Source organism: Rhipicephalus microplus, chromosome X, assembly GCF_043290135.1.
Source record: "Rhipicephalus microplus isolate Deutch F79 chromosome X, USDA_Rmic, whole genome shotgun sequence".
NCBI lineage: Eukaryota > Metazoa > Arthropoda > Arachnida > Ixodida > Ixodidae > Rhipicephalus > Rhipicephalus microplus.
The window spans coordinates 403,047,491-403,119,166 of NC_134710.1; the positions used below are offsets into that span (position 1 = coordinate 403,047,491).

A 71,676-nucleotide genomic window follows, 5' to 3' on the forward strand; every position below is an offset into this window, starting at 1 on the left:
AAATCAATCAATTTGAACTTTTGCGCCATCTTTTTTGTGTTGTACTACTACAGCACCATGAAATGCGACGAGATAATCTACTAAATCATCGGTGCCCTTTCCTTTATGATACAAATGTGTTTCTTTCTTTGTTGACAAAAAATTGTATCACGTTGCAATGACGAGATTATTTTGTTCATTTCGAGTAATAATTTATTTTGTTGTTAAAATCTGTTGAGCACCATCAAACGCATATATAAATGCTCCCTACATACCAGTGGTGCAGCTCAGAGGTAGAGTGCTTGCTTCGCATGTGAGAAGTCCCTGGTTCGAACCGTGGCGCCTCCAGAGCTCTCTGAAATTTTGCGGTCCCTTATCGGTTGTCTAGTGGCTAAGGTACTCGGCTGCTGACCCGCAGGTCGCGGGTTCGTTTCCCGGCTGTGGCGGCTGCGTTTCCGATGGAAGCGGAAATGTTGTAGGCCCGTGTGCTCAGATTTGGGTGCACATTGAAGAACCCCAGGTGGTCGAAATTTCCGGAGCCCTCCACTACAGCGTCTCTCATAATCATATGGTGGTTTTGGGACGTGAAACCCAACAAATCAATCAATTTGAACTTTTGCGCTATCTCTTTTGTGTTGTACTACTACGGCACCATGAAATGCGACGAGATAATCCAATAAAACATCGGTGCCCTTTCTTTTATGATAGAAATATGTTTCTTTCTTTGTTGACAAAAAATTGTATCACGTTGCAATGACGAGATTATTTTGTTCATTTCGAGTAATAATTTATTTTGTTGTTAAAATCTGTTGAGCACCATCAAACGCATAAATAAATGCTCCCTACATACCAGGGGTGCAGCTCAGAGGTAGAGTGCTTGCTTCGCATGTGAGAAGTCCCTGGTTCGAACCGTGGCGCCTCCAGAGCTCTCTGAAATTTTGCGGCCCCTCCTCGGTTGTCTAGTGGCTAAGGTACTCGGCTGCTGACCCGCAGGTCGCGGGTTCGTTTCCCGGCTGTGGCGGCTGCATTTCCGATGGAAGCGGAAATGTTGTAGGCCCGTGTGCTCAGATTTGGGTGCACGTTGAAGAACCCCAGGTGGTCGAAATTTCCGGAGCCCTCCACTACGGCGTCTCTCATAATCATATGGTGGTTTTGGGACGTGAAACCCAACAAATCAATCAATTTGAACTTTTGCACTATCTCTTTTGTGTTGTACTACTACGGCACCATGAAATGCGACGAGATAATCTACTAAAATATCGTTGCCCTTTCCTTTATGATAGAAATATGTTTCTTTCTTTGTTGACAAAAAAAATGCATCGCGTTGCAATGACGGGATGATTTTGTTTATTTCGAGTAATAATTTTTTTGTTGTTAAAATAATCTGTTGAGCACCATCAAACGCATACTATATAAGTGCTCCTGACATAACAGGGGTGCAGCCCAGGGGTAGAGCGCTTGCTTCGCGTGTGAGAAGTCTCTGGTTCGAACCGTGGCGCCTCCAGAGCTCTCTGAACTTTTGCGGCCCCTCCGCGGTGGTCTAGTGGTTAAGGTACTCGGCTGCTGACCCGCAGGTCGCGGGTTCTATTCCCGGCTGCGGCGGCTGCATTTCCGATGGAGGCGGAATTGTTTAGGCCCGTGTGCTCAGATTTGGGTGCACGTTAAAGAACCCCAGGTGGTCGAAATTTTCGGAGCCCTCCACTTCGGCGTCTCTCATAATCATATGGTGGTTTTGGGACGTGAAACCCCACAAATCAATCAATTTGAACTTTTGCGCTATCTTTTTCGTGTTGTACTACTACAGCACCTTGAAATGCGACGAGATAATCTACTAAAACATCGGTGCCCTTTCCTTTATGATAGAAATGTGTTTTTATCTTTGTTGACAAAAAATTTATCGCGTTGCAATGACGAGATGATTTTCTTTATTTCGAGTAATAATTAATTTTTTTGTTAAAATAATTTCTCGAGCACCATCAATAGAATACATTAATGCTCCTGGCATAATGCGGGTGTAGCTCAGAGGTAGAGCGCTTGCTTCACATGTGAGAAGTCCCGGGTTCGAACCCCAGCGCCTCCAAAGTGCTCTTGACTTTAGCGCTAGCTTTTTTATGTGTTGTAATACTACGGCACCATGAATTGCGACGAGTGATTCTACTATAACATTGCTGCCCTTTTCTTTTATGATAGCAATATGTTTCTTTCTTTGTTGACAAAAAAATTGTATCACGTTGCAATGACGAGAAGATTTTGTTAATTTCGAGTAATAATTTATTTAGTTGTTAAAATAATGTGTTGAGCACCACCAAACGCATAAATAAGTGCTCCTGACATAACAGGGGTGCAGCTCAGAGGTAGAGCGCTTGCTTCGCATGTGAGAAGTCCCTGGTTCGAACCGTGGCGCCTCCAGAGCTCTCTAAACTTTTGCGGCCCCTCCACGGTGGTCTAGTGGCTAAGGTACTCGGCTGCTGACCCGCAGGTCACGGGTTCGTTTCCCGGCTGCGGTGGCTGCATTTGCGATGGAGGCGGAAATGTTGTAGGCCCATGTGCTCAGATTTGGGTGCACGTTGAAGAACCCCAGGTGGTCGAAATTTCTGGAGCCTTTCACTACGGCGTCTCTCATAATTATATGGTGGTTTTGGGACGTAAAACACCACAAATCAGTCAATTTGAACTTTTGCGCTATCTTTTTTGTGTTGTACTACTACGGCACCATGAAATGCGACGATATAATCTACTAAAACATCGGTGCCCTTTCCTTTATGATAGAAATGTGTTTCTATCTTTGTTGACAAAAAAATTTATCGCGTTGCAATGACGAGATGATTTTGTTTATTTCGAGTAATAATTATTTTTTAAAATAATTTCTTGAGCACCATCAATAGCATACATAAGTGCTCCTGACATAACGTGGGTGTAGCTCAGAGGTAGAGCGCTTGCTTCGCATGTGAGAAGTCCTGGGTTCGAACCCTGGCACCTCCAAAGTGCTCTTGATTTTAGCGCTATCTTTTTTACGTCTTGTAATACTACGGCACCATGAAATGCGACGAGTGATTTTACTAAAACATTGCTGCCCTTTTCTTTTGGGATAGAAATATTTTTCTTTCTTTGTTGACAAAAAAAAATGTATCACGTTGCAATGACGAGATGATTTTGTTTATTTCAAGTAATAATTTATTTTGTTGGTAAAATAATCTGTTGAGCACCATCAAATGCATAAATAAGTGCTCTGACATAACAGGGGTGCAGCTCAGAGGTAGAGCGCTTGCTTCGCATGTGAGAAGTCCCTGGTTCGAACCGTGGCGCCTCCAGAGCTTTCTGAACTTTTGCGGCCCCTCCGTGGTGGTCTAGTGGCTAAGGTACTCGACTGCTGACCCGCAGGTCGCAGGTTCTTTTCCCGGCTGCGGCGGCTGCATTTCCGATGGAGGCGGAAATGTTGTAGGCCCGTGTGCTCAGATTTGGGTGCACGTTGAAGAACCCCAGGTGGTCGAAATTTCTGGATCTTTCCACTACGGCGTCTCTCATAATCATATGGTTGTTTTGGGACGTGATACCTAACAAATCAATCAATTTGAACTTTTGCGCTATCTTTTTTGTGTTGTACTACTACGGCACCTTGAAATGCGACGAGATAATGTACTAAAACATCGGTGCCCTTTCCTTTATGATAGAAATGTGTTTCTATCTTTGTTGACAAAAATTTATCGCGTTGCAATGACGAGATGATTTTTTTTTATTTCGAGTAATAATTAATTTTTTTGTTAAAACAATTTCTTGAGCACCTTCAATAGAATACATTAGTGCTCCTGACATAACGGGGGTGTAGCTCAGAGGTAGAGCGCTTGCTTCGCATGTGAGAAGTCCCGGGTGCGAACCCCAGCACCTCCAAAGTGCTCTCGACTTTATCGCTATCTTTTTTATGTGTTGTGATACTACGGCACCATAAAATGCGACGAGTGATTCTACTATAACGTTGCTGCCCTTTTCTTTTATGATAAAAATATGTTTCTTTCTTTGTTGACAAAAAAATTGTATCACGTTGCAATGACGAGATAATTTTGTTTATTTCGAGTAATAATTTATTTTGTTGTTAAAATAATCTGTTGAGCACCATCAAACGCATAAATAAGTGCTCCTGACATAACAGGGGTGCAGCTCAGAGGTAGAGCGCTTGATTCGCATGCGAGAAGTCTCTGGTTCGAACCGTGGCACCTCCAGAGCTCTCTGAACTTTTGCGGCCCCTCCGCGGTGGTCTAGTGTAGAGGTAAGGTTCTCGGCTGCTGACCTGCAGTTCGCGGGTTCTTTTCCCGGCAGCGGCGGGTGCATTTCCGATGGAGGCGGAAATGTTGTAGGCCCGTGTGCTCAGATTTGGGTGCACTTTAAAGAACCCCAGGTGGTCGAAATTTCCGGAGCCCTCTACTATGGCGTCTCTCATATTCATATGGTTGTTTTGGGACGTGAAATCCCACAAATCAATCAATGTGAACTTTTGCGCTATCTTTTTTGTGTTGTACTACTAGGGCACCAGGAAATGCGACGAGATAACCTACTAAAACATCGGTTCCGTTTCCTTTATGATAGAAATATGTTTCTTTTTTTGTCGACAAAAACATTGTGTCACGTTGCAATGACGAGATGATTTTGTTTATTTCGAATACTAATTTATTTTGTTGTTAAAATAATCTGTTGAGCACCACCAAACGCATAAATAAGTGCTCCTGACATAACAGGGGTGCAGCTCAGAGGTAGAGTTCTTGCTTCGCATATGAGAAGTCCCTGGTTCGAACCGTGGCACCTCCAGAGCTCTCTGAAATTTTGCGGCCCCTCCACGGTGGTCTTGTGGCTAAGGTACTCGGCTGCTCACCCGCAGGTTGCGGGTTCGTTGCCCGGCTTCGGCGGCTGCATTTCCGATGGAGGCGGAAATGTTATAGGCCCATGTGCTCAGATTTCGGTGCACGTTGAAGAACCCCAGGTGGTCGAAATTTCCGGAGCCCTCCACTTCGGCGTCTCTCATAATCATATGGTGGTTTTAGGACGTGAAATCCCACAAATCAATCAATGTGAACTTTTGCGCTATCTTTTTTGTATTGTACTACTAGGGCACCATGAAATGCGACGAGATAATCTACTAAAACATCGGTGCCGTTTCCTTTATGTTAGAAATGTGTTTCTATCTTTGTTGACAAAAAAATTTTATCCGGTTGCAATGACGAGATGATTTTGTTTATTTCGAGTAATAATTTATTTTCTTGTTAAAATAATCTGTTGAGCACCATCAAACGCATAAATAAGTGCTCCTGACATAACAGGGGTGCAGCACAGAGGTATAGCGCTTTCTTAGCATGTGAGAAGTCCTTGGTTCGAACCGTGGCGCCTCCAGAGCTCTCTGAACTTTTGCGGCCCCTCCGCGGTGGTCTAGTGGCTAAGGTACTCGGCTGCTGACCCGCAGGTCGCGGCTTCGTTGCCCGGCTGCGGCGGCTGCATTTCCGATGAAGGCGGAAATGTTGAAGGCCCGTGTGCTCAGATTTGGGTGCACGTTGAAGAACCTCAGGTGGTCGAAATTTCCGGTGCCCTCCACTACGGCGTCTCTCATAATCATATGGTGGTTTTGGGACGTGAAACCCCACAAATCAATCAATTTGAACATTTGCGCTATCTTTATTGTGTTGTACTACTACGGCACCATGAAATGCGACGAGATAATCCACTAAAACATCGGTGCCCTTTCTTTTATGATAGAAATATGTTTCTTTCTTTGTTGACAAAAAATTGTATCACGTTGCAACGACGAGATGATTTTGTTTATTTCGAATAATAATTCTTTTTGTTGTTAAAATAATATGTTGAGCACCATCAAATGCATAAATAAGTGCTCCTGACATACCAGGTCTGCAGCTCAGAGGTAGAGCGATGCTTCGCATGTGAGAAGTCCCTGGTTCGAACCGTGGCGCCCCCAGAGCTCTCTGAACTTTTGCGGCCCCTCCGTGGTGGTCTAGTGGCGAAACTACTCGACTTCTGACTCGCAGGTCGCGGGTTCGTTTCCCGGCTGCGGCGGCTGCATTTCCGATGGAGGCGGAAATTTTGTAGGCCCGTGTGCTCAGATTTGGGTGCACGTTAAAGAACCCCAGGTGGTCGAAATTTCCGGAGCCCTCCACTACGGCGTCTCTCATAATCATATGGTGGTTTTGGGACGTGAAACCCCACAAATCAATCAATTTGAACTTTTGCGCTATCTTTTTTGTGTTGTACTACTACGGCATCACGAAATGCGACGAGATAATCCACTAAAACATCCGTGCCCTTTCTTTTATGATAGAAATATGTTTCTTTCTTTGTTGACAAAAAAATTGTGTCACGTTGCAATCACGAGATTATTTTGTTCATTTCGAGTAATAATTTATTTTGTTGTTAAAATAATCTGTTGAGCACCATCAAACGCATAAAAAGGTGCTCCCTACATAACAGGGGTGCAACTCAGAGGTAGAGCGCTTGCTTCGCATGTGAGAAGTCCCTGGTTCGAACCGTGGCGCCTCCGGAGCTCTCTGAACTTTTGCGGCCCCTCCGCGGTGGTCTAGTGGCTAAGGTACTCGGCTGCTGACACGCACGTCGCGGGTTCGTTTCCCGGCTGCGGCGGCTGCATTTCCGAAGGAGGCGGAAATGTTGTAGGCCCGTGTGCTCAGTATTTCGTGCACGTTAAAGAACCCCAGGTGGTCGAAATTTCCGGAGCCCTCCACTACGGCGTCTCTCATAATCAAATGGTGGTTTTAGGACGTGAACCCCCACAAATCAATCAATTTGAACTTTTGCGCCATCTTTTTTGTGTTGTACTACTACAGCACCATGAAATGCGACGAGATAATCTACTAAATCATCGGTGCCCTTTCCTTTATGATACAAATGTGTTTCTTTCTTTGTTGACAAAAAAATTGTATCACGTTGCAATGACGAGATTATTTTGTTCATTTCGAGTAATAATTTATTTTGTTGTTAAAATCTGTTGAGCACCATCAAACGCATAAATAAATGCTCCCTACATACCAGGGGTGCAGCTCAGAGGTAGAGTGCTTGCTTCGCATGTGAGAAGTCCCTGGTTCGAACCGTGGCGCCTCCAGAGCTCTCTGATATTTTGCGGCCCCTCCTCGGTTGTCTAGTGGCTAAGGTACTCGGCTGCTGACCCGCAGGTCGTGGGTTTGTTTCCCGGCTGTGGCGGCTGCATTTCCGATGGAAGCGGAAATGTTGTAGGCCCGTGTGCTCAGATTTGGGTGCACGTTGAAGAACCCCAGGTGGTCGAAATTTCCAGAGCCCTCCACTACGGCGTCTCTCATAATCATATGGTGGTTTTGGGACGTGAAACCCAACAAATCAATCAATTTGAACTTTCGCGCTATCTCTTTTGTGTTGTACTACTACGGCACCATGAAATGCGACGAGATATTCTACTAAAACATCGTTGCCCTTTCCTTTATGATAGAAATATGTTTCTTTCTTTGTTGACAAAAAAATTGTATCACGTTGCAATGACGAGATGATTTTGTTCATTTCGAGTAATAATTTTTTTTGTTGTTAAAATCTGTTGAGCACCATCAAACGCATAAATAAATGCTCCCTACATACCAGGGGTGCAGCTCAGAGGTAGAGTGCTTGCTTCGCATGTGAGAAGTCCCTGGTTCGAACCGTGGCGCCTCCAGAGCTCTCTGAAATTTTGCGGTCCCTTATCGGTTGTCTAGTGGCTAAGGTACTCGGCTGCTGACCCGCAGGTCGCGGGTTCGTTTCCCGGCTGTGGCGGCTGCGTTTCCGATGGAAGCGGAAATATTGTAGGCCCGTGTGCTCAGATTTGGGTGCACATTGAAGAACCCCAGGTGGTCGAAATTTCCGGAGCCCTCCACTACAGCGTCTCTCATAATCATAAGGTGGTTTTGGGACGTGAAACCCAACAAATCAATCAATTTGAACTTTTGCGCTATCTCTTTTGTGTTGTACTACTACGGCACCACGAAATGCGACGAGATAATCCAATAAAACATCGGTGCCCTTTCTTTTATGATAGAAATATGTTTCTTTCTTTGTTGACAAAAAATTGTATCACGTTGCAATGACGAGATTATTTTGTTCATTTCGAGTAATAATTTATTTTGTTGTTAAAATCTGTTGAGCACCATCAAACGCATAAATAAATGCTCCCTACATACCAGGGGTGCAGCTCAGAGGTAGAGTGCTTGCTTCGCATGTGAGAAGTCCCTGGTTCGAACCGTGGCGCCTCCAGAGCTCTCTGAAATTTTGCGGCCCCTCTTCGGTTGTCTAGTGGCTAAGGTACTCGGCTGCTGACCCGCAGGTCGCGGGTTCGTTTCCCGGCTGTGGCGGCTGCATTTCCGATGGAAGCGGAAATGTTGTAGGCCCGTGTGCTCAGATTTGGGTGCACGTTGAAGAACCCCAGGTGGTCGAAATTTCCGGAGCCCTCCACTACGGCGTCTCTCATAATCATATGGTGGTTTTGGGACGTGAAACACAACAAATCAATCAATTTGAACTTTTGCGCTATCTCTTTTGTGTTGTACTACTACGGCACCATGAAATGCGACGAGATAATCTACTAAAACATCGTTGCCCTTTCCTTTATGATAGAAATATGTTTCTTTCTTTGTTGACAAAAAAAAATGTATCGCGTTGCATTGACGAGATGATTTTGTTTATTTCGAGTAATAATTCATTTTGTTCTTAAAATAATCTGTTGAGCACCATCAATAGCATACATAAGTGCTCCTGACACAACGTGGGTGTAGCTCAGAGGTAGAGCGCTTGATTTGCATGTGAGAAGTCCCGGGTTCGAACCCTGACACCACCAAAGTGCTCTCGACTTTAGCGCTATCTTTTTTATGTGTTGTAATACTACGGCACCATGAAATGCGACGAGTGATTCCACTAAAACATTGCTGCCCTTTTTTTTATGATAGAAATATGTTTGTTTCCTTGTTGACAAAAAATTGTATCACGTTGCAACGACGAGATGATTTTGTTTATTTCGAGTAATAATTTATTTTGTTGGTAAAATAATCTGTTGAGCACCATCAAATGCATCAATAATTGCTCCTGACAAAACAGGTGTGCAGCTCAGAGGTAGAGCGATGCTTCGCATGTGAGAAGTCGCTGGTTCGAACCGTGGCGCCTCCAGAGCTCTCTGAACTTTTCGGCCCCTCCGCGGTGGTCTAGTGGCGAAGGTACTCGACTGCTGACCCGCAAGTCGCGGGTTCGTTTCCCGGCTGCGGCGGCTGCATTTCCGATGGAGGCGGAAATGTTGTAGGCCTGTGTGCTCAGATTTGGGTGCACGTTAAAGAACCCCAGGTGGTCGAAATTTCCGGAGCCCTCTACCATGGCGTCTCTCATATTCATATGGTTGTTTTGGGACGTGAAACCCCACAAATCAATCAATTTGAACTTTTGCGCTATCTTTTTTGTGTTGTACTACTACGGCACCATGAAATGCGACGAGATAATCCACTAAAACATCGGTGCCCTTTCTTTTATGATAAAAATATGTTTCTTTCTTTGTTGACAAAAAAATTGTATCACGTTGCAATGACGAGATTATTTTGTTTATTTCGAATACTAATTTATTTTGTTGTTAAAATAATCTGTTGAGCACCACCAAACGCATAAAAGAGTGCTCCTGACATAACAGGGGTGCAGCTCAGAGGTAGAGTTCTTGCTTCGCATGTGAGAAGTCCCTGGTTCGAACCGTGGCACCTCCAGAGCTCCCTGAAATTTTGCGGCCCCTCCACGGTGGTCTTGTGGCTAATATACTCGGCTGCTGACCCGCAGGTTGCGGGTTCGTTGCCCGGCTTCGGCGGCTGCAATTCCGATGGAGGCGGAAATGTTCTAGGCCCGTGTGCTCAGATTTCGGTGCACGTTGAAGAACCCCAGGTGGTCAAAATTTTCGGAGCCCTCCACTTCGGCGTCTCTCATAATCATATGGTGGTTTTGGGACGTGAAACACCACAAATCAATCAATTTAAACTTTTGCGCTATCTTTTTTGTGTTGTACTACTACGGCACCATGAAATGCGACGAGATAATCTACTAAAACATCGTTGCCCTTTCCTTTATGATAGAAATATGTTTCTTTCTTTGTTGACGAAAAAATTGTATCGCGTTGCAATGACGAGATGATTTTGTTTATTTAGAGTAATAATTCATTTTGTTGTTAAAATAATCTGTTGAGCACCATCAATAGCATACATAAGTGCTCCTGACATAACGTGGGTGTAGCTCAGAGGTAGAGCGCTTGCTTTGCATGTGAGAAGTGCCGGGTTCGATCCCCGACACCACCAAAGTGCTCTCGACTTTAGCGCTATCTTTTTTATGTGTTGTAATACTACGGCACCATGAAATGCGACGAGTGATTCCACTAAAACATTGCTGCCCTTTTCTTTTATGATAGAAATATGTTTGTTTCCTTGTTGACAAAAAATTGTATCACGTTGCAACGACGAGATGATTTTGTTTATTTCGAGTAATAATTTATTTTGTTGTTAAAATAATCTGTTGAGCACCATCAAACGCATAAAAAGGTGCTCCCTACATAACAGGGGTGCACCTCAGAAGTAGAGCGCTTCCTTCGCATGTGAGAAGTCCCTGGTTCGAACCGTGGCGCCTCCGGAGCTCTCTGAACTTTTGCGGCCCCTCCGCGGTGGTCTAGTAGCTAAGGTACTCGGCTGCTGACACGCACGTCGCGGGTTCGTTTCCCGGCTGCGGCGGCTGCATTTCCGAAGGAGGCGGAAATGTTGTAGGCCCGTGTGCTCAGTATTTCGTGCACGTTAAAGAACCCCAGGTGGTCGAAATTTCCGGAGCCCTCCACTACGGCGTCTCTCATAATCAAATGGTGGTTTTGGGACGATAAACCCAACAAATAAATCAATTTGAACTTTTGCGCTATCTCTTTTGTGTTGTACTACTACGGCACCATGAAATGCGACGAGATATTCTACTGAAACATCGTTGCCCTTTCCTTTATGATAGAAATATGTTTCTTTCTTTGTTGACAAAAAAATTGTATCACGTTGCAATGACGAGATGATTTTGTTCATTTCGAGTAATAATTTATTTTGTTGTTAAAATCTGTTGAGCACCATCAAACGCATAAATAAATGCTCCCTACATACCAGGGGTGCAGCTCAGAGGTAGAGTGCTTGCTTCGCATGTGAGAAGTCCCTGGTTCGAACCGTGGCGCCTCCAGAGCTCTCTGAAATTTTGCGGTCCCTTATCGGTTGTCTAGTGGCTAAGGTACTCGGCTGCTGACCCGCAGGTCGCGGGTTCGTTTCCCGGCTGTGGCGGCTGCGTTTCCGATGGAAGCGGAAATGTTGTAGGCCCGTGTGCTCAGATTTGGGTGCACATTGAAGAACCCCAGGTGGTCGAAATTTCCGGAGCCCTCCACTACAGCGTCTCTCATAATCATATGGTGGTTTTGGGACGTGAAACCCAACAAATCAATCAATTTGAACTTTTGCGCTATCTCTTTTGTGTTGTACTACTACGGCACCATGAAATGCGACGAGATAATCCAATAAAACATCGGTGCCCTTTCTTTTATGATAGAAATATGTTTCTTTCTTTGTTGACAAAAAATTGTATCACGTTGCAATGACGAGATTATTTTGTTCATTTCGAGTAATAATTTATTTTGTTGTTAAAATCTGTTGAGCACCATCAAACGCATAAATAAATGCTCCCTACATACCAGGGGTGCAGCTCAGAGGTAGAGTGCTTGCTTCGCATGTGAGAAGTCCCTGGTTCGAACCGTGGCGCCTCCAGAGCTCTCTGAAATTTTGCGGCCCCTCCTCGGTTGTCTAGTGGCTAAGGTACTCGGCTGCTGACCCGCAGGTCGCGGGTTCGTTTCCCGGCTGTGGCGGCTGCATTTCCGATGGAAGCGGAAATGTTGTAGGCCCGTGTGCTCAGATTTGGGTGCACGTTGAAGAACCCCAGGTGGTCGAAATTTCCGGAGCCCTCCACTACGGCGTCTCTCATAATCATATGGTGGTTTTGGGACGTGAAACCCAACAAATCAATCAATTTGAACTTTTGCGCTATCTCTTTTGTGTTGTACTACTAGGGCACCATGAAATGCGACGAGATAATCTAATAAAACATCGTTGCCCTTTCCTTTATGATAGAAATATGTTTCTTTCTTTGTTGACAAAAAAAATGTATCGCGTTGCAATGACGAGATGATTTTGTTTATTTCGAGTAATAATTCATTTTGTTGTTAAAATAATCTGTTGAGCACCATCAATAGCATACATAAGTGCTCCTGACATAACGTGGGTGTAGCTCAGAGGTAGAGCGCTTGATTTGCATGTGAGAAGTCCCGGGTTCGAACCCCGACACCACCAAAGTGCTCTCGACTTTAGCGCTATCTTTTTTATGTGTTGTAATACTACGGCACCATGAAATGCGACGAGTGATTCCACTAAAACATTGCTGCCCTTTTCTTTTATGATAGAAATATGTTTGTTTCCTTGTTGACAAAAAATTGTATCACGTTGCAACGACGAGATGATTTTGTTTATTTCGAGTAATAATTTATTTTGTTGGTAAAATAATCTGTTGAGCACCATCAAATGCATCAATAAGTGCTCCTGACAAAACAGGTGTGCAGCTCAGAGGTAGAGCGATGCTTCGCATGTGAGAAGTCGCTGGTTCGAACCGTGGCGCCTCCAGAGCTCTCTGAACTTTTCGGCCCCTCCGCGGTGGTCTAGTGGCGAAGGTACTCGACTGCTGACCCGCAAGTCGCGGGTTCGTTTCCCGGCTGCGGCGGCTGCATTTCCGATGGAGGCGGAAATGTTGTAGGCCCGTGTGCTCAGATTTGGGTGCACGTTAAAGAACCCCAGGTGGTCGAAATTTCCGGAGCCCTCTACTATGGCGTCTCTCATATTCATATGGTTGTTTTGGGACGTGAAACCCCACAAATCAATCAATTTGAACTTTTGCGCTATCTTTTTTGTGTTGTACTACTACGGCACCGTGAAATGCGACGAGATAATCCACTAAAACATCGGTGCCCTTTCTTTTATGATAAAAATATGTTTCTTTCTTTGTTGACAAAAAAAATGTATCACGTTGCAATGACGAGATTATTTTGTTCATTTCGAGTAATAACTTATTTTGTTGTTAAAATCTGTTGAGCACCATCAAACGCATAAATAAGTGCTCCCTACATACCAGGGGTGCAGCTCAGAGGTATAGCGCTTGCTTAGCATGTGAGAAATCCCTGGTTCGAACCGTGGCGCCTCCAGAGCTCTCTGAACTTTTGCGGCCCCTCCGCGGTGGTCTAGTGGCTAAGGTACTCGGCTGCTGACCCGCAGGTCGCGGGTTCTTTTCCCGGCTGCGGCGGCTGCATTTCCGATGTAGGCGGAAATGTTGTAGGCCCGTGTGCTCAGACTTGGGTGCACGTTAAAGAACCCCAGGTGGTCGAAATTTCCGTAGCCCTCCACTGGGGCGTCTCTCATAATCATACGGTGGTTTTGGGATGTGAAACCCCACAAATCAATCAATTTGAACTTTTGCGCTATCTTTTTTGTGTTGCACTACTACGGCACCATGAAATGCGACGAGATAATCTACTAAAACATTGGTTTCCTTTCCTTTATGATAGAAATGTGTTTCTATCTTTGTTGACAAAAAATTTATCGCGTCACAATGACGAGATGATTTTGTTTATTTCGAGTAATAATTGATTTTTTTGTTAAAATAATTTTTGAGCACCATCAATAGCATACATAAGTGCTCCTGACATAACGGGGGTGTAGCTCAGAGGTAGAGCGCTTGCTTCGCATGTGAGAAGTCCCGGTTTCGAACCCTGGCACCTCAAAAGTGCTCTCGACTTTAGCGCTATCTTTTTTATGTGTTGTAATACTACGGCACCATGAAATGCGACGAGTGATTCCACTAAAACATTGCTGCCCTTTTCTTTTATGATAGAAATATGTTTCTTTCTTTGTTGACAATAAACTGTATCACGTTGCAATGACGGGTTGATTTTGTTTAATTCGAGTAATAATTTTTTTGTTGTTAAAATAATCTGTTCAGTACCATCAAACGCATAAATAAGTGCTCCTGACATAACAGAGGTGCAGCTCAGAGGTAGAGCGCTTGCTTCGCATGTGAGAAGTCCCTTTTTCGAACCGTGGCACCTCCAGAGCTCTCAGAACTTTTGCGGCTCCTACGCGGTGGTCTAGTGGCTAAGGTACTCGGCTGCTGACCCGCAGTTCGCGGGTTCTTTTCCCGGCTGCGGCGGCTGCATTTCCGATGGAGGCGGAAATGTTGTAGGCCCGTGTGCTCAGATTTGGGTGCACTTTAAAGAACCCCAGGTGGTCGAAATTTTCGGAGCCCTCTACTATGGCGTCTCTCATATTCATATGGTTGTTTTGGGATGTGAAATCCCACAAATCAATCAATTTAAACTTTTGCGCTATCTTTTTTGTGTTGTACTACTACGGCACCATGAAATGCGACAAGATAATCTACTAAAACATCGGTGCCGTTTCCTTTATGATAGAAATATGTTTGTTTCCTTGTTGACAAAAAATTGTATCACGTTGCAACGACGAGATGATTTTGTTTATTTCGAGTAATAATTTATTTTGTTGTTAAAATAATCTGTTGAGCACCATCAAACGCATAAAAAGGTGCTCCCTACATAACAGGGGTGCAACTCAGAGGTAGAGCGCTTGCTTCGCATGTGAGAAGTCCCTGGTTCGAACCGTGGCGCCTCCGGAGCTCTCTGAACTTTTGCGGCCCCTCCGCGGTGGTCTAGTGGCTAAGGTACTCGGCTGCTGACACGCACGTCGCGGGTTCGTTTCCCGGCTGCGGCGGCTGCATTTCCGAAGGAGGCGGAAATGTTGTAGGCCCGTGTGCTCAGTATTTCGTGCACGTTAAAGAACCCCAGGTGGTCGAAATTTCCGGAGCCCTCCACCTACGGCGTCTCTCATAATCAAATGGTGGTTTTGGGACGATAAACCCAACAAATAAATCAATTTGAACTTTTGCGCTATCTCTTTTGTGTTGTACTACTACGGCACCATGAAATGCGACGAGATAATCTACTAAAACATCGTTGCCCTTTCCTTTATGATAGAAATATGTTTCTTTCTTTGTTGACAAAAAAATTGTATCACGTTGCAATGACGAGATGATTTTGTTCATTTCGAGTAATAATTTTTTTTGTTGTTAAAATCTGTTGAGCACCATCAAACGCATAAATAAATGCTCCCTACATACCAGGGATGCAGCTCAGAGGTAGAGCGATGCTTCGCATGTGAGAAGTCGCTGGTTCGAACCGTGGCGCCTCCAGAGCTCTCTGAACTTTTCGGCCCCTCCGCGGTGGTCTAGTGGCGAAGGTACTCGACTGCTGACCCGCAAGTCGCGGGTTCGTTTCCAGGCTGCGGCGGCTGCATTTCCGATGGAGGCGGAAATGTTGTAGGCCCGTGTGCTCAGATTTGGGTGCACGTTAAAGAACCCCAGGTGGTCCAAATTTCCGGAGCCCTCCACTACAGCGTCTCTCATAATCATATGGTGGTTTTGGGACGTGAAACCCAACAAATCAATCAATTTGAACTTTTGCGCTTTCTCTTTTGTGTTGTACTACTACGGCACCATGAAATGCGACGAGATAATCTACTAAAACATCGTTGCCCTTTCCTTTATGATAGAAATATGTTTCTTTCTTTGTTGACAAAAAAAAATCGTATCACGTTGCAATGACGAGATTATTTTGTTCATTTAGAGTAATAATTTAATTTGTTGTTAAAATCTGTTGAGCACCATCAAACGCATAAATAAGTGCTCCCTACATACCAGGGGTGTAGCTCAGAGGTAGAGCGCTTGCTTCGCATGTGAGAAGTCTCTGGTTCGAACCGTGGCGCCTCCAGAGCTCTCTGAGCTTTTCGGCCCCTTCGCGGTGGTCTAGTGTAAAGCTAAGGTACTCGGCTGCTGACCTGCAGGTCGCGGGTTCTTTTCCCGGCTGCCGCGGCTGCATTTCCGATGGAGGCGGAAATGTTGTAGGCCCGTGTGCTCAGATTTGGGTGCACGTTAAAGAACCTCAGGTGGTCGAAATTTCCGTAGCCCTCCACTACGGCGTCTCTCATAATCATATGGTGGTTTTGGGATGTGAAACCCCACAAATCAATCAATTTGAACTTTTGCGCTATCTTTTTTGTGTTGTACTACTACGGCACCATAAAATGCGACGAGATAATCTACTAAAACATCGGTGCCCTTTCCTTTATGATAGAAATGTGTTTCTATCTTTGTTGACAAAAAATTTATCGCGTCACAATGACGAGATGATTTTGTTTATTTCGAGTAATAATTAATTTTTTGTTAAAATAATTTTTTGAGCACCATCAATAGAATACATTAGTGCTCCCGGCATAATGAGGGTGTAGCTCAGATGTAGAGCGCTTGCTTCGCATGTGAGAAGTCCCGGGTTCGAACCCCAGCACCTCCAAAGTGCTCTCGACTTTAGCGCTATCTTTTTAATGTGTTCTAATACTACGGCACCATCAAATGCGACGAATGATTCTACTAAAAGATTGCTGTCCTTTTCTTTTATGATAGAAATATGTTTCTTTCTTTATTGACAAAAAATTGTATCACGTTGCAATGACGGGATGATTTTGTTTATTTTGAGTAATAGTTTTTTTTTGTTAAAATAATCTGTTGAGCACCATCAAACGCATAAATAAGTGCTCCTGACATAACAGAGGTGCAGCTCAGAGGTAGAGCGCTTCCTTGGCAAGTGAGAAGTCCCTGGTTCGAATCATGGCGCCTCCAGAGCTCTCTGAACTTTTGCGGCCCCTACGCGGTGGTCTAGTGGCTAAGGTACTCGGCTGCTGACCTGCAGTTCGCGGGTTCGTTTCCCGGCTGCGGCGGCTGCATTTCCGATGGAGGCGGAAATGTTGTAGGCCCGTGTGCTTAGATTTGGGTGCACTTTAAAGAACCCCAGGTGGTCGAAATTTCCGGAGCCCTCCACTATGGCGTCTCTCATATTCATATGGTGGTTTTGGGACGTGAATTCCCACAAATCAATCAATGTGAACTTTTGCGCTATCTTTTCTGTGTTGTACTACTACGACACCATGAAATGCGACGAGATAATCTACTAAAACATCGGTCTCTCTCCTATATGATAGAATTGTGTTTCTATCTTCGTTGACAAAAAATTTATCGCGTTGCAATGACGAGATGATTTTGTTTATTTCGAGTATTAATTTATTTTTTGTTAAAATAATTTTTTGAGCACCGTCAATAGCATACATAAGTGCTCCTGAAATAACGGGGGTGTAGATCAGAGGTAGAGCGCTTGCTTCGCATGAGAGAAGTCCCGGGTTCGAACCCCGGCACCTCCAAAGTGCTCTCGACTTTAGCGCTATCCTTTTTATGGAATACTACGGCACCATGAAATGCGACGAGTGATTCTACTAAAACATTGCTGCCCTTTTCTTTTATGATAGCAATATGTTTCTTTCTTTGTTGACAAAAAAATTTTATCACTTTGCAATGACGAGATGATTTTGTTTATTTCGAGTAATAATTTATTTTGTTGTTAAAATAATCTGTTGAGCACCATCAAACGCATAAATAAGTGCTCCTGACATAACAGGGGTGCAGCCCAGGGGTAAAGCGCTTGCTTCGCATGTGAGAAGTCTCTGGTTCGAACCGTGGCGCCTCCAGAGCTCTCTGAACTTTTGCGGCCCCTACGCAGTGGTCTAGTGGCTAAGCTACTCGGCTGCTGACCCGCAGTTCGCGGGTTCGTTTCCCGGCTGCGGCTGCTGCATTTCCGATGGAGGCGAAAATGTTGTAGGCCCGTGTGCTCAGATTTCGGTGCACTTTAAAGAACCCCAGGTGCTTGAAATTTCCGGAGCCCTCCACTATGGCGTCTCTCATATTCATATGGTGGTTTTGGGACGTGAAACCCCACAAATTAATCAATTTGAACTTTTGCGCTATCTTTTTCGTGTTGTACTACTAAAGCACCATGAAATGTGACGAGATAATCTACTAAAACATCGGTGCCCTTTTCTATATGATAGAAATGTGTTTCTATCTTCGTTGACAAAAAATTTATCGCGTTGCAATGACGAGATGATTTTGTTTATTTCGAGTAATAATTTATTTTTTGTTAAAATAATTTTTTGAGCACCATCAATAGCATACATAAGTGCTCTTGAAATAACGGGGGTGTAGATCAGAGGTAGAGCGCTTGCTTCGCATGTGAGAAGTCCCGGGTTCGAACCCTGGCACCTCCAAAGTGCTCTCGACTTTAGCGCTATCCTTTTTATGGAATACTACGGCACCATGAAATGCGACGAGTGATTCTACTAAAACATTGCTGCCCTTTTCTTTTATGATAGAAATATGTTTCTTTCTTTGTTGACAAAAAAAATTTATCACAATGCAATGACGAGATGATTTTGTTTATTTCGAGTAATAATTTATTTTATTGTTAAAATAATGTGTTGAGCACCATCAAACACATAAATAAGTGCTCCTGCCATAACAGGGGTGCAGCTCAGAGGTAGAGCGCTTGCTTCGCATGTGAGGAGTCCCTGGTTCGAACTGTGGCACCTCAAGAGCTCTCTGAACTTTTGCGGCCCCTCCGCGGTGGTCTAGTGGCTAAGGTACTCGGCTGCTGACCCGCAGGTCGCGGGTTCGTTTCCCGGCTGCGGCGGCTGCATTTCCGATGGAGGCAGAAATGTTGTAGGCCCGTGTGCTCAGATTTGGGTGCACGTTAAAGAACCCCAGGTGGTCGAAATTTCCGGAGCCCTCAACTACGGCGTCTCTCATAATCATATGGTGGTTTTGGGACGTGAAACCCCACAAATCAATCAATTTGAACTTTTGCGCCATCTTTTTCTTGTTGTACTACTACGGCACCATGAAATGTGACGAGATAATCTACGAAAACATCGGTGCCCTTTCCTTTATGATAGAAATGTGTTTCTATGTTTGTTGACAAAACATTTATTGCGTTGAAATTACGAGATGATTTTGTTTATTTCGAGTAATAATTATTTTTTTGTTAAAATAATTTTTTGAGCATCATCAATAGCATACATTAGTGCTCATGACATAACTGGGGTGTAGCTCAGAAGTAGAGCGCTTGGTTCGCATGTGAGAAGTCCCGGGTTCGAACCCCGGCACCTCCAAAGTGCTCTCGACTTTTGCGCTATCTTTTTATGTGTTGTAATACTACGGCACCGTGAAATGCGATGAGTGATTCTACTAAAACATTGCTGCCCTTTTCTTTTATGATAGAATAATGTTTCTTTCTTTGTTGACGAAAAAGTTGTATCACGTTGAAATGACGAGATGATTTTGTTTATTTCGAGTAATAATTTATTTTGTCGTTAAAATAATCTGTTGAGCACCATCAAACGCATAAATAAGTGCTCCTGACATAACAGGGGTGCAGCCCAGGGGTAGAGCGCTTGCTTCGCATGTGAGAAGTCTCTGGTTCGAACCGTGGGCCCTCCAGAGCTCTCTGAACTTTTGCGGCCCCTACGCAGTGGTCTAGTGGCTAAGGTACTCGGCTGCTGACCCGCAGTTCGCGGGTTCGTTTCCCGGCTGCGGCGGCTGCATTTCCGATGGAGGCGGAAATGTTGTAGGCCCGTGTGCTCAGATTTGGGTGCACTTTAAAGAGCCCCAGGTGGTTGAAATTTCCGGAGCCCTCCACTATGGCGTCTCTCATATTCATATGGTGGTTTTGGGACGTGAAACCCCACAAATCAATCAATGTGAACTTTTGCGCTATCTTTTTTGTGTTGTACTACTACAGCACCATGATATGCAACGAGATAATCTACTAAAACATCGGTGCCGTTTCCTTTATGATGGAAATATGTTTCTTTCTTTGTCGACAAAAAAATTGTATCACGTTGCAATGACGAGATGATTTTGTTTATTTCGAGTAATAATTTATTTTGTTGGTAAAATAATCTGTTGAGCACCACGCAACGCATAATTAGGTGCTCCTGACATAACAGGGGTGCAGCTCAGAGGTAGAGTTCTTGCTTCGCATGTGAGAAGTCCCTGGTTTGAACCGTGGCGCCTCCAGAGCTCTCTGAAATTTTGCGGCCCATCCGCGGTGATCTAGGGGCTAAGGTACTCGGCTGCTGACCCGCAGGTCGCGGGTTCTTTTCCCGGCGGCGGCGGCTGCATTTCCGATGGAGGCGGAAATGTTGTATGCCCGTGTGCTCAGATTTGGGTGCACGTTAAAGAACCCCAGGTGGTCGAAATTTCCGGAGCCCTCCACTTCGGCGTCTCTCATAATCATATGGTGGTTTTGGAACGTGAAACCCCACAAATCAATCAATTTGAACTTTGGCGCTATCTTTTTCGTGTTGTACTACTACAGCACCTTGAAATGCGACGAGATAATCTACTAAAACATCGGTGCCCTTTCCTTTATGATAGAAATGTGTTTTTATCTTTGTTGACAAAAAATTTATCGCGTTGCAATGACGAGATGATTTTGTTTATTTCGAGTAATAATATTTTTTTTGTTAAAATTATTTCTTGAGCACCATCAATAGCATACATAAGGGCTCCTGACATAACGGGGGTGTAGCTCAGAGGTAGAGCGCTTGCTTCGCATGTGAGAAGTCCCGGGTTCGAACCCCGGCACCTCCAAAGTGCTCTCGACTTTAGCGCTTTTTTATGTGTTGTAATACTACGGCACCTTGAAATGCGACGAGGGATTCTACTAAAACATTGCTGCCCTTTTCTTTTATGATAGAAATATGTTTCTTTCTTTGTTGACAAAAAAATTGTATCACGTTGCAATGACGAGATGATTTTGTTTATTTCAAATAATCATTTATTTTGTTGTTAAAATAATCTGTTGAGCACCATCAAACGCATAAATAAGTGCTCCTGACATAACAGGGGTGCCGCTCAGAGGTAGAGCGCTTGCTTCGCATGTGAGATGTCCCTGGTTCGAACCGTGGAGCCTCGAGAGCTCTCTGAACATTTGCGGCCCCTCCGCGGTGGTCTAGTGGCTAAGGTACTCGGCTGCTGACCCGCAGGTCGCGGGTTCGTTTCCCGGCTGCGGCGGCTGCATTTCCGATGGAGGCGGAAATGTTGTATGCCCGTGTGCTCAGATTTGGGTGCACGTTAAAGAACCCCAGGTGGTCGAAATTTCCGGAGCCCTCCACTTCGGCGTCTCTCATAATCATATGGTGGTTTTGGAACGTGAAACCCCACAAATCAATCAATTTGAACTTTGGCGCTATCTTTTTCGTGTTGTACTACTACAGCACCTTGAAATGCGACGAGATAATCTACTAAAACATCGGTGCCCTTTCCTTTATGATAGAAATGTGTTTTTATCTTTGTTGACAAAAAATTTATCGCGTTGCAATGACGAGTAGATTTTCTTTATTTCGAGTAATAATTATTTTTTTGTTAAAATAATTTCTTGAGCACCATAATTAGAATACATTAGTGCTCCTGGCCTAATGGGGGTGTAGCTCAGAGGTAGAGCGCTTGCTTCGCATGTGAGAAGTCCCGGGTTCGAACCCCAGCACCTCCAAAGTGCTCTCGACTTTAGCGCTATCCTTTTTATGTGTTGTATACTACGGCACCATGAAATGCGACGAGTGATTCTACTATAACATTGCTGCCCTTTTCTTTTATGATAGAAATATGTTTCTTTCTTTGTTGACAAAAAAATTGTATCACGATGAATGACGGGATGATTTTGTTTATTTCGAGTAATAATTTATTTTGTTGTTAAAATAATCTGTTGAGCACCATCAAACGCATAAATAAGTGCTCCTAACATAACAGGTGTGCAGCTCAGAGGTAGAGCGCTTGCTTCGCATGTGAGAAGTCTCTGGTTCGAACCGTGGCGCCTCCAGAGCTCTCTGAGCTTTTCGGCCCCTCCGCGGTGGTCTAGTGTAAAGCTAAGGTACTCGGCTGCTGACCTGCAGGTCGCGGGTTCTTTTCCCGGCTGCCGCGGCTGCATTTCCGATGGAGGCGGAAATGTTGTAGGCCCGTGTGCTCAGATTTGGGTGCACGTTAAAGAACCTCAGGTGGTCGAAATTTCCGTAGCCCTCCACTACGGCGTCTCTCATAATCATATGGTGGTTTTGGGATGTGAAACCCCACAAATCAATCAATTTGAACTTTTGCGCTATCTTTTTTGTGTTGTACTACTACGGCACCATAAAATGCGACGAGATAATCTACTAAAACATCTATGCCCTTTCCTTTATGATAGAAATGTGTTTCTATCTTTGTTGACAAAAAATTTATCGCGTCACAATGACGAGATGATTTTGTTTATTTCGAGTAATAATTAAATTTTTGTTAAAATAATTTTTTGAGCACCATCAATAGAATACATTAGTGCTCCTGGCATAATGAGGGTGTAGCTCAGAGGTAGAGCGCTTGCTTCGCATGTGAGAAGTCCCGGGTTCGAACCCCAGCACCTCCAAAGTGCTCTCGACTTAAGCGCTATCTTTTTAATGTGTTCTAATACTACGGCACCATCAAATGCGACGAATGATTCTACTAAAAGATTGCTGTCCTTTTCTTTTATGATAGAAATATGTTTCTTTCTTTATTGACAAAAAATTGTATCACGTTGCAATGACGGGATGATTTTGTTTATTTTGAGTAATAGTTTTTTTTGTTGTTAAAATAATCTGTTGAGCACCATCAAACGCATAAATAAGTGCTCCTGACATAACAGAGGTGCAGCTCAGAGGTAGAGCGCTTCCTTGGCAAGTGAGAAGTCCCTGGTTCGAACCATGGCGCCTCCAGAGCTCTCTGAACTTTTGCGGCCCCTACGCGGTGGTCTAGTGGCTAAGGTACTCGGCTGCTGACCTGCAGTTCGCGGGTTCGTTTCCCGGCTGCGGCGGCTGCATTTCCGATGGAGGCGGAAATGTTGTAGGCCCGTGTGCTCAGATTTGGGTGCACTTTAAAGAACCCCAGGTGGTCGAAATTTCCGGCGCCCTCCACTATGGCGTCTCTCATATTCATATGGTGGTTTTGGGACGTGAATTCCCACAAATCAATCAATGTGAACTTTTGCGCTATCTTTTTTGTGTTGTACTACTACGGCACCATGAAATGCGACGAGATAATCTACTAAAACATTGGTGCCGTTTCCTTTATGATAGAATTGTGTTTCTATCTTCGTTGACAAAAAATTTATCGCGTTGCAATGACGAGATGATTTTGTTTATTTCGAGTAATTATTTATTTTTTGTTAAAATAATTTTTTGAGCACCATCAATAGCATACATAAGTGCTCTTGAAATAACGGGGGTGTAGATCAGAGGTAGAGCGCTTGCTTCGCATGTGAGAAGTCCCGGGTTCGAACCCTGGCACCTCCAAAGTGCTCTCGACTTTAGCGCTATCCTTTTTATGGAATACTACGGCACCATGAAATGCGACGAGTGATTCTACTAAAACATTGCTGCCCTTTTCTTTTATGATAGAAATATGTTTCTTTCTTTGTTGACAAAAAAATTTTATCACGTTGCAATGACGAGATGATTTTGTTTATTTCGAGTAATAATTTATTTTATTGTTAAAATAATGTGTTGAGCACCATCAAACACATAAATAAGTGCTCCTGACATAACAGGGGTGCAGCTCATAGGTAGAGCGCTTGCTTCGCATGTGAGAAGTCCCTGGTTCGAACTGTGGCACCTCAAGAGCTCTCTGAACTTTTGCGGCCCCTCCGCGGTGGTCTAGTGGCTAAGGTACTCGGCTGCTGACCCGCAGGTCGCGGGTTCGTTTCCCGGCTGCGGCGGCTGCATTTCCGATGGAGGCGGAAATGTTGTAGGCCCATGTGCTCAGATTTGGGTGCACGTTAAAGAACCCCAGGTGGTCGAAATTTCCGGAGCCCTCAACTACGGCGTCTCTCATAATCATATGGTGGTTTTGGGACGTGAAACCCCACAAATCAATCAATTTGAACTTTTGCGCTATCTTTTTCTTGTTGTACTACTACGGCACCATGAAATGTGACGAGATAATCTACGAAAACATCGGTGCCCTTTCCTTTATGATAGAAATGTGTTTCTATGTTTGTTGACAAAACATTTATTGCGTTGAAATTACGAGATGATTTTGTTTATTTCGAGTAATAATTATTTTTTTGTTAAAATAATTTTTTGAGCATCATCAATAGCATACATTAGTGCTCATGACATAACTGGGGTGTAGCTCAGAAGTAGAGCGCTTGGTTCGCATGTGAGAAGTCCCGGGTTCGAACCCTGGCACCTCCAAAGTGCTCTCGACTTTTGCGCTATCTTTTTATGTGTTGTAATACTACGGCACCGTGAAATGCGATGAGTGATTCTACTAAAACATTGCTGCCCTTTTCTTTTATGATAGAATAATGTTTCTTTCTTTGTTGACGAAAAAGTTGTATCACGTTGAAATGACGAGATGATTTTGTTTATTTCGAGTAATAATTTATTTTGTCGTTAAAATAATCTGTTGAGCACCATCAAACGCATAAATAAGTGCTCCTGACATAACAGGGGTGCAGCCCAGGTGTAGAGCGCTTGCTTCGCATGTGAGAAGTCTCTGGTTCGAACCGTGGGCCCTCCAGAGCTCTCTGAACTTTTGCGGCCCCTACGCAGTGGTCTAGTGGCTAAGGTACTCGGCTGCTGATCCGCAGTTCGCGGGTTCGTGTACCGGCTGCGGCGGCTGCATTTCCGATGGAGGCGGAAATGTCGTAGGCCCGTGTGCTCAGATTTGGGTGCACTTTAAAGAACCCCAGGTGGTTGAAATTTCCGGAGCCCTCCACTATGGCGTCTCTCATATTCATATGGTGGTTTTGGGACGTGAAACCCCACAAATCAATCAATGTGAACTTTTGCGCTATCTTTTTTGTGTTGTACTACTACAGCACCATGATATGCAACGAGATAATCTACTAAAACATCGGTGCCGTTTCCTTTATGATGGAAATATGTTTCTTTCTTTGTCGACAAAAAAATTGTATCACGTTGCAATGACGAGATGATTTTGTTTATTTCGAGTAATAATTTATTTTGTTGTTAAAATAATCTGTTGAGCACCACCAAACGCATAATTAGGTGCTCCTGACATAACAGGGGTGCAGCTCAGAGGTAGAGTTCTTGCTTCGCATGTGAGAAGTCCCTGGTTTGAACCGTGGCGCCTCCAGAGCTCTCTGATATTTTGCGGCCCATCCGCGGTGATCTAGGGGCTAAGGTACTCGGCTGCTGACCCGCAGGTCGCGGGTTCTTTTCCCGGCGGCGGCGGCTGCATTTCCGATGGAGGCGGAAATGTTGTATGCCCGTGTGCTCAGATTTGGGTGCACGTTAAAGAACCCCAGGTGGTCGAAATTTCCGGAGCCCTCCACTTCGGCGTCTCTCATAATCATATGGTGGTTTTGGAACGTGAAACCCCACAAATCAATCAATTTGAACTTTGGCGCTATCTTTTTCGTGTTGTACTACTACAGCACCTTGAAATGCGACGAGATAATCTACTAAAACATCGGTGCCCTTTCCTTTATGATAGAAATGTGTTTTTATCTTTGTTGACAAAAAATTTATCGCGTTGCAATGACGAGATGATTTTGTTTATTTCGAGTAATAATATTTTTTTTGTTAAAATTATTTCTTGAGCACCATCAATAGCATACATAAGGGCTCCTGACATAACGGGGGTGTAGCTCAGAGGGATTCCACTTCCGGCCACCGTAGTGTACGGACGTGGCGGTATGAGCTCCGGCGATATCGGAGCGGCATCAACGGCCCAGCTCGGTCGTGGTACCAGGAACATGGACGAATCGTCACAGGATTATCAGATTATTTTGCCCCGACTGCCATCAAATGATTCAACGCTGCATACTGTCTTTTTGCACGCTGATATCAAGGCGCGGCCGTATCGCGTTGAGGATTTCAGGGACGCTCTTATTCGTTTGGCTTTGCTTCCCGAGGTTGCTGCCTTGGGGGCGTACCAAATGAATCATGTTTGGGCCATCACTTTCAAGGACGAGGAGGGCAAGAAGAGAATACTCGCTGCTGGGGACATTGTGGTGAAGAACCAGCGCTGTATCACTATCGACCCTAACCACCAGGATACGAAGCTGAAGATACACTGGCTATTGTTTAACGTTCCTGACGACGAGGTGAGGGCAGCGTTGGCTCCTTATGGCAAGGTGAACGAAATAGTGCGAGAGCGCTGGCGCGTGTATGGATGCACCGACAAAGGCTCTTCGACGCGAGTGGTGAGCATCAGGCTCAAAGCTGGCCTCACGGTGGATGACCTCCCACATCAGTTGCGGATTGCCGGAGACCTCACGCTAGTTGTCGTCGCGGGAAGAGCACCGCTATGCCTGCGTTGCCGCGGAACAGGTCATATTAGGAGGGATTGCCGAGCCCCACGTTGTACAGTGTGTCGGCGTTTTGGGCATAATGAGAGCGGCTGTATGAGAACATATGCAAGTGTAGCAGGGCCCGCGGGGGGCGAAGAACTTTCCGAGCATCACATGGACGAGGCTGAAGCAGAAGAGCTGATAGGGGCGCGTCGGGAGGAACCGAAACCCAAGTTGACGCCCCTTACGCCACGCCCCACAGGTGCTGAGACGACGCTTAACAAAGACAAGGGTTCTACAAAAGACGTGCAATCCACGAGGAACACACAAGATATAACGGCGCTTGCAGCACAGGAAGAAATGTCGGAAAACATGGACACGTCAAATACATGTAAAAGGCCCAGGGAAGACGCGGAAGGCGAGAAGGCTGCTACAACGAAAGAAGTGGAGGAACCACCGGCCAAGGCGATGAACGTGCGCCGTAGACCGGCACCTAACATCCTCAGCGAACGTCGAATAGCCGAGAACCCCCCACCAACCCAGGTGCAACAGACACAACCGCCGCAGCAGCAACCAGTGCCGAATCAGCAGACATTGCATCAGCGACTGACAGATCATCAACAGAAGGGGCCTTCAGCGGGGCCCCCTTCAGAACAAAAGCCCCCGTAAGGTGGGGGTCTGGATTAAGTGACACAAGTATTGACCCGGCGGAAGCACCAACAAATGGAGCGCAGTGGTGAAGTGTGCATAATGTGCTGCGTGAAACGTGCGCGGCGCTCTACTTTTGTGATCAAAAGAAAGGGGACCTATCAGACCATATCGAACCTTGGACCTGATGGTGATAAAGGAGTATCAGAGGTGAGAACCATGTGGCCGGGACGGCCATTCACGTCCTAATGGCTATGAGCGTCGAAGCAGAATTGAGAGTTGCGACTCTCAATGTCAGGGGACTTGCCGCTCGACGAAGGCAGTATCAATTAAGTCGTTTGATGCTTGAACGTGATCTCGATGTTATTGCCATTCAGGAAACAAAAGTTGAAGGGCAAGATCAGACTGACCGAATGGTGTCCCCTTTTAGAGCCCGGTATGATGTGTGTGTGTCTCATGCCGTTGGAATGTCGGCGGGTTGTGCACTGTTCCTTAAAAATTCTATTGGTATAGTTGAGGAGACTGTAACTGTGTCTAGTACTGGGAGATTCATAGTTTGCGATTTTACATATAATAATAAAAAATGGCGAGTTGTCTGTGTTTACGCACCGAACAAAGAAGTTGAACGTAAATTATTGTTTGAGAATTTACAGACTTTTCTTAGCTGTGGCAGGATTGTCATTATGCTCGGCGACTTTAATTGTGTTTGCAACCCTCAGGACAGAGCAAAAAAAGCAGCCATAAAAGACCAAAGTGCAACGCTACTCTGCACTATTGTACAAGATTGTCATCTCGAAGATGTTGGTGATGTGCTCTCTGCAGAAGAGCACTTCACACACTTTCAGAACGAAAGTCATGCGAGGCTAGACAGAGCCTATGTGTCAGTAGAGTTAATGCGAGTATGTTCGAATTATGAAGTAAAAAGTGTGTCTTTCAGTGACCACAGTTTAGTAATGTTCACTATAGGGTATAAACAGAAGAAGACACGCTTTAACTGGGACGTGTGGAAATTAAACGACTTATTATTAAAAGATGAATTGTTCGTTGAAGCTGTGCAGGATTCCATTAACAAAATGTTAGCTGAGCCTCAAGCGAACGTGATTGAAGCCTGGGAGCGTTTTAAGGAGGTAACAAAGATGAAAGCCATAGAAAGATCCGGTGTGTTACATAGAGCCAAAAAGGAAAAAGAAAAAGATTTGCAATGTCAGTTAGACTTTACATTGAGTCTAGAAAGTAAAATGCCAGGAAAGTACACAAAAGAAATAAGGCAGTTAAAGAACCAATTGGAGGCAATTGACATTGAAAAATATAGAGGTGCGGTGATAAGGGCACGTGCAGAAAAATTATCTCTCGGCGAAACACCAACAAAGCGTGCACTTGGGGATGAAAAAAGATACGCCAAGCGAAATGAAATCAAAGCGATTGCAACTGATAGCGGTATTGTACGTGAAGCGACAGCAATTGAGCAAGTATTTGTTGAATATTTCCGAGGCTTACTTGGCCGAAAAGTGAAGGCAGAGGAAGGGTTTGAGGCTCAGTTTCTGCATTTGATACCAAAGCTCTCTGATAACGAGAGAGAGCAGCTGGAGATATCGATTGAAGTGTCCGAAATAGAAAAGGCTATTGACGACCTAGCGGCTGGCAAAGCACCGGGACCTGATGGATTTGGTGCCGCATTGTACAAGACTTTTAAAGGTGTTATTTCTGTTGCCTTACATCGTGTCTTCACGGAGGCTATAAGATTAAAGGTTCTGCCCGGCTCATTTAAAAAGACGCACGTAATACTCATACCGAAAACTGACGACCCCAAAAAATTATTGTCCGTCAAGTCGTACCGACCAATCAGTTTAGCCAACACAGACTATAAAGTGTTTATGAAGGTTCTTGCAGGCAGGTTGCAAAGGATGATGAAAATACTAGTTGGACCACACCAGACTTGTGGTATAAAAGGACGCACAATAAATACAAATGTTCATGTAGCGAGAAGCGTGCTGGAGAGTTGCGATGTGTTTGGTAGCAAGGTTGCAATGTTGCAATTAGATCTGGAAAAAGCCTTTGACCGTGTAAATCATGATATCCTTTTTTTGATACTAGAATATGTTAATGTAGGGTCTGTCATTTTGGAAGGGGTAAAAATGGCCTATAGAGAGTGCTTTACGAGTATTGTAATTAATGGGCGACTTACTGAAAGCTTTCAAGTGACAAACGGTGTGCGGCAAGGTGATCCCATTTCGGCTTTATTATTTGCAATATATATGGAACCTTTCTGCATGAAGATTATTAGCAATGAAACAATAAAAGGGTATCAGCTAATGAACAGTGAAGTTAAAATGCTAACATATGCCGACGATATTGCCGTGTTTTGTAGCGATAAGGAAAGTGTCAGTGAAGTGATACGTCATGTGGCCTATTTTTGCAAGATGACAGGCAGTGCAGTAAACTGGGACAAATGCCTAGGCTTGTGGCATGGTTCTTGGGAGACCACCCCACAAAACTTTGCAAATATGAACTGGTCACTTGTACCGACGAAGTATCTCGGAGTACCCCTCCAGCATTATAAAAACACGGATGATTACTGGAAAGAGATATGTGAGAGCACTCGTGAGAAGACAAGAAACTGGGGTGGTAGGGAACTTTCTATGTTTTCTAGAGCGACTGCATGCAATTGGTTCATTGTTTGCAAAGTATGGTATGTTCTGCAGTTCCTATTTATGTCAAGAGCGAATGTGCAGAAATTGCATCGAGTCTTAGCTGTGTTTGTTTGGGGGTCGGTTTGGGAGCGTACGAGTCGAACAAACTTATTTCATTCACTAAGAAATGGTGGTTTAGGATTGGCTCACCTCTTCCTCAAGCAAATTGTGTCTAGATATATTTTTTTACGCGACCAATGTAACCCGTTTGTGAGAACATTTCTACAAATTGTACTTTCTAATAAGATTCCTGATTATGTGGTATCAAGTATGTCTGTGAAATGTAACCTACGTGGATATTTAAGAGAAGTTATAATGGCATATGAAATACTGAAAGTGAGATTTTCAATGGAATATTTATCTGTTGTAAAGAGAAAACGTCTTTACAGAGATTTACGTGACGTAATGCTGCCTCAGCCTATCTACAGATCAGTATACCAGGTTGGTGCTGAACGTGACGTATTGAAGAGAGTGAAAATGATGACCGTACGCGCAAGTGCAAAGACATTTTTTTTTCAGCTGCACAGCGGAACATTGCCCGTAAAGCCATGGTTACAAGAAAAGGGTTTCTTTGTTCCGTGGTCGATGGACTGCCTTATCTGTAAGAAACCCGAGACTGTCAACCACATTTTTCTTGATTGCTGGGATGCTGTTTTTCTGTGGGACATTCTGCAGCGTACTTTGAAAAAGGACTTGCCTATCACACCACACGGTATTAGATTCTTGGCTGTAGAAAATGAGGATGGTGTGCCTTATGATATGTTTATGTTGCTTGTGCTTCACAGCGTGTGGCGAACTAGAATGGCAGTAAGACACGTAGATAAAGATGCCCGATGTGCGCATGAATACTTCACGGAAAGTATTGTATACATAAGAGACGTGTTATCTTCCAGAGAAGAAAGACCTGAATGGGTGTCGTTGTTGAATGTGTTGGCTACAATGAAGCAGTTTTAAATGAAACCAGTCACAGCCAGGCTGGTGTTTTTTTTTAAACTTGTTTAAAAGTGATCGTAAATTGTATTTCTTTTGTGCGAAGCCGGCAATAAAGAAAAAAAAAAAAAGGGGTGTAGCTCAGAGGTAGAGCGCTTGCTTCGCATGTGAGAAGTCCCGGGTTCGAACCCCGGCACCTCCAAAGTGCTCTCGACTTTAGTGCTTTTTTATGTGTTGTAATACTACGGCACCATGAAATTCGACGAGTGATTCTACTATAACATTGCTGCCCTTTTCTTTTATGATAGAAATATGTTTCTTTCTTTGTTGACAAAAAAATTGTATCACGAGGAATGACGGGATGATTTTGTTTATTTCGAGTAATAATTTATTTTGTTGTTATACTAATCTGTTGAGCACCATCAAACGCATAAATAAGTGCTCCTGACATAACAGGTGTGCAGTTCAGAGGTAGAGCGCTTGCTTCGCATGTGAGAAGTCTCTGGTTCGAACCGTGGCGCCTCCAGAGCTCTCTGAGCTTTTCGGCCCCTCCGCGGTGGTCTAGTGTAAAGCTAAGGTACTCGGCTGCTGACCTGCAGGTCGCGGGTTCTTTTCCCGGCTGCCGCGGCTGCATTTCCGATGGAGGCGGAAATGTTGTAGGCCCGTGTGCTCAGATTCGGGTGCACGGTAAAGAACCTCAGGTGGTCGAAATTTCCGTAGCCCTCCACTACGGCGTCTCTCATAATCATATGGTGGTTTTGGGATGTGAAACCCCACAAATCAATCAATTTGAACTTTTGCGCTATCTTTTTTGTGTTGTACTACTACGGCACCATAAAATGCGACGAGATAATCTACTAAAACATCGGTGCCCTTTCCTTTATGATAGAAATGTGTTTCTGTTTTTTTTTTGACAAAAAATTTATCGCGTCACAATGACGAGATGATTTTGTTTATTGCGAGTAATAATAATTTTTTGTTAAAATAATTTTTTGAGCACCATCAATAGAATACATTAGTGCTCCTGGCATAATGAGGGTGTAGCTCAGAGGTAGAGCGCTTGCTTCGCATGTGAGAAGTCCCGGGTTCGAACCCCAGCACCTCCAAAGTGCTCTCGACTTTAGCGCTATCTTTTTAATGTGTTCTAATACTACGGCACCATCAAATGCGACGAATGATTCTACTAAAAGATTGCTGTCCTTTTCTTTTATAATAGAAATATGTTTCTTTCTTTATTGACAAAAAATTGTATCACGTTGCAATGACGGGATGATTTTGTTTATTTTGAGTAATAGTTTTTTTTGTTGTTAAAATAATCTGTTGAGCACCATCAAACGCATAAATAAGTGCTCCTGACATAACAGAGGTGCAGCTCAGAGGTAGAGCGCTTCCTTCGCAAGTGAGAAGTCCCTGGTTCGAACCATGGCGCCTCCAGAGCTCTCTGAACTTTTGCGGCCCCTACGCGGTGGTCTAGTGGCTAAGGTACTCGGCTGCTGACCTGCAGTTCGCGGGTTCGTTTCCCGGCTGCGGCGGCTGCATTTCCGATGGAGGCGGAAATGTTGTAGGCCCGTGTGCTCAGATTTGGGTGCACTTTAAAGAACCCCAGGTGGTCGAAATTTCCGGAGCCCTCCACTATGGCGTGTCTCATATTCATATGGTGGTTTTGGGACGTGAATTCCCACAAATCAATCAATGTGAACTTTTGCGCTATCTTTTTTGTGTTGTACTACTACGGCACCATGAAATGCGACGAGATAATCTACTAAAACATCGGTGCCGTTTCCTTTATGATAGAATTGTGTTTCTATCTTCGTTGACAAAAAATTTATCGCGTTGCAATGACGAGATGATTTTGTTTATTTCGAGTAATAATTTATTTTTTGTTAAAATAATTTTTTGAGCACCGTCAATAGCATACATAAGTGCTCCTGAAATAACGGGGGTGTAGATCAGAGGTAGAGCGCTTGCTTCGCATGTGAGAAGTCCCGGGTTCGATCCCCGGCACCTCCAAAGTGCTCTCGACTTTAGCGCTATCCTTTTTATGGAATACTACGGCACCATGAAATGCGACGAGTGATTCTACTAAAACATTGCTGCCCTTTTCGTTTATGATAGAAATATGTTTCTTTCTTTGTTGACAAAAAAATTTTATCACGTTGCCATGACGAGATGATTTTGTTTATTTCGAGTAATAATTTATTTTGTTGTTAAAATAATCTGTTGAGCACCATCAAACGCATAAATAAGTGCTCCTGACATAACAGGGGTGCAGCCCAGGGGTAGAGCGCTTGCTTCGCATGTGAGAAGTCTCTGGTTCGAACCTTGGCGCCTCCAGAGCTCTCTGAACTTTTGCGGCCCCTACGCAGTGGTCTAGTGGCTAAGGTACTCGGCTGCTGACCCGCAGTTCGCGGGTTCGTTTCCCGGCTGCGGCGGCTGCATTTCCGATGGAGGCGGAAATGTTGTAGGCCCGTGTGCTCAGATTTGGGTGCACTTTAAAGAACCCCAGGTGGTTGAAATTTCCGGAGCCCTCCACTATGGCGCCTCCCATATTCATATGGTGGTTTTGGGACGTGAAACCCCACAAATCAATCAATTTGAACTTTTGCGCTATCTTTTTCGTGTTGTACTACTAAAGCACCATGAAATGTGACGACATAATCTACTAAAACATCGGTGCCCTTTCCTATATGATAGAAATGTGTTTCTATCTTCGTTGACAAAAAATTTATCGCGTTGCAATGACGAGATGATTTTGTTTATTTCGAGTAATAATTTATTTTTTGTTAAAATAATTTTTTGAGCAATCTCAATAGCATACATAAGTGCTCCTGAAATAACGGGGGTGTAGATCAGAGGTAGAGCGCTTGCTTCGCATGTGAGAAGTCCCGGGTTCGAACCCCGGCACCTCCAAAGTGCTCTCGACTTTAGCGCTATCCTTTTTATGGAATACTACGGCACCATGAAATGCGACGAGTGATTCTACTAAAACATTGCTGCCCTTTTCTTTAATGATAGAAATATGTTTCTTTCTTTGTCGACAAAAAAATTTTATCACGTTGCAATGACGAGATGATTTTGTTTATTTCGAGTAATAATTAATTTTATTGTTAAAATAATGTGTTGAGCACCATCAAACGCACAAATAAGTGCTCCTGACATAACAGGGGTGCAGCTCAGAGGTAGAGCGCTTGCTTCGCATGTGAGAAGTCCCTGGTTCGAACTGTGGCACCTCCAGAGCTCTCTGAACTTTTGCGGCCCCTCCGCGGTGGTCTAATGGCTAAGGTACTCGGCTGCTGACCCGCAGGTCGCGGGTTCGTTTCCCGGCTGCGGCGGCTGCATTTCCGATGGAGGCGGATATGTTGTAGGCCCGTGTGCTCAGATTTGGGCGCACGTTAAAGAACCCCAGGTGGTCGAAATTTCCGGAGCCCTCAACTACGGCGTCTCTCATAATCATATGGTGGTTTTGGGACGTGAAACCCCACAAATCAATCAATTTGAACTTTTGCGCTATCTTTTTCGTGTTGTACTACTACAGCACCATGAAATGTGACGAGATAATCTACTAAAACATTGGTGCCCTTTCCTTCATGATATAAATGTGTTTCTATATTTGTTGAGAAAACATTTATTGCGTTGAAATTACGAGATGATTTTGTTTATTTCGAGTAATAATTATTTTTTTGTTAAAATAATTTTTTGAGCACCATCAATAGCTTACATTAGTGCTCATGACATAACTGGGGCGTAGCTCAGAAGTAGAGCGCTTGGTTCGCATGTGAGACGTCCCGGGTTCGAACTCCAGCACCTCCAAAGTACTCTCGACTTTTGCGCTATCTTTTTATGTGTTGTAATACTACGGCACCGTGAAATGCGATGAGTGATTCTACTAAAACATTGCTGCCCTTTTCTTTTATGATAGAAATATGTTTCTTTCTTTGTTGACGAAAAAGTTGTATCACGTTGAAATGACGAGATGATATTGTTTATTTCGAGTAATAATTTATTTTGTTGTTAAAATAATCTGTTGAGCACCATCAAACGCATAAATAAGTGCTCCTGACATAACAGAGGTGCAGCCCAGGGGTAGAGCGCTTGCTTCGCATGTGAGAAGTCTCTGGTTCGAACCGTGGCGCCTCCAGAGCTCTCTGAACTTTTGCGGCCCCTACGCAGTGGTCTAGTGGCTAAGGTACTCGGCTGCTGACCCGCAGTTCGCGGGCTCGTTTCCCGGCTGCGGCGGCTGCATTTCCGATGGAGGCGGAAATGTTGTAGGCCCGTGTGCTCAGATTTGGGTGCACTTTAAAGAACCCCAGGTGGTTGAAATTTCCGGAGCCCTCCACTATGGCGTCTCTCATATTCATATGGTGGTTTTGGGACGTGAAACCCCACAAATCAATCAATGTGAACTTTTGCGCTATCTTTTTTGTGTTGTACTACTACAGCAACATGATATGCAACGAGATAATCTACTAAAACATCGGTGCCGTTTCCTTCATGATGGAAATATGTTTCTTTCTTTGTCGACAAAAAAATTGTATCACGTTGCAATGACGAGATGATTTTGTTTATTTCGAGTAATAATTTATTTTGTTGTTAAAGTAATCTGTTGAGCACCAACAAACGCATAATTAAGTGCTCCTGACATAACAGGGGTGCAGCTCAGAGGTAGAGTTCTTGCTTCGCATGTGAGAAGTCCCTGGTTTGAACCGTGGCGAATCCAGAGCTCTCTGAAATTTTGCGGCCCAACCGCGGTGATCTAGGGGCTAAGGTACTCGGCTGCTGACCCGCAGGTCGCGGGTTCTTTTCCCGGCGGCTGCGGCTGCATTTCCGATGGAGGCGGAAATGTTGTATGCCCGTGTGCTCAGATTTGGGTGCACGTTAAAGAACCCAAGGTGGTCGAAATTTCCGGAGCCCTCCACTTCGGCGTCTCTCATAATCATATGGTGGTTTTGGGACGTGAAACCCCACAAATCAATCAATTTGAACTTTCGCGCTATTTTTTCGTGTTGTACTACTACAGCACCTTGAAATGCGACAAGATAATCTACTAAAACATCGGTGCCCTTTCCTTTATGATAGAAATGTGTTTTTATCTTTGTTGACAAAAAAGTTATCGCATTGCAATGACGAGATGATTTTCTTTATTTCGAGTAATAATTAATTTTTTGTTAAAATAATTTCTTGAGCACCATCAATAGAATACATTAGTGCTCCTGGCATAATGCGGGTGTAGCTCAGAGGTAGAGCGCTTGCTTCACATGTGAGAAGTCCCGGGTTCGAACCTCAGCACCTCCAAAGTGCTCTCGACTTTAGCGCTGTCTTTTTTTGTGTTGTACTACTACGGCACCATGAAATGCGACGAGATAATCTACTAAAACATTGGTGCCGTTTCCTTTATGATAGAAATATGTTTCTTTGTCGACAAAAAAATTGTATCACGTTGCAATGACGAGATGATTTTGTTTATTTCGAGTAATAATTTATTTTGTTGGTAAAATAATCTGTTGAGCACCACCAAACGCATAAATAAGTGCTCCTGACATAACAGGGGTGCAGCTCAGAGGTAGAGTGCTTGCTTCGCATGTGGGAAGTCCCTGGTTCGAACCGTGGCGCCTCCAGAGCTCTCGGAAATTTTGCGGCCCCTCCGTGGTGGTCTAGTGGCTAAGGTACTCGGCTGCTGACCCGCAGGTCGCGGGTTCTTTTCCCGGCTGCGGCGGCTGCATTTCCGATGGAGGCGGAAATTTTGTAGGCCCGTGTGCTCAGATTTGGGTGCACGTTAAAGAACCCTAGGTGGTCGAAATTTCCGGAGCCCTCCGCTTCGGCGTCTCTCATAATCATATGGTGGTTTTGGGACGTGAAACCCCACAAATCAATCAATTTGAACTTTTGCGCTATCTTTTTCGTGTTGTACTACTACAGCACCTTGAAATGCGACGAGATAATCTACTTAAACATCGGTGCCCTTTTCTTTATGATAGAAATGTGTTTCTATCTTTGTCGACAAAAAATTTATCGCGTTGCAATGACGAGATGACTTTGTTAATTTCGAGTAATAATTATTTTTTTGTTAAAATAATTTCTTGAGCACCATCAATAGCATACATAAGTGCTCCTGACATAACGGGGGTGTAGCTCAGAGGTCAATAAAGAAAGAAAAGGGTGTAGCTCAGAGGTAGAGCGCTTGCTTCGCATGTGAGAAGTCCCGGGTTCGAACCCCAGCACCTCCAAAGGGCTCTTAATTTTAGCGCTATCTTTTTTATGTCTTGTAATACTACGGCACCATGAAATGCGACGAGTGATTTCACTAAAACATTGCTGCCCTTTTCTTTTGGGATAGAAATATTTTTCTTTCTTTGTTGACAAAAAAAATGTATCACGTTGCAATGACGAGATGATTTTGTTTATTTCGAGTAATAATTTATTTTGTTGGTAAAATAATCTGTTGAGCACCACCAAACGCATAAATAAGTGCTCCTGACATAACAGGGGTGCAGCTCAGAAGTAGAGCGCTTGCTTCGCATGTAAGAAGTCCCCGGTTCAAACCGTGGCACCTCCAGAGCTCTCTGAACTTTTGCGGCCCCTCCGCGGTGGTCTAGGGGCTAAGGTACTCGGATGCTGACCCGCAGGTCGCGGGTTTGTTTCCCGGCTACGGTGGTTCAATTTCCGATGGAGGCGGAAATGTTGTAGGCCCGTGTGCTCAGATTTGGGTGCACGTTAAAGAACCCCAGGTGGTCGAAATTTCCGGAGCCCTCCACTACCGCGTCTCTCATAATCATGAGGTGGTTTTGGGCTGTGCAACCCCACAAATCAATCAATTTGAACTTTTGCGCTAACTTTTTTGTGTTGTGCTGCTACGGCACCATGAAATGCGACAAGATAATCTACTAAAACATCGGTGCCCTTTCCTTTATGATAGAAATGTGTTTCTATCTTTGTTGACAAAAAATTTATCGCGTTGCAATGACGAGATGATTTTGTTTATTTCGAGTAATAATTATATTTTTGTGAAAATAATTTCTTGAGCACCATCAATAGCATACATAAGTGCTCCTGACATAACGGGGGTGTAGCTCAGAGGCAGAGCGCTTGCTTCAAATGTGAGAAGTCCCGGGTTCGAACCCTGGCACCTCCAAAGTGCTCTCGACCTTAGCGCTATCTTTTTTATGTGTTGTAATACTACGGCAGCTTGAAATTCGGCAAGTGATTCTACTAAAACATTGCTGCCCTTTTCTTTTATGATAGAAATATGTTTCTTTCTTTGTTAACAAAAAAATTGTATCACGTCGCAATGACGAGATGATTTTGTTTATTTCGAGTAATAATTTATTTTGTTGTTAAAATAATCTGTTGAGCACCATCAAACGCATAAATAAGTGCTCTTGACATAACAGGGGTGCAGCTCAGACATTCTGCTTCCGGCAGTCGTGCTGAACGGATCGCAGGATCATGAGCTCCAGCGGAGCGGCGACAGCGGCCAATCTTAGCCGCGGAAACAGGAACGGAGATAGCGAATACCAGTTTATTTTGCCGCAAATGCCAAAAGGACGACTTGTTATCAACACCGTGTTTTTACACGGTGATGTACGAGCGAGGCCATACAAGGTCGAAGATTTCAGGGACGCATTGACGCCAACGGGCCTGCTGCCGGATGTGGTAAGCCTCGGTGCATACCAGGTTAACCACTTGTGGGCGGTGACATTCAATGATGCCGCTCCCACAAAACGCCTGCTCGCCTTGAAGGAGCTGCAGGTGAAGGGGCGGCGCTGCGTCGTCGTCGACCCACAGGACCAGCAGGTGCGGCTACGAATTCACTGGCTGCTTCACGGTGTGAGCGACGAAGAAGTACGGACGGCGCTGTCGGCTTTCGGCAAGGTCGTGGAGGTGAGCCGTGAGCGGTGGCGTGTCCCGGGCATGGCCGACAAGTGTTCGACCACGAGAACAGCTCTCCTGAAGCTGAAAAGCGGCGTCAGGGTCGAAGACCTTCCGCACCAGATCAGGATCGATGGAGAGCTGGCCTTGCTGGTTGTGCCTGGTCGGCCGATGCAATGCTTGCGCTGCCAAGGCAAAGGGCACGTCCGCCGAGAGTGCAAGGTTCCCCGTTGCTCGCGGTGCAAACGCTTCGGACACGTCGAGGCGGATTGCGTTCGAACGTACGCCAGTGCAATGGGGCCAGCGAAGAACGAGGCGATGGCTGATCACGTCATGGACGCGGCCGAGGCAGAGGACGCCGCCAAAGGGGTCGGAAGCCCAGTGGTCCCTGTGACTACTGGAGGGGCGGCGCAGGCAGACACACCCAAGTTTCCGGAGACTCGCCAGCTTTCGACTACACCGGCCAGCGCCCCGTCAGCGGCCGAGCCTGAGCGGGTCGAGACGGACGTGGTTCCAGTGGGGACAGCTGATACAACGGAGGGTCAGGGAGAGACGGCGGCGGACAGCGACGACGAGATGTGCGTGACCAGCGCCACGCTAAAGCGTCCACTCGACGACTCGGTAGAGCAGGACGGGGCGTCGTCCACCAGCAGCCAGGAGCCGCCTGCGAAGGCGCCGCAAGGGAGGCGGCGTAGTCTCAAACCTAAGCCGAAAGTCCCTACCGACCGGAGACTGGAGGACAAGGCAAAAGAAAACAGCGCTGGGAAGCAGGATGGTCCTGGAGGCGGCTAGCCGAGGGCTGGTCGTGAAGGGTAAGCGCCATGCTCCGGGCCTACTCCTTTAGCGAACAAGTCACTATGGAATTAACTCCGCCATTCAGTATAGCTACGCTTAACGTCAGAGGGTTGGCGGCTAGGCGTAGGCAAAGTCAGCTCTATCGGTTGCTCACAGACCAAGACATAGACGTCCTAGCCGTCCAGGAAACTAAGGTAGACGGAGAGGAGGAGACCGGGAGCATGGTGCGCCGTTTCACTGACCGATATTACGCGGTCGTAAGCCACTCGATAGGAACGTCCGCGGGTTGTGTTCTTTTTGTAAAAAAATTGCAAAGCCTTCTTGTGCAAAGTGTTTTTTCATGTCAGTCGGGCAGAATTGTTTATTGTGACTTTGTTTATGGTGCCACTGAATTCAGAGTTATATGCGTATACGCACCGAATAGTGTAGAAGAGCGTGCTCAGTTTTTTTCTAACCTGTTTCAGTGGACAAAGTGTAATAAGAGGGTGGTTTTGTTAGGTGATTTTAACTGTGTTTTAAGGGCTCGCGATAGAGTCAATAGCACTGGCGTTCGTGACAAAAGCAGTGACGTGCTAGGCAAATTAATAACCGAAAATGACTTGGAAGACGTGTATGAATGTGTGGCAGCAAATCGCGAAGTGATCTACACGCGATTTCATGGCAATAGCCATGCACGTTTAGACCGCATATACCTATCCCTAGATGTATTGCCTATGTGTCACGATTTTTCGGTTGAGCCAGTGTCGTTTTCAGATCACTGTTTGGTTGTGTGTCGCATAGGCATGAAGAAACAGCGTAAGGTTTTCAACTGGGATTAATGGAAACTGAACGCGTTGTTACTAAAAGATGAACCATTTTTAGAAGCAGTGCACGAGACCATTAATGAAGTGCTTATGGAAAAAACGGAAACAGTAGCAGAGAAATGGGAGTGTTTAAAGCAGAAGGTGAAAATGAAAGCGCTTGACAGATCGAGCACGCTAAAATTCGAAGCGCAAATAAAAGAAAGAAGTCTTAAGAAAACACTGCAGCAGCTGATAGCCCTAGAAAGTCGGGAGCCTGGGACTTGCAAAGACGAGGTGCGCAGTGTCAAGGAAAAATTAGAACTGCATGACAGAGAGCGTTATCGAGGCGCCTGGGTTCGCGCGCGCGCAAATGATCTTGCCGCGGGTGAGACGCCCACAAAAAGGGCGCTTGGTCTCGAAAAAGCGCAAGGACGCCGAAACCACATCGATAAGGTCTATTGCAACGGGACTCTCGCGAGCGACAATGAAAGCATCGAACGGGCCTTTGTTGCGTATTATCAGTCACTTTTTGCAATTCGAAAAGCGAATGTACATGGTTTTAAAGAAGAGTTTCTCAAGCGCTTGCCGCGGCTTAGTGACGACACAAAAAAGCTTTTAGAAGGCAGAATAACGGAAGGTGAAGTGGAACGCGCGATTGGTCATCTGAACCCCGGAAAGTCACCGGGACCCGATGGCCTAACCGCAGCATGGTATAAGACGTTTAGAATAGAACTGTCCCCGGGGTTAGCTGAGCTGTTCAATGAGGCGTACGAACGGAAAACTCTGCCGCCCTCCTTCAGCAAAGCGCATACGATATTAATTCCTAAAACGGACGAAGGGGAAAAACTTAAACTGGTGACATCGTATAGGCCCATATCGCTGACCAATGTCGACTACAAGATTTTTATGAAGGTTCTGGCAGCGCGACTTCAAGGTGTCATTAAAGAAATTGTTGGAGAGCACCAAACTTGTGGAATCAAAGGCAGAACCATTAGCTCAAACATTCACAAGATGCGGTGTGTGCTAGAGTGTTGTGACGAAGATTCACTTGGCGTTGCTGTGCTCCAGATAGACCTGGAGAAAGCTTTTGATTGTGTTGCGCATGATATTTTGTTTGTCATCTTAGATCATATTAATGTCGGTTCCATCATCAAGGAGGGAGTGGCCTTGGCGTACCAGAACTGCACAACACGTTTAATTGTTAACAAGTCTTTGGGGGCCCCCATTCACGTAATGCGTTCTGTGCGTCAGGGCTGCCCCCTCAGTCCACTTTTGTTTTGTATTTACATCGAAGCGATGTGCTTAGCGATAAATGAAAATGGAAAAATTCGTGGCTTCAGCTTGGCGGCAGTGGAAGTTAAGCTGCTGGCATATGCAGACGACATTGCGGTGTGTTGTACGAACAAAGAAAGTGTAGAGGAAACGATAAGTGTTGTGAAACATTTTTGTAGCGTCACAGGAAGCCGCGTAAACTGGGCGAAATCTCTTGGGCTTTGGCACGGAAGGTGGCCTTCAAAGCCGGACCTTTTTGCGAATGTGCACTGGACGGAAACACCGACAAGGTACCTCGGTGTTCCCCTGGAATGTTATAACGGCAGCGAGGAGTATTGGTCGCGTCAAACAAAAGAGACGAAGGAAAAAGCAGACAGGTGGAAAGGCATGAACCTGTCTGTTTTCGCTAGGGCTACTGTGTGCAACATGTTTTTTATCGCTAAACTGTGGTATGTGATGCAGGTGTTACATTGTTCAAGGATCAACGTGCAAAGGCTGCACAGAGTGTTCGCAGTTTTTATATGGGGCTCGAAATGGGAAAGGTGCAGACGGACCAACTTGTTCAGGCGCGTGAAGGACGGAGGTCTTGGTTTGGCGCACCTATTTGTGAGACAAGTAGTAAATAGATTTTTGTTTTTCCGTGACGTCAGGGATCCGTTTTTACGTACGGTATGCCAGCTCAGGTTAGGCAGTGCCTTACCAGATTTTGTTGTTACTACGGATAGCCGGCCCGTGACGTTGCGTGGGTATCTCAAGGAAGTGGTAGACAGTGTACGTTTTTTATCTGTACGCTTTTCGATAGATTATCTAGCAAGTGTTAGAAGAAAAGAATTGTACAGAGATGTATGTGCTATGGTTTTGCCAGTACCATTGTACAGGGCCATATACAGTGGAAGACCGGGACAAAACGTACTGAAGCGGGTGAGAAACATGCAGGTACCTACAGGGGTGAAAACTTTTTTCTTCAAGTTACACACAGGAACACTATCAGTAAAGACTTTCACAGAGGAACGGGGTTTTTTTACACTATGGGGGTCACACTGCTTGATATGTAAGAAACCAGAAACAATAGACCATGTTTTTTTGCATTGTTGGGAAGGGGTACATTTTTGGGACATATTACAGAGGACAATAAAGAAGGATTTTCCACTAGACCCACACGGAATAAGGTACCTCGCAGTAACAAATGATGATGGGGTCCCATTCGATGTAGTGATGTTGACCGGTCTCCACTGTATATGGCGTGCACGAATGGCCGGATACCATTTCGACCCGGACGCAAAACCAGCAGTAATTTATTTCAGGCAAAGCATGTCTGCATTCATTGAGTGTAGCAAAATAGAGGATATCGAGCCAGAATGGTTGTCAAGGGTTGAACCCCTGGCAAACCTTAAGTATTTTTAAGAGGACAACATCAGTACAAATGGGACTGATGGCAATGCTTGTTTTTTTTTTCTTTTTCTTTTTCTTTGTATTGTAATATATGTGTGTGCAATGATTGCCCTGTACAATGTCCATGCCAGGCAATAAATAAAAAAAAAAAAAAAAAAAAAGCGGTGCAGCTCAGAGGTAGAGCGCTTGCTTCGCAAGTGAGAAGTGCCTGGTTCGAACCAAGGTGCCTCTAGAGCTCTCTGAACTTTCGTGGCCCCTCTGCGGTGGTCTAGTGGCTAAGGTACTCGGCTGCTGACCCGCAGGTCGCGGGTTCGTTTCCCGGCTGCGGCGGCTGCATTTCCGATGGAGGCGGAAATGTTGTAGGCCCGTGTGCTCAGATTTGGGTGCACGTTGAAGAACCCCAGGTGGTCGAAATTTCCGGAGCTTTCCACTACGGCGTCTCTCATAATCATATGGTGGTTTTGGGACGTGGAACCTAACAAATCAATCAATTTGAACTTTTGCGCTATCTTTTTTGTGTTGTACTACTACGGCACCAAGAAATGCGACGAGATAATCTACTAAAACATCGGTGCCCTTTCCTTTATGATAGAAATGTGTTTTTATCTTTGTTGACAAAAAATTTATCGCGTTATAATGACAAGATTATTTTGTTTATTTCGAGTAATAAATATTTTTTGTTAAAAATTTCTTGAGCACCATCAATAGCATACATAAGTGCTCCTGACATAACAGGGGTGTAGCTCAGAGGTAGATCGCTTGCTTCGCATGTGAGAAGTCCCGGGTTCGAACCCCGGCACCTCCAAAGTGCTCTCGACTTTAGCGCTATCTTTTTATGTGTTGTAATACTACGGCACCATGAAATGCGACGAGTGATTCTATTAAACATTGCTGCCCGTTTCTCTTATGATAGAAATATGTTTCTTTCTTTGTTGACAAAAAAATTGTATCACGTTGCAATGACGAGAAGATTTTGTTAATTTCGAGTAATAATTTATTTAGTTGTTAAAATAATGTGTTGAGCACCACCAAACGCATAAATAAGTGCTCCTGACATAACAGGGGTGCAGCTCAGAGATAGAGCGCTTGCTTCGCATGTGAGAAGTCCCTGGTTCGAACCGTGGCGCCTCCAGAGCTTTCTGAACTTTTGCGGCCCCTCCGCGGTGGTCTAGTGGTTAAGGTACTCGGCTGCTGACCCGCAGGTCGCGGGTTCGTTTCCCGGCTGCGGCGGCTGCATTTGCGATGGAGGCGGAAATGTTGTAGGCCCGTGTGCTCAGATTTGGGTGCACGTTAAAGAACCCCAGGTGGTCGAAATTTTCGAAGCCCTCAACCACAGCGTCTCTCATAATCATATGGTGGTTTTGGGACGTGAAACCCCACAAATCAATCAATTTGAACTTTTGCGCTATCTTTTTCGTGTTGTACTACTAAAGCACCATGAAATGTGACGAGATAATCTACTAAAACATCGGTGCCCTTTCCTTTATGATAGAAATGTGTTTCTATGTTTGTTGACAAAACATTTATTGCTTTGAAATTACGAGATGATTTTGTTTATTTCGAGTAATAATTATTTTTTTGTTAAAATAATTTTTTGAGCACCATCAATAGCATACATTAGTGCTCATGACATAACGGGGGTGTAGCTCAGAAGTATAGCACTTGGTTCGCATGTGAGAAGTCCCGGGTTCGAACCCCGGCACCTCCAAAGTGCTCTCGACTTTTGTGCTATCTTTTTATTTGTTGTAATACTGCGGCACCGTGAAATGCGATGAGTGATTCTACTAAAACATTGCTGCACTTTTCTTTTATGATAGAAATATGTTCCTTTCTTTGTTGACGAAACAGTTGTATCACGTCGAAGTGACGAGATGATTTTGTTTATTTCGAGTAATAATTTATTTTGTTGTTAAAATAATCTGTTGAGCACCATCAAACGCATAAATAAGTGCTCCTGACATAACAGGGGTGCAGCCCAGGGGTAGAGCGCTTGCTTCGCGTGTGAGAAGTCTCTGGTTCGAACCGTGGCGCCTCCAGAGCTCTCTGAACTTTTGCGGCCCCTCCGCGGTGGTCTAGTGGTTAAGGTACTCGGCTGCTGACCCGCAGGTCGCGGGTTCTTTTCCCGGCTGCGGCGGCTGCATTTCCGATGGAGGCGGAAATGTTGTAGGCCCGTGTGCTCAGATTTGGGTGCACGTTAAAGAACCCCAGGTGGTCGAAATTTCCGGAGCCCTCCACTTCGGCGTCTCTCATAATCATATGGTGGTTTTGGGACGTGAAACCCCACAAATCAATCAATTTGAACTTTTGCGCTATCTTTTTCGTGTTGTACTACTACAGCACCTTGAAATGCGACGAGATAATCTACTAAAACATCGGTGCCCTTTCCTTTATGATAGAAATGTGTTTTTATCTTTGTTGACAAAAAATTTATCGCGTTGCAATGACGAGATGATTTTCTTTCTTTCGAGTAATAACTAATTTTTGGTTAAAATAATTTCTTGAGCACCATCAATAGAATACATTAGTGCTCCTGGCATAATGCGGGTGTAGCTCAGAGGTAGAGCGCTTGCTTCGCATGTGAGAAGTCCCGGGTTCGAACCCCAGCGCCTCCAAGGTGCTCTTGACTTCAGCGCTAGCTTTTTTATGTGTTGTAATACTACGGCACCATGAATTGCGACGAGTGATTCTACTATAACATTGCTGCCCTTTTCTTTTATGATAGCAATATGTTTCTTTCTTTGTTGACAAAAAAATTGTATCACGTTGCAATGACGAGAAGATTTTGTTAATTTCGAGTAATAATTTATTTAGTTGTTAAAATAATGTGTTGAGCACCACCAAACGCATAAATAAGTGCTCCTGACATAACAGGGGTGCAGCTCAGAGGTAGAGCGCTTGCTTCGCATGTGAGAAGTCCCTGGTTCGAACCGTGGCGCCTCCAGAGCTCTCTAAACTTTTGCGGCCCCTCCACGGTGGTCTAGTGGCTAAGGTACTCGGCTGCTGACCCGCAGGTCGCGGGTTCGTTTCCCGGCTGCGGTGGCTGCATTTGCGATGGAGGCGGAAATGTTGTAGGCCCATGTGCTCAGATTTGGGTGCACGTTGAAGAACCCCAGGTGGTCGAAATTTCTGGAGCCTTTCACTACGGCGTCTCTCATAATTATATGGTGGTTTTGGGACGTAAAACACCACAAATCAGTCAATTTGAACTTTTGCGCTATCTTTTTTGTGTTGTACTACTACGGCACCATGAAATGCGACGATATAATCTACTAAAACATCGGTGCCCTTTCCTTTATGATAGAAATGTGTTTCTATCTTTGTTGACAAAAAATTTATCGCGTTGCAATGACGAGATGATTTTGTTTATTTCGAGTAATAATTATTTTTTTAAAATAATTTCTTGAGCACCATCAATAGCATACATAAGTGCTCCTGACATAACGGGGGTGTAGCTCAAACGTAGAGCGCTTGCTTCGCAAGTGAGAAGTCCTGGGTTCGAACTCTGGCACCTCCAATGTGCTCTTGATTTTAGCGCTATCTTTTTTACGTCTTGTAATACTACGGCACCATGAAATGCGACGAGTGATTTTACTAAAACATTGCTGCCCTTTTCTTTTGGGATAGAAATATTTTTCTTTCTTTGTTGACAAAAAATTGTATCACGTTGCAATGACGGGATGATTTTGTTTATTTCGAGTAATAATTTTTTTGTTGTTAAAATAATCTGTTGAGCACCATCAAACGCATACTATATAAGTGCCCCTGACATAACAGGGGTGCAGCCCAGGGGTAGAGCGCTTGCTTCGCGTGTGAAAAGTCTCTGGTTCGAACCGTGGCGCCTCCAGAGCTCTCTGAACTTTTGCGGCCCCTCCGCGGTGGTCTAGTGGTTAAGGTACTCGGCTGCTGACCCGCAGGTCGCGGGTTCTATTCCCGGCTGCGGCGGCTGCATTTCCGATGGAGGCGGAATTGTTTAGGCCCGTGTGCTCAGATTTGGGTGCACGTTAAAGAACCCCAGGTGGTCGAAATTTTCGGAGCCCTCCACTTCGGCGTCTCTCATAATCATATGGTGGTTTTGGGACGTGAAACCCCACAAATCAATCAATTTAAACTTTTGCGCTATCTTTTTCGTGTTGTACTACTACAGCACCTTGAAATGCGACGAGATAATCTACTAAAACATCGGTGCCCTTTCCTTTATGATAGAAATGTGTTTTTATCTTTGTTGACAAAAAATTTATCGCGTTGCAATGACGAGATGATTTTCTTTATTTCGAGTAATAATTAATTTTTTTGTTAAAATAATTTCTCGAGCACCATCAATAGAATACATTAGTGCTCCTGGCATAATGCGGGTGTAGCTCAGAGGTAGAGCGCTTGCTTCGCATGTGAGAAGTCCCGGGTTCGAACCCCAGCGCCTCCAAAGTGCTCTTGAATTTAGCGCTAGCTTTTTTATGTGTTGTAATACTACGGCACCATGAATTGCGACGAGTGATTCTACTATAACATTGCTGCCCTTTTCTTTTATGATAGCAATATGTTTCTTTCTTTGTTGACAAAAAAATTGTATCACGTTGCAATGACGAGAAGATTTTGTTAATTTCGAGTAATAATTTATTTAGTTGTTAAAATAATGTGTTGAGCACCACCAAACGCATAAATAAGTGCTCCTGACATAACAGGGATGCAGCTCAGAGGTAGAGCGCTTGCTTCGCATGTGAGAAGTCCCTGGTTCGAACCGTGGCGCCTCCAGAGCTCTCTAAACTTTTGCGGCCCCTCCACGGTGGTCTAGTGGCTAAGGTACTCGGCTGCTGACCCGCAGGTCGCGGGTTCGTTTCCCGGCTGCGGTGGCTGCATTTGCGATGGAGGCGGAAATGTTGTAGGCCCATGTGCTCAGATTTGGGTGCACGTTGAAGAACCCCAGGTGGTCGAAATTTCTGGAGCCTTTCACTACGGCGTCTTTCATAATTATATGGTGGTTTTGGGACGTAAAACACCACAAATCAGTCAATTTGAACTTTTGCGCTATCTTTTTTGTGTTGTACTACTACGGCACCATGAAATGCGACGATATAATCTACTAAAACATCGGTGCCCTTTCCTTTATGATAGAAATGTGTTTCTATCTTTGTTGACAAAAAATTTATCGCGTTGCAATGACGAGATGATTTTGTTTATTTCGAGTAATAATTATTTTTTTAAAATAATTTCTTGAGCACCATCAATAGCATACATAAGTGCTCCTGACATAACGTGGGTGTAGCTCAGAGGTAGAGCGCTTGCTTCGCATGTGAGAAGTCCTGGGTTCGAACCCTGGCACCTCCAAAGTGCTCTTGATTTTAGCGCTATCTTTTTTACGTCTTGTAATACTACGGCACCATGAAATGCGACGAGTGATTTTACTAAAACATTGCTGCCCTTTTCTCTTGGGATAGAAATATTTTTCTTTCTTTGTTGACAAAAAAAATGTATCACGTTGCAATGACGAGATGATTTTGTTTATTTCAAGTAATAATTTATTTTGTTGTTAAAATAATCTGTTGAGCACCATCAAATGCATAAATAAGTGCTCTGGCATAACAGGGGTGCAGCTCAGAGGTAGAGCGCTTGCTTCGCATGTGAGAAGTCCCTGGTTCGAACCGTGGCGCCTCCAGAGCTTTCTGAACTTTTGCGGCCCCTCCGTGGTGGTCTAGTGGCTAAGGTACTCGGCTGCTGACCCGCAGGTCGCAGGTTCTTTTCCCGGCTGCGGCGGCTGCATTTCCGATGGAGGCGGAAATGTTGTAGGCCCGTGTGCTCAGATTTGGGTGCACGTTGAAGAACCCCAGGTGGTCGAAATTCCTGGATCTTTCCACTACGGCGTCTCTCATAATCATATGGTTGTTTTGGGACGTGATACCTAACAAATCAATCAATTTGAACTTTTGCGCTATCTTTTTTGTGTTGTACTACTACGGCACCTTGAAATGCGACGAGATAATGTACTAAAACATCGGTGCCCTTTCCTTTATGATAGAAATGTGTTTCTATCTTTGTTGACAAAAATTTATCGCGTTGCAATGACGAGATGATTTTGTTTATTTCGAGTAATAATTAATTTTTTTGTTAAAACAATTTCTTGAGCACCTTCAATAGAATACATTAGTGCTCCTGACATAACGGGGGTGTAGCTCAGAGGTAGAGCGCTTGCTTCGCATGTGAGAAGTCCCGGGTGCGAACCCCAGCACCTCCAAAGTGCTCTCGACTTTATCGCTATCTTTTTTATGTGTTGTGATACTACGGCACCATAAAATGCGACGAGTGATTCTACTATAACGTTGCTGCCCTTTTCTTTTATGATAAAAATATGTTTCTTTCTTTGTTAACAAAAAAATTGTATCACGTTGCAATGACGAGATAATTTTGTTTATTTCGAGTAATAATTTATTTTGTTGTTAAAATAATCTGTTGAGCACCATCAAACGCATAAATAAGTGCTCCTGACATAACAGGGGTGCAGCTCAGACATTCTGCTTCCGGCAGTCGTGCTGAACGGATCGCAGGATCATGAGCTCCAGCGGAGCGGCGACAGCGGCCAATCTTAGCCGCGGAAACAGGAACGGAGATAGCGAATACCAGTTTATTTTGCCGCAAATGCCAAAAGGACGACTTGTTATCAACACCGTGTTTTTACACGGTGATGTACGAGCGAGGCCATACAAGGTCGAAGATTTCAGGGACGCATTGACGCCAACGGGCCTGCTGCCGGATGTGGTAAGCCTCGGTGCATACCAGGTTAACCACTTGTGGGCGGTGACATTCAATGATGCCGCTCCCACAAAACGCCTGCTCGCCTTGAAGGAGCTGCAGGTGAAGGGGCGGCGCTGCGTCGTCGTCGACCCACAGGACCAGCAGGTGCGGCTACGAATTCACTGGCTGCTTCACGGGGTGAGCGACGAAGAAGTACGGACGGCGCTGTCGGCTTTCGGCAAGGTCGTGGAGGTGAGCCGTGAGCGGTGGCGTGTCCCGGGCATGGCCGACAAGTGTTCGACCACGAGAACAGCTCTCCTGAAGCTGAAAAGCGGCGTCAGGGTCGAAGACCTTCCGCACGAGATCAGGATCGATGGAGAGCTGGCCTTGCTGGTTGTGCCTGGTCGGCCGATGCAATGCTTGCGCTGCCAAGGCAAAGGGCACGTCCGCCGAGAGTGCAAGGTTCCCCGTTGCTCGCGGTGCAAACGCTTCGGACACGTCGAGGCGGATTGCGTTCGAACGTACGCCAGTGCAATGGGGCCAGCGAAGAACGAGGCGATGGCTGATCACGTCATGGACGCGGCCGAGGCAGAGGACGCCGCCAAAGGGGTCGGAAGCCCAGTGGTCCCTGTGACTACTGGAGGGGCGGCGCAGGCAGACACACCCAAGTTTCCGGAGACTCGCCAGCTTTCGACTACACCGGCCAGCGCCCCGTCAGCGGCCGAGCCTGAGCGGGTCGAGACGGACGTGGTTCCAGTGGGGACAGCTGATACAACGGAGGGTCAGGGAGAGACGGCGGCGGACAGCGACGACGAGATGTGCGTGACCAGCGCCACGCTAAAGCGTCCACTCGACGACTCGGTAGAGCAGGACGGGGCGTCGTCCACCAGCAGCCAGGAGCCGCCTGCGAAGGCGCCGCAAGGGAGGCGGCGTAGTCTCAAACCTAAGCCGAAAGTCCCTACCGACCGGAGACTGGAGGATAAGGCAAAAGAAAACAGCGCTGGGAAGCAGGATGGTCCTGGAGGCGGCTAGCCGAGGGCTGGTCGTGAAGGGTAAGCGCCATGCTCCGGGCCTACTCCTTTAGCGAACAATTCACTATGGAATTAACTCCGCCATTCAGTATAGCTACGCTTAACGTCAGAGGGTTGGCGGCTAGGCGTAGGCAAAGTCAGCTCTATCGGTTGCTCACAGACCAAGACATAGACGTCCTAGCGGTCCAGGAAACTAAGGTAGACGGAGAGGAGGAGACCGGGAGCATGGTGCGCCGTTTCACTGACCGATATTACGCGGTCGTAAGCCACTCGATAGGAACGTCCGCGGGTTGTGTTCTTTTTGTAAAAAAATTGCAAAGCCTTCTTGTGCAAAGTGTTTTTTCATGTCAGTCGGGCAGAATTGTTTATTGTGACTTTGTTTATGGTGCCACTGAATTCAGAGTTATATGCGTATACGCACCGAATAGTGTAGAAGAGCGTGCTCAGTTTTTTTCTAACCTGTTTCAGTGGACAAAGTGTAATAAGAGGGTGGTTTTGTTAGGTGATTTTAACTGTGTTTTAAGGGCTCGCGATAGAGTCAATAGCACTGGCGTTCGTGACAAAAGCAGTGACGTGCTAGGCAAATTAATAACCGAAAATGACTTGGAAGACGTGTATGAATGTGTGGCAGCAAATCGCGAAGTGATCTACACGCGATTTCATGGCAATAGCCATGCACGTTTAGACCGCATATACCTATCCCTAGATGTATTGCCTATGTGTCACGATTTTTCGGTTGAGCCAGTGTCGTTTTCAGATCACTGTTTGGTTGTGTGTCGCATAGGCATGAAGAAACAGCGTAAGGTTTTCAACTGGGATTTATGGAAACTGAACGCATTGTTACTAAAAGATGAACCATTTTTAGAAGCAGTGCACGAGACCATTAATGAAGTGCTTATGGAAAAAACGGAAACAGTAGCAGAGAAATGGGAGTGTTTAAAGCAGAAGGTGAAAATGAAAGCGCTTGACAGATCGAGCACGCTAAAATTCGAAGCGCAAATAAAAGAAAGAAGTCTTAAGAAAACACTGCAGCAGCTGATAGCCCTAGAAAGTCGGGAGCCTGGGACTTGCAAAGACGAGGTGCGCAGTGTCAAGGAAAAATTAGAACTGCATGACAGAGAGCGTTATCGAGGCGCCTGGGTTCGCGCGCGCGCAAATGATCTTGCCGCGGGTGAGACGCCCACAAAAAGGGCGCTTGGTCTCGAAAAAGCGCAAGGACGCCGAAACCACATCGATAAGGTCAATTGCAACGGGACTCTCGCGAGCGACAATGAAAGCATCGAACGGGCCTTTGTTGCGTATTATCAGTCACTTTTTGCAATTCGAAAAGCGAATGTACATGGTTTTAAAGAAGAGTTTCTCAAGCGCTTGCCGCGGCTTAGTGACGACACAAAAAAGCTTTTAGAAGGCAGAATAACGGAAGGTGAAGTGGAACGCGCGATTGGTCATCTGAACCCCGGAAAGTCACCGGGACCCGATGGCCTAACCGCAGCATGGTATAAGACGTTTAGAATAGAACTGTCCCCGGGGTTAGCTGAGCTGTTCAATGAGGCGTACGAACGGAAAACTCTGCCGCCCTCCTTCAGCAAAGCGCATACGATATTAATTCCTAAAACGGACGAAGGGGAAAAACTTAAACTGGTGACATCGTATAGGCCCATATCGCTGACCAATGTCGACTACAAGATTTTTATGAAGGTTCTGGCAGCGCGACTTCAAGGTGTCATTAAAGAAATTGTTGGAGAGCACCAAACTTGTGGAATCAAAGGCAGAACCATTAGCTCAAACATTCACAAGATGCGGTGTGTGCTAGAGTGTTGTGACGAAGATTCACTTGGCGTTGCTGTGCTCCAGATAGACCTGGAGAAAGCTTTTGATTGTGTTGCGCATGATATTTTGTTTGTCATCTTAGATCATATTAATGTCGGTTCCATCATCAAGGAGGGAGTGGCCTTGGCGTACCAGAACTGCACAACACGTTTAATTGTTAACAAGTCTTTGGGGGCCCCCATTCACGTAATGCGTTCTGTGCGTCAGGGCTGCCCCCTCAGTCCACTTTTGTTTTGTATTTACATCGAAGCGATGTGCTTAGCGATAAATGAAAATGAAAAAATTCGTGGCTTCAGCTTGGCGGCAGTGGAAGTTAAGCTGCTGGCATATGCAGACGACATTGCGGTGTGTGGTACGAACAAAGAAAGTGTAGAGGAAACGATAAGTGTTGTGAAACATTTTTGTAGCGTCACAGGAAGCCGCGTAAACTGGGCGAAATCTCTTGGGCTTTGGCACGGAAGGTGGCCTTCAAAGCCGGACCTTTTTGCGAATGTGCACTGGACGGAAACACCGACAAGGTACCTCGGTGTTCCCCTGGAATGTTATAACGGCAGCGAGGAGTATTGGTCGCGTCAAACAAAAGAGACGAAGGAAAAAGCAGACAGGTGGAAAGGCATGAACCTGTCTGTTTTCGCTAGGGCTACTGTGTGCAACATGTTTTTTATCGCTAAACTGTGGTATGTGATGCAGGTGTTACATTGTTCAAGGATCAACGTGCAAAGGCTGCACAGAGTGTTCGCAGTTTTTATATGGGGCTCGAAATGGGAAAGGTGCAGACGGACCAACTTGTTCAGGCGCGTGAAGGACGGAGGTCTTGGTTTGGCGCACCTATTTGTGAGACAAGTAGTAAATAGATTTTTGTTTTTCCGTGACGTCAGGGATCCGTTTTTACGTACGGTATGCCAGCTCAGGTTAGGCAGTGCCTTACCAGATTTTGTTGTTACTACGGATAGCCGGCCCGTGACGTTGCGTGGGTATCTCAAGGAAGTGGTAGACAGTGTACGTTTTTTATCTGTACGCTTTTCGATAGATTATCTAGCAAGTGTTAGAAGAAAAGAATTGTACAGAGATGTATGTGCTATGGTTTTGCCAGTACCATTGTACAGGGCCATATACAGTGGAAGACCGGGACAAAACGTACTGAAGCGGGTGAGAAACATGCAGGTACCTACAGGGGTGAAAACTTTTTTCTTCAAGTTACACACAGGAACACTATCAGTAAAGACTTTCACAGAGGAACGGGGTTTTTTTACACTATGGGGGTCACACTGCTTGATATGTAAGAAACCAGAAACAATAGACCATGTTTTTTTGCATTGTTGGGAAGGGGTACATTTTTGGGACATATTACAGAGGACAATAAAGAAGGATTTTCCACTAGACCCACACGGAATAAGGTACCTCGCAGTAACAAATGATGATGGGGTCCCATTCGATGTAGTGATGTTGACCGGTCTCCACTGTATATGGCGTGCACGAATGGCCGGATACCATTTCGACCCGGACGCAAAACCAGCAGTAATTTATTTCAGGCAAAGCATGTCTGCATTCATTGAGTGTAGCAAAATAGAGGATATCGAGCCAGAATGGTTGTCAAGGGTTGAACCCCTGGCAAACCTTAAGTATTTTTAAGAGGACAACATCAGTACAAATGGGACTGATGGCAATGCTTGTTTTTTTTTTTTTCTTTTTCTTTTTCTTTGTATTGTAATATATGTGTGTGCAATGATTGCCCTGTACAATGTCCATGCCAGGCAATAAATAAAAAAAAAAAAGGGGTGCAGCTCAGAGGTAGAGCGCTTGCTTCGCATGCGAGAAGTCTCTGGTTCGAACCGTGGCACCTCCAGAGCTCTCTGAACTTTTGCGGCCCCTCCGCGGTGGTCTAGTGTAGAGGTAAGGTTCTCGGCTGCTGACCTGCAGTTCGCGGGTTCTTTTCCCGGCAGCGGCGGGTGCATTTCCGATGGAGGCGGAAATGTTGTAGGCCCGTGTGCTCAGATTTGGGTGCACTTTAAAGAACCCCAGGTGGTCGAAATTTCTGGAGCCCTCTACTATGGCGTCTCTCATATTCATATGGTTGTTTTGGGACGTGAAATCCCACAAATCAATCAATGTGAACTTTTGCGCTATCTTTTTTGTGTTGTACTACTAGGGCACCAGGAAATGCGACGAGATAATCTACTAAAACATCGGTTCCGTTTCCTTTATGATAGAAATATGTTTCTTTTTTTGTCGACAAAAACATTGTGTCACGTTGCAATGACGAGATGATTTTGTTTATTTCGAATACTAATTTATTTTGTTGTTAAAATAATCTGTTGAGCACCACCAAACGCATAAATAAGTGCTCCTGACATAACAGGGGTGCAGCTCAGAGGTAGAGTTCTTGCTTCGCATATGAGAAGTCCCTGGTTCGAACCGTGGCACCTCCAGAGCTCTCTGAAATTCTGCGGCCCCTCCACGGTGGTCTTGTGGCTAAGGTACTCGGCTGCTCACCCGCAGGTTGCGGGTTCGTTGCCCGGCTTCGGCGGCTGCATTTCCGATGGAGGCGGAAATGTTGTAGGCCCATGTGCTCAGATTTCGGTGCACGTTGAAGAACCCCAGGTGGTCGAAATTTCCGGAGCCCTCCACTTCGGCGTCTCTCATAATCATATGGTGGTTTTGGGACGTGAAATCCCACAAATCAATCAATGTGAACTTTTGCGCTATCTTTTTTGTATTGTACTACTAGGGCACCATGAAATGCGACGAGATAATCTACTAAAACATCGGTGCCGTTTCCTTTATGATAGAAATGTGTTTCTATCTTTGTTGACAAAAAAATTTTATCCGGTTGCAATGACGAGATGATTTTGTTTATTTCGAGTAATAATTTATTTTGTTGTTAAAATAATCTGTTGAGCAACATCAAACGCATAAATAAGTGCTCCTGACATAACAGGGGTGCAGCACAGAGGTATAGCGCTTGCTTAGCATGTGAGAAGTCCTTGGTTCGAACCGTGGCGCCTCCAGAGCTCTCTGAACTTTTGCGGCCCCTCCGCGGTGGTCTAGTGGCTAAGGTACTCGGCTGCTGACCCGCAGGTCGCGGCTTCGTTGCCCGGCTGCGGCGGCTGCATTTCCGATGAAGGCGGAAATGTTGAAGGCCCGTGTGCTCAGATTTGGGTGCACGTTGAAGAACCTCAGGTGGTCGAAATTTCCGGTGCCCTCCACTACGGCGTCTCTCATAATCATATGGTGGTTTTGGGACGTGAAACCCCACAAATCAATCAATTTGAACATTTGCGCTATCTTTATTGTGTTGTACTACTACGGCACCATGAAATGCGACGAGATAATCCACTAAAACATCGGTGCCCTTTCTTTTATGATAGAAATATGTTTCTTTCTTTGTTGACAAAAAATTGTATCACGTTGCAACGACGAGATGATTTTGTTTATTTCGAATAATAATTCTTTTTGTTGTTAAAATAATCTGTTGAGCACCATCAAATGCATAAATAAGTGCTCCTGACATACCAGGTCTGCAGCTCAGAGGTAGAGCGATGCTTCGCATGTGAGAAGTCCCTGGTTCGAACCGTGGCGCCCCCAGAGCTCTCTGAACTTTTGCGGCCCCTCCGTGGTGGTCTAGTGGCGAAACTACTCGACTTCTGACTCGCAGGTCGCGGGTTCGTTTCCCGGCTGCGGCGGCTGCATTTCCGATGGAGGCGGAAATTTTGTAGGCCCGTGTGCTCAGATTTGGGTGCCCGTTAAAGAACCCCAGGTGGTCAAAATTTCCGGAGCCCTCCACTACGGCGTCTCTCATAATCATATGGTGGTTTTGGGACGTGAAACCCCACAAATCAATCAATTTGAACTTTTGCGCTATCTTTTTTGTGTTGTACTACTACGGCATCATGAAATGCGACGAGATAATCCACTAAAACATCGGTGCCCTTTCTTTTATGATAGAAATATGTTTCTTTCTTTGTTGACAAAAAAATTGTGTCACGTTGCAATGACGAGATTATTTTGTTCATTTCGAGTAATAATTTATTTTGTTGTTAAAATAATCAGTTGAGCACCATCAAACGCATAAAAAGGTGCTCCCTACATAACAGGGGTGCAACTCAGAGGTAGAGCGCTTGCTTCGCATGTGAGAAGTCCCTGGTTCGAACCGTGGCGCCTCCGGAGCTCTCTGAACTTTTGCGGCCCCTCCGCGGTGGTCTAGTGGCTAAGGTACTCGGCTGCTGACACGCACGTCGCGGGTTCGTTTCCCGGCTGCGGCGGCTGCATTTCCGAAGGAGGCGGAAATGTTGTAGGCCCGTGTGCTCAGTATTTCGTGCACGTTAAAGAACCCCAGGTGGTCGAAATTTCCGGAGCCCTCCACTACGGCGTCTCTCATAATCAAATGGTGGTTTTAGGACGTGAAACCCCACAAATCAATCAATTTGAACTTTTGCGCCATCTTTTTTGTGTTGTACTACTACAGCACCATGAAATGCGACGAGATAATCTACTAAATCATCGGTGCCCTTTCCTTTATGATACAAATGTGTTTCTTTCTTTGTTGACAAAAAATTGTATCACGTTGCAATGACGAGATTATTTTGTTCATTTCGAGTAATAATTTATTTTGTTGTTAAAATCTGTTGAGCACCATCAAACGCATATATAAATGCTCCCTACATACCAGTGGTGCAGCTCAGAGGTAGAGTGCTTGCTTCGCATGTGAGAAGTCCCTGGTTCGAACCGTGGCGCCTCCAGAGCTCTCTGAAATTTTGCGGTCCCTTATCGGTTGTCTAGTGGCTAAGGTACTCGGCTGCTGACCCGCAGGTCGCGGGTTCGTTTCCCGGCTGTGGCGGCTGCGTTTCCGATGGAAGCGGAAATGTTGTAGGCCCGTGTGCTCAGATTTGGGTGCACGTTGAAGAACCCCAGGTGGTCGAAATTTCCGGAGCCCTCCACTACGGCGTCTCTCATAATCATATGGTGGTTTTGGGACGTGAAACCCAACAAATCAATCAATTTGAACTTTTGCACTATCTCTTTTGTGTTGTACTACTACGGCACCATGAAATGCGACGAGATAATCTACTAAAACATCGTTGCCCTTTCCTTTATGATAGAAATATGTTTCTTTCTTTGTTGACAAAAAAAATGTATCGCGTTGCAATGACGGGATGATTTTGTTTATTTCGAGTAATAATTTTTTTGTTGTTAAAATAATCTGTTGAGCACCATCAAACGCATACTATATAAGTGCTCCTGACATAACAGGGGTGCAGCCCAGGGGTAGAGCGCTTGCTTCTCGTGTGAGAAGTCTCTGGTTCGAACCGTGGCGCCTCCAGAGCTCTCTGAACTTTTGCGGCCCCTCCGCGGTGGTCTAGTGGTTAAGGTACTCGGCTGCTGACCCGCAGGTCGCGGGTTCTATTCCCGGCTGCGGCGGCTGCATTTCCGATGGAGGCGGAATTGTTTAGGCCCGTGTGCTCAGATTTGGGTGCACGTTAAAGAACCCCAGGTGGTCGAAATTTTCGGAGCCCTCCACTTCGGCGTCTCTCATAATCATATGGTGGTTTTGGGACGTGAAACCCCACAAATCAATCAATTTGAACTTTTGCGCTATCTTTTTCGTGTTGTACTACTACAGCACCTTGAAATGCGACGAGATAATCTACTAAAACATCGGTGCCCTTTCCTTTATGATAGAAATGTGTTTTTATCTTTGTTGACAAAAAATTTATCGCGTTGCAATGACGAGATGATTTTCTTTATTTCGAGTAATAATTAATTTTTTTGTTAAAATAATTTCTCGAGCACCATCAATAGAATACATTAATGCTCCTGGCATAATGCGGGTGTAGCTCAGAGGTAGAGCGCTTGCTTCGCATGTGAGAAGTCCCGGGTTCGAACCCCAGCGCCTCCAAAGTGCTCTTGACTTTAGCGCTAGCTTTTTTATGTGTTGTAATACTACGGCACCATGAATTGCGACGAGTGATTCTACTATAACATTGCTGCCCTTTTCTTTTATGATAGCAATATGTTTCTTTCTTTGTTGACAAAAAAATTGTATCACGTTGCAATGACGAGAAGATTTTGTTAATTTCGAGTAATAATTTATTTAGTTGTTAAAATAATGTGTTGAGCACCATCAAACGCATAAATAAGTGCTCCTGACATAACAGGGGTGCAGCTCATCATTCTGCTTCCGGCAGTCGTGCTGAACGGATCGCAGGATCATGAGCTCCAGCGGAGCGGCGACAGCGGCCAATCTTAGCCGCGGAAACAGGAACGGAGATAGCGAATACCAGTTTATTTTGCCGCAAATGCCAAAAGGACGACTTGTTATCAACACCGTGTTTTTACACGGTGATGTACGAGCGAGGCCATACAAGGTCGAAGATTTCAGGGACGCATTGACGCCAACGGGCCTGCTGCCGGATGTGGTAAGCCTCGGTGCATACCAGGTTAACCACTTGTGGGCGGTGACATTCAATGATGCCGCTCCCACAAAACGCCTGCTCGCCTTGAAGGAGCTGCAGGTGAAGGGGCGGCGCTGCGTCGTCGTCGACCCACAGGACCAGCAGGTGCGGCTACGAATTCACTGGCTGCTTCACGGGGTGAGCGACGAAGAAGTACGGACGGCGCTGTCGGCTTTCGGCAAGGTCGTGGAGGTGAGCCGTGAGCGGTGGCGTGTCCCGGGCATGGCCGACAAGTGTTCGACCACGAGAACAGCTCTCCTGAAGCTGAAAAGCGGCGTCAGGGTCGAAGACCTTCCGCACCAGATCAGGATCGATGGAGAGCTGGCCTTGCTGGTTGTGCCTGGTCGGCCGATGCAATGCTTGCGCTGCCAAGGCAAAGGGCACGTCCGCCGAGAGTGCAAGGTTCCCCGTTGCTCGCGGTGCAAACGCTTCGGACAGGTCGAGGCGGATTGCGTTCGAACGTACGCCAGTGCAATGGGGCCAGCGAAGAACGAGGCGATGGCTGATCACGTCATGGACGCGGCCGAGGCAGAGGACGCCGCCAAAGGGGTCGGAAGCCCAGTGGTCCCTGTGACTACTGGAGGGGCGGCGCAGGCAGACACACCCAAGTTTCCGGAGACTCGCCAGCTTTCGACTACACCGGCCAGCGCCCCGTCAGCGGCCGAGCCTGAGCGGGTCGAGACGGACGTGGTTCCAGTGGGGACAGCTGATACAACGGAGGGTCAGGGAGAGACGGCGGCGGACAGCGACGACGAGATGTGCGTGACCAGCGCCACGCTAAAGCGTCCACTCGACGACGCGGTAGAGCAGGACGGGGCGTCGTCCACCAGCAGCCAGGAGCCGCCTGCGAAGGCGCCGCAAGGGAGGCGGCGTAGTCTCAAACCTAAGCCGAAAGTCCCTACCGACCGGAGACTGGAGGATAAGGCAAAAGAAAACAGCGCTGGGAAGCAGGATGGTCCTGGAGGCGGCTAGCCGAGGGCTGGTCGTGAAGGGTAAGCGCCATGCTCCGGGCCTACTCCTTTAGCGAACAAGTCACTATGGAATTAACTCCGCCATTCAGTATAGCTACGCTTAACGTCAGAGGGTTGGCGGCTAGGCGTAGGCAAAGTCAGCTCTATCGGTTGCTCACAGACCAAGACATAGACGTCCTAGCCGTCCAGGAAACTAAGGTAGACGGAGAGGAGGAGACCGGGAGCATGGTGCGCCGTTTCACTGACCGATATTACGCGGTCGTAAGCCACTCGATAGGAACGTCCGCGGGTTGTGTTCTTTTTGTAAAAAAATTGCAAAGCCTTCTTGTGCAAAGTGTTTTTTCATGTCAGTCGGGCAGAATTGTTTATTGTGACTTTGTTTATGGTGCCACTGAATTCAGAGTTATATGCGTATACGCACCGAATAGTGTAGAAGAGCGTGCTCAGTTTTTTTCTAACCTGTTTCAGTGGACAAAGTGTAATAAGAGGGTGGTTTTGTTAGGTGATTTTAACTGTGTTTTAAGGGCTCGCGATAGAGTCAATAGCACTGGCGTTCGTGACAAAAGCAGTGACGTGCTAGGCAAATTAATAACCGAAAATGACTTGGAAGACGTGTATGAATGTGTGGCAGCAAATCGCGAAGTGATCTACACGCGATTTCATGGCAATAGCCATGCACGTTTAGACCGCATATACCTATCCCTAGATGTATTGCCTATGTGTCACGATTTTTCGGTTGAGCCAGTGTCGTTTTCAGATCACTGTTTGGTTGTGTGTCGCATAGGCATAAAGAAACAGCGTAAGGTTTTCAACTGGGATTTATGGAAACTGAACGCATTGTTACTAAAAGATGAACCATTTTTAGAAGCAGTGCACGAGACCATTAATGAAGTGCTTATGGAAAAAACGGAAACAGTAGCAGAGAAATGGGAGTGTTTAAAGCAGAAGGTGAAAATGAAAGCGCTTGACAGATCGAGCACGCTAAAATTCGAAGCGCAAATAAAAGAAAAGTCTTAAGAAAACACTGCAGCAGCTGATAGCCCTAGAAAGTCGGGAGCCTGGGACTTGCAAAGACGAGGTGCGCAGTGTCAAGGAAAAATTAGAACTGCATGACAGAGAGCGTTATCGAGGCGCCTGGGTTCGCGCGCGCGCAAATGATCTTGCCGCGGGTGAGACGCCCACAAAAAGGGCGCTTGGTCTCGAAAAAGCGCAAGGACGCCGAAACCACATCGATAAGGTCTATTGCAACGGGACTCTCGCGAGCGACAATGAAAGCATCGAACGGGCCTTTGTTGCGTATTATCAGTCACTTTTTGCAATTCGAAAAGCGAATGTACATGGTTTTAAAGAAGAGTTTCTCAAGCGCTTGCCGCGGCTTAGTGACGACACAAAAAAGCTTTTAGAAGGCAGAATAACGGAAGGTGAAGTGGAACGCGCGATTGGTCATCTGAACCCCGGAAAGTCACCGGGACCCGATGGCCTAACCGCAGCATGGTATAAGACGTTTAGAATAGAACTGTCCCCGGGGTTCGCTGAGCTGTTCAATGAGGCGTACGAACGGAAAACTCTGCCGCCCTCCTTCAGCAAAGCGCATACGATATTAATTCCTAAAACGGACGAAGGGGAAAAACTTAAACTGGTGACATCGTATAGGCCCATATCGCTGACCAATGTCGACTACAAGATTTTTATGAAGGTTCTGGCAGCGCGACTTCAAGGTGTCATTAAAGAAATTGTTGGAGAGCACCAAACTTGTGGAATCAAAGGCAGAACCATTAGCTCAAACATTCACAAGATGCGGTGTGTGCTAGAGTGTTGTGACGAAGATTCACTTGGCGTTGCTGTGCTCCAGATAGACCTGGAGAAAGCTTTTGATTGTGTTGCGCATGATATTTTGTTTGTCATCTTAGATCATATTAATGTCGGTTCCATCATCAAGGAGGGAGTGGCCTTGGCGTACCAGAACTGCACAACACGTTTAATTGTTAACAAGTCTTTGGGGGCCCCCATTCACGTAATGCGTTCTGTGCGTCAGGGCTGCCCCCTCAGTCCACTTTTGTTTTGTATTTACATCGAAGCGATGTGCTTAGCGATAAATGAAAATGGAAAAATTCGTGGCTTCAGCTTGGCGGCAGTGGAAGTTAAGCTGCTGGCATATGCAGACGACATTGCGGTGTGTTGTACGAACAAAGAAAGTGTAGAGGAAACGATAAGGGTTGTGAAACATTTTTGTAGCGTCACAGGAAGCCGCGTAAACTGGGCGAAATCTCTTGGGCTTTGGCACGGAAGGTGGCCTTCAAAGCCGGACCTTTTTGCGAATGTGCACTGGACGGAAACACCGACAAGGTACCTCGGTGTTCCCCTGGAATGTTATAACGGCAGCGAGGAGTATTGGTCGCGTCAAACAAAAGAGACGAAGGAAAAAGCAGACAGGTGGAAAGGCATGAACCTGTCTGTTTTCGCTAGGGCTACTGTGTGCAACATGTTTTTTATCGCTAAACTGTGGTATGTGATGCAGGTGTTACATTGTTCAAGGATCAACGTGCAAAGGCTGCACAGAGTGTTCGCAGTTTTTATATGGGGCTCGAAATGGGAAAGGTGCAGACGGACCAACTTGTTCAGGCGCGTGAAGGACGGAGGTCTTGGTTTGGCGCACCTATTTGTGAGACAAGTAGTAAATAGATTTTTGTTTTTCCGTGACGTCAGGGATCCGTTTTTACGTACGGTATGCCAGCTCAGGTTAGGCAGTGCCTTACCAGATTTTGTTGTTACTACGGATAGCCGGCCCGTGACGTTGCGTGGGTATCTCAAGGAAGTGGTAGACAGTGTACGTTTTTTATCTGTACGCTTTTCGATAGATTATCTAGCAAGTGTTAGAAGAAAAGAATTGTACAGAGATGTATGTGCTATGGTTTTGCCAGTACCATTGTACAGGGCCATATACAGTGGAAGACCGGGACAAAACGTACTGAAGCGGGTGAGAAACATGCAGGTACCTACAGGGGTGAAAACTTTTTTCTTCAAGTTACACACAGGAACACTATCAGTAAAGACTTTCACAGAGGAACGGGGTTTTTTTACACTATGGGGGTCACACTGCTTGATATGTAAGAAACCAGAAACAATAGACCATGTTTTTTTGCATTGTTGGGAAGGGGTACATTTTTGGGACATATTACAGAGGACAATAAAGAAGGATTTTCCACTAGACCCACACGGAATAAGGTACCTCGCAGTAACAAATGATGATGGGGTCCCATTCGATGTAGTGATGTTGACCGGTCTCCACTGTATATGGCGTGCACGAATGGCCGGATACCATTTCGACCCGGACGCAAAACCAGCAGTAATTTATTTCAGGCAAAGCATGTCTGCATTCATTGAGTGTAGCAAAATAGAGGATATCGAGCCAGAATGGTTGTCAAGGGTTGAACCCCTGGCAAACCTTAAGTATTTTTAAGAGGACAACATCAGTACAAATGGGACTGATGGCAATGCTTGTTTTTTTTTTCTTTTTCTTTTTCTTTGTATTGTAATATATGTGTGTGCAATGATTGCCCTGTACAATGTCCATGCCAGGCAATAAATAAAAAAAAAAAAAAGGGGTGCAGCTCAGAGGTAGAGCGCTTGCTTCGCATGTGAGAAGTCCCTGGTTCGAACCGTGGCGCCTCCAGAGCTCTCTAAACTTTTGCGGCCCCTCCACGGTGGTCTAGTGGCTAAGGTACTCGGCTGCTGACCCGCAGGTCGCGGGTTCGTTTCCCGGCTGCGGTGGCTGCATTTGCGATGGAGGCGGAAATGTTGTAGGCCCATGTGCTCAGATTTGGGTGCACGTTGAAGAACCCCAGGTGGTCGAAATTTCTGGAGCCTTTCACTACGGCGTCTCTCATAATTATATGGTGGTTTTGGGACGTAAAACACCACAAATCAGTCAATTTGAACTTTTGCGCTATCTTTTTTGTGTTGTACTACTACGGCACCATGAAATGCGACGATATAATCTACTAAAACATCGGTGCCCTTTCCTTTATGATAGAAATGTGTTTCTATCTTTGTTGACAAAAAAATTTATCGCGTTGCAATGACGAGATGATTTTGTTTATTTCGAGTAATAATTATTTTTTAAAATAATTTCTTGAGCACCATCAATAGCATACATAAGTGCTCCTGACATAACGTGGGTGTAGCTCAGAGGTAGAGCGCTTGCTTCGCATGTGAGAAGTCCTGGGTTCGAACCCTGGCACCTCCAAAGTGCTCTTGATTTTAGCGCTATCTTTTTTACGTCTTGTAATACTACGGCACCATGAAATGCGACGAGTGATTTTACTAAAACATTGCTGCCCTTTTCTTTTGGGATAGAAATATTTTTCTTTCTTTGTTGACAAAAAAAATGTATCACGTTGCAATGACGAGATGATTTTGTTTATTTCAAGTAATAATTTATTTTGTTGGTAAAATAATCTGTTGAGCACCATCAAATGCATAAATAAGTGCTCTGACATAACAGGGGTGCAGCTGAGAGGTAGAGCGCTTGCTTCGCATGTGAGAAGTCCCTGGTTCGAACCGTGGCGCCTCCAGAGCTTTCTGAACTTTTGCGGCCCCTCCGTGGTGGTCTAGTGTAGAGGTAAGGTTCTCGGCTGCTGACCTGCAGTTCGCGGGTTCTTTTCCCGGCAGCGGCGGGTGCATTTCCGATGGAGGCGGAAATGTTGTAGGCCCGTGTGCTCAGATTTGGGTGCACTTTAAAGAACCCCAGGTGGTCGAAATTTCCGGAGCCCTCTACTATGGCGTCTCTCATATTCATATGGTTGTTTTGGGACGTGAAATCCCACAAATCAATCAATGTGAACTTTTGCGCTATCTTTTTTGTGTTGTACTACTAGGGCACCAGGAAATGCGACGAGATAATCTACTAAAACATCGGTTCCGTTTCCTTTATGATAGAAATATGTTTCTTTTTTTGTCGACAAAAACATTGTGTCACGTTGCAATGACGAGATGATTTTGTTTATTTCGAATACTAATTTATTTTGTTGTTAAAATAATCTGTTGAGCACCACCAAACGCATAAATAAGTGCTCCTGACATAACAGGGGTGCAGCTCAGAGGTAGAGTTCTTGCTTCGCATATGAGAAGTCCCTGGTTCGAACCGTGGCACCTCCAGAGCTCTCTGAAATTTTGCGGCCCCTCCACGGTGGTCTTGTGGCTAAGGTACTCGGCTGCTCACCCGCAGGTTGCGGGTTCGTTGCCCGGCTTCGGCGGCTGCATTTCCGATGGAGGCGGAAATGTTGTAGGCCCATGTGCTCAGATTTCGGTGCACGTTGAAGAACCCCAGGTGGTCGAAATTTCCGGAGCCCTCCACTTCGGCGTCTCTCATAATCATATGGTGGTTTTGGGACGTGAAATCCCACAAATCAATCAATGTGAACTTTTGCGCTATCTTTTTTGTATTGTACTACTAGGGCACCATGAAATGCGACGAGATAATCTACTAAAACATCGGTGCCGTTTCCTTTATGTTAGAAATGTGTTTCTATCTTTGTTGACAAAAAAATTTTATCCGGTTGCAATGACGAGATGATTTTGTTTATTTCGAGTAATAATTTATTTTGTTGTTAAAATAATCTGTTGAGCACCATCAAACGCATAAATAAGTGCTCCTGACATAACAGGGGTGCAGCACAGAGGTATAGCGCTTTCTTAGCATGTGAGAAGTCCTTGGTTCGAACCGTGGCGCCTCCAGAGCTCTCTGAACTTTTGCGGCCCCTCCGCGTTGGTCTAGTGGCTAAGGTACTCGGCTGCTGACCCGCAGGTCGCGGCTTCGTTGCCCGGCTGCGGCGGCTGCATTTCCGATGAAGGCGGAAATGTTGAAGGCCCGTGTGCTCAGATTTGGGTGCACGTTGAAGAACCTCAGGTGGTCGAAATTTCCGGTGCCCTCCACTACGGCGTCTCTCATAATCATATGGTGGTTTTGGGACGTGAAACCCCACAAATCAATCAATTTGAACATTTGCGCTATCTTTATTGTGTTGTACTACTACGGCACCATGAAATGCGACGAGATAATCCACTAAAACATCGGTGCCCTTTCTTTTATGATAGAAATATGTTTCTTTCTTTGTTGACAAAAAATTGTATCACGTTGCAACGACGAGATGATTTTGTTTATTTCGAATAATAATTCTTTTTGTTGTTAAAATAATATGTTGAGCACCATCAAATGCATAAATAAGTGCTCCTGACATACCAGGTCTGCAGCTCAGAGGTAGAGCGATGCTTCGCATGTGAGAAGTCCCTGGTTCGAACCGTGGCGCCCCCAGAGCTCTCTGAACTTTTGCGGCCCCTCCGTGGTGGTCTAGTGGCGAAACTACTCGACTTCTGACTCGCAGGTCGCGGGTTCGTTTCCCGGCTGCGGCGGCTGCATTTCCGATGGAGGCGGAAATTTTGTAGGCCCGTGTGCTCAGATTTGGGTGCACGTTAAAGAACCCCAGGTGGTCGAAATTTCCGGAGCCCTCCACTACGGCGTCTCTCATAATCATATGGTGGTTTTGGGACGTGAAACCCCACAAATCAATCAATTTGAACTTTTGCGCTATCTTTTTTGTGTTGTACTACTACGGCATCATGAAATGCGACGAGATAATCCACTAAAACATCGGTGCCCTTTCTTTTATGATAGAAATATGTTTCTTTCTTTGTTGACAAAAAAATTGTGTCACGTTGCAATCACGAGATTATTTTGTTCATTTCGAGTAATAATTTATTTTGTTGTTAAAATAATCTGTTGAGCACCATCAAACGCATAAAAAGGTGCTCCCTACATAACAGGGGTGCAACTCAGAGGTAGAGCGCTTGCTTCGCATGTGAGAAGTCCCTGGTTCGAACCGTGGCGCCTCCGGAGCTCTCTGAACTTTTGCGGCCCCTCCGCGGTGGTCTAGTGGCTAAGGTACTCGGCTGCTGACACGCACGTCGCGGGTTCGTTTCCCGGCTGCGGCGGCTGCATTTCCGAAGGAGGCGGAAATGTTGTAGGCCCGTGTGCTCAGTATTTCGTGCACGTTAAAGAACCCCAGGTGGTCGAAATTTCCGGAGCCCTCCACTACGGCGTCTCTCATAATCAAATGGTGGTTTTAGGACGTGAACCCCCACAAATCAATCAATTTGAACTTTTGCGCCATCTTTTTTGTGTTGTACTACTACAGCACCATGAAATGCGACGAGATAATCTACTAAATCATCGGTGCCCTTTCCTTTATGATACAAATGTGTTTCTTTCTTTGTTGACAAAAAATTGTATCACGTTGCAATGACGAGATTATTTTGTTCATTTCGAGTAATAATTTATTTCGTTGTTAAAATCTGTTGAGCACCATCAAACGCATAAATAAATGCTCCCTACATACCAGGGGTGCAGCTCAGAGGTAGAGTGCTTGCTTCGCATGTGAGAAGTCCCTGGTTCGAACCGTGGCGCCTCCAGAGCTCTCTGATATTTTGCGGCCCCTCCTCGGTTGTCTAGTGGCTAAGGTACTCGGCTGCTGACCCGCAGGTCGTGGGTTTGTTTCCCGGCTGTGGCGGCTGCATTTCCGATGGAAGCGGAAATGTTGTAGGCCCGTGTGCTCAGATTTGGGTGCACGTTGAAGAACCCCAGGTGGTCGAAATTTCCAGAGCCCTCCACTACGGCGTCTCTCATAATCATATGGTGGTTTTGGGACGTGAAACCCAACAAATCAATCAATTTGAACTTTCGCGCTATCTCTTTGGTGTTGTACTACTACGGCACCATGAAATGCGACGAGATATTCTACTAAAACATCGTTGCCCTTTCCTTTATGATAGAAATATGTTTCTTTCTTTGTTGACAAAAAAATTGTATCACGTTGCAATGACGAGATGATTTTGTTCATTTCGAGTAATAATTTTTTTTGTTGTTAAAATCTGTTGAGCACCATCAAACGCATAAATAAATGCTCCCTACATACCAGGGGTGCAGCTCAGAGGTAGAGTGCTTGCTTCGCATGTGAGAAGTCCCTGGTTCGAACCGTGGCGCCTCCAGAGCTCTCTGAAATTTTGCGGTCCCTTATCGGTTGTCTAGTGGCTAAGGTACTCGGCTGCTGACCCGCAGGTCGCGGGTTCGTTTCCCGGCTGTGGCGGCTGCGTTTCCGATGGAAGCGGAAATATTGTAGGCCCGTGTGCTCAGATTTGGGTGCACATTGAAGAACCCCAGGTGGTCGAAATTTCCGGAGCCCTCCACTACAGCGTCTCTCATAATCATAAGGTGGTTTTGGGACGTGAAACCCAACAAATCAATCAATTTGAACTTTTGCGCTATCTCTTTTGTGTTGTACTACTACGGCACCACGAAATGCGACGAGATAATCCAATAAAACATCGGTGCCCTTTCTTTTATGATAGAAATATGTTTCTTTCTTTGTTGACAAAAAATTGTATCACGTTGCAATGACGAGATTATTTTGTTCATTTCGAGTAATAATTTATTTTGTTGTTAAAATCTGTTGAGCACCATCAAACGCATAAATAAATGCTCCCTACATACCAGGGGTGCAGCTCAGAGGTAGAGTGCTTGCTTCGCATGTGAGAAGTCCCTGGTTCGAACCGTGGCGCCTCCAGAGCTCTCTGAAATTTTGCGGCCCCTCTTCGGTTGTCTAGTGGCTAAGGTACTCGGCTGCTGACCCGCAGGTCGCGGGTTCGTTTCCCGGCTGTGGCGGCTGCATTTCCGATGGAAGCGGAAATGTTGTAGGCCCGTGTGCTCAGATTTGGGTGCACGTTGAAGAACCCCAGGTGGTCGAAATTTCCGGAGCCCTCCACTACGGCGTCTCTCATAATCATATGGTGGTTTTGGGACGTGAAACACAACAAATCAATCAATTTGAACTTTTGCGCTATCTCTTTTGTGTTGTACTACTACGGCACCATGAAATGCGACGAGATAATCTACTAAAACATCGTTGCCCTTTCCTTTATGATAGAAATATGTTTCTTTCTTTGTTGACAAAAAAAATGTATCGCGTTGCAATGACGAGATGATTTTGTTTATTTCGAGTAATAATTCATTTTGTTGTTAAAATAATCTGTTGAGCACCATCAATAGCATACATAAGTGCTCCTGACACAACGTGGGTGTAGCTCAGAGGTAGAGCGCTTGATTTGCATGTGAGAAGTCCCGGGTTCGAACCCCGACACCACCAAAGTGCTCTCGACTTTAGCGCTATCTTTTTTATGTGTTGTAATACTACGGCACCATGAAATGCGACGAGTGATTCCACTAAAACATTGCTGCCCTTTTTTTTTATGATAGAAATATGTTTGTTTCCTTGTTGACAAAAAATTGTATCACGTTGCAACGACGAGATGATTTTGTTTATTTCGAGTAATAATTTATTTTGTTGGTAAAATAATCTGTTGAGCACCATCAAATGCATCAATAATTGCTCCTGACAAAACAGGTGTGCAGCTCAGAGGTAGAGCGATGCTTCGCATGTGAGAAGTCGCTGGTTCGAACCGTGGCGCCTCCAGAGCTCTCTGAACTTTTCGGCCCCTCCGCGGTGGTCTAGTGGCGAAGGTACTCGACTGCTGACCCGCAAGTCGCGGGTTCGTTTCCCGGCTGCGGCGGCTGCATTTCCGATGGAGGCGGAAATGTTGTAGGCCTGTGTGCTCAGATTTGGGTGCACGTTAAAGAACCCCAGGTGGTCGAAATTTCCGGAGCCCTCTACCATGGCGTCTCTCATATTCATATGGTTGTTTTGGGACGTGAAACCCCACAAATCAATCAATTTGAACTTTTGCGCTATCTTTTTTGTGTTGTACTACTACGGCACCATAAAATGCGACGAGATAATCCACTAAAACATCGGTGCCCTTTCTTTTATGATAAAAATATGTTTCTTTCTTTGTTGACAAAAAAATTGTATCACGTTGCAATGACGAGATTATTTTGTTCATTTCGAGTAATAACTTATTTTGTTGTTAAAATCTGTTGAGCACCATCAAACGCATAAATAAGTGCTTCCTACATACCAAGGGTGCAGCTCAGAGGTATAGCGCTTGCTTAGCATGTGAGAAATCCCTGGTTCGAACCGTGGCGCCTCAAGAGCTCTCTGAACTTTTGCGGCCCCTCCGCGGTGGTCTAGTGGCTAAGGTACTCGGCTGCTGACCCGCCGGTCGCGGGTTCTTTTCCCGGCTGCGGCGGCTGCATTTCCGATGTAGACGGAAATGTTGTAGGCCCGTGTGCTCAGATTTGGGTGCACGTTAAAGAACCCCAGGTGGTCGAAATTTCCGTAGCCCTCCACTGGGGCGTCTCTCATAATCATACGGTGGTTTTGGGATGTGAAACCCCACAAATCAATCAATTTGAACTTTTGCGCTATCTTTTTTGTGTTGCACTACTACGGCACCATGAAATGCGACGAGATAATCTACTAAAACATTGGTTTCCTTTCCTTTATGATAGAAATGTGTTTCTATCTTTGTTGACAAAAAATTTATCGCGTCACAATGACGAGATGATTTTGTTTATTTCGAGTAATAATTGATTTTTTTGTTAAAATAAATTTTGAGCACCATCAATAGCATACATAAGTGCTCCTGACATAACGGGGGTGTAGCTCAGAGGTAGAGCGCTTGCTTCGCATGTGAGAAGTCCCGGTTTCGAACCCTGGCACCTCAAAAGTGCTCTCGACTTTAGCGCTATCTTTTTATGTGTTGTAATACTACGGCACCATGAAATGCGACGAGTGATTCCACTAAAACATTGCTGCCCTTTTCTTTTATGATAGAAATATGTTTCTTTCTTTGTTGACAAAAAATTGTATCACGTTGCAATGACGGGATGATTTTGTTTATTTCGAGTAATAATTTTTTGTTGTTAAAATAATCTGTTCAGTACCATCAAACGCATAAATAAGTGCTCCTGACATAACAGAGGTGCAGCTCAGAGGTAGAGCGCTTGCTTCGCATGTGAGAAGTCCCTTTTTCGAACCGTGGCACCTCCAGAGCTCTCAGAACTTTTGCGGCCCCTACGCGGTGGTCTAGTGGCTAAGGTACTCGGCTGCTGACCCGCAGTTCGCGGGTTCTTTTCCCGGCTGCGGCGGCTGCATTTCCGATGGAGGCGGAAATGTTGTAGGCCCGTGTGCTCAGATTTGGGTGCACTTTAAAGAACCCCAGGTGGTCGAAATTTCCGGAGCCCTCTACTATGGCGTCTCTCATATTCATATGGTTGTTTTGGGACGTGAAATCCCACAAATCAATCAATGTGAACTTTTGCGCTATCTTTTTTGTGTTGTACTACTAGGGCACCATGAAATGCGACGAGATAATCTACTAAAACATCGGTGCCGTTTCCTTTATGATAGAAATATGTTTCTTTTTTGTCGACAAAAAAATTGTATCACGTTGCAATGACGAGATGATTTTGTTTATTTCGAATACTAATTTATTTTGTTGTTAAAATAATCTGTTGAGCACCACCAAACGCATAAAAGAGTGCTCCTGACATAACAGGGGTGCAGCTCAGAGGTAGAGTTCTTGCTTCGCATGTGAGAAGTCCCTGGTTCGAACCGTGGCACCTCCAGAGCTCCCTGAAATTTTGCGGCCCCTCCACGGTGGTCTTGTGGCTAATATACTCGGCTGCTGACCCGCAGGTTGCGGGTTCGTTGCCCGGCTTCGGCGGCTGCAATTCCGATGGAGGCGGAAATGTTGTAGGCCCGTGTGCTCAGATTTCGGTGCACGTTGAAGAACCCCAGGTGGTCAAAATTTTCGGAGCCCTCCACTTCGGCGTCTCTCATAATCATATGGTGGTTTTGGGACGTGAAACACCACAAATCAATCAATTTAAACTTTTGCGCTATCTTTTTTGTGTTGTACTACTACGGCACCATGAAATGCGACGAGATAATCTACTAAAACATCGTTGCCCTTTCCTTTATGATAGAAATATGTTTCTTTCTTT

The 71,676-nt window shown here is 45.5% G+C and overlaps 1 protein-coding gene and 6 non-coding genes across 7 annotated transcripts; all 7 read left to right on the plus strand.

Moving 5' to 3' along the window:
* The first annotated feature begins 20,589 nt into the window (after positions 1-20,589).
* On the plus strand, positions 20,590-20,661 carry TRNAA-CGC (transfer RNA alanine (anticodon CGC)). Its single transcript has one exon. It is a non-coding gene; the product is annotated as a tRNA-Ala (tRNA).
* An 829-nt stretch (positions 20,662-21,490) lies between these two features.
* TRNAA-CGC (transfer RNA alanine (anticodon CGC)) lies at positions 21,491-21,562 on the plus strand. Its single transcript has one exon. It is a non-coding gene; the product is annotated as a tRNA-Ala (tRNA).
* A 4,179-nt stretch (positions 21,563-25,741) lies between these two features.
* LOC142777367 (uncharacterized) lies at positions 25,742-27,576 on the plus strand. Its single transcript, XM_075881700.1, has one exon. The coding sequence runs from the start codon at positions 25,742-25,744 to the stop codon at positions 27,005-27,007; it is 1,266 nt and encodes a 421-aa protein (XP_075737815.1). The 3' UTR covers positions 27,008-27,576.
* Positions 27,577-30,736: 3,160 nt separating this feature from the next.
* TRNAA-CGC (transfer RNA alanine (anticodon CGC)) lies at positions 30,737-30,808 on the plus strand. Its single transcript has one exon. It is a non-coding gene; the product is annotated as a tRNA-Ala (tRNA).
* Positions 30,809-32,544: 1,736 nt separating this feature from the next.
* TRNAA-CGC (transfer RNA alanine (anticodon CGC)) lies at positions 32,545-32,616 on the plus strand. Its single transcript has one exon. It is a non-coding gene; the product is annotated as a tRNA-Ala (tRNA).
* An 828-nt stretch (positions 32,617-33,444) lies between these two features.
* On the plus strand, positions 33,445-33,516 carry TRNAA-CGC (transfer RNA alanine (anticodon CGC)). The gene has a single exon. It is a non-coding gene; the product is annotated as a tRNA-Ala (tRNA).
* Positions 33,517-37,663: 4,147 nt separating this feature from the next.
* Positions 37,664-37,735, plus strand: TRNAL-CAA (transfer RNA leucine (anticodon CAA)). Its single transcript has one exon. It is a non-coding gene; the product is annotated as a tRNA-Leu (tRNA).
* The last annotated feature ends 33,941 nt before the right edge of the window (positions 37,736-71,676 follow it).

Coding starts and splice junctions, on each gene's coding strand:
- LOC142777367 (XM_075881700.1), top strand. CDS start 25,742: ATGAGCTCCGGCGATATCGGAGCGGCATCAACGGCCCAGCTCGGTCGT.